The sequence below is a fragment of the Sinocyclocheilus grahami genome, unplaced genomic scaffold, assembly GCF_001515645.1.
Source record: "Sinocyclocheilus grahami isolate Dianchi unplaced genomic scaffold, SAMN03320097.WGS_v1.1 scaffold15.1, whole genome shotgun sequence".
In the NCBI taxonomy this organism is placed as follows: Eukaryota; Metazoa; Chordata; class Actinopteri; order Cypriniformes; family Cyprinidae; genus Sinocyclocheilus; species Sinocyclocheilus grahami.
In genome coordinates this window covers 3,474,752-3,535,228 of record NW_015505194.1, presented here as the reverse complement: position 1 = coordinate 3,535,228, position 60,477 = coordinate 3,474,752, and the positions used below count along the sequence as shown (strand labels likewise).

At 37.4% G+C, this 60,477-nt stretch overlaps 1 protein-coding gene across 3 annotated transcripts; it reads right to left on the bottom strand.

Annotated features, from left to right (window-relative positions):
* Positions 1 to 25,146: 25,146 nt before the first annotated feature.
* Positions 25,147 to 50,637, bottom strand: syndig1l (synapse differentiation inducing 1-like). 3 transcript variants are annotated; one of them, XM_016295536.1, is made up of 5 exons: positions 50,293 to 50,637; positions 49,950 to 50,150; positions 43,460 to 44,049; positions 30,197 to 30,334; positions 25,147 to 26,758 (listed from the first exon to the last, which is right to left on the bottom strand). In XM_016295536.1, the coding sequence occupies exons 3-5, from the start codon at positions 43,928 to 43,930 to the stop codon at positions 26,600 to 26,602; spliced, it is 768 nt and encodes a 255-aa protein (XP_016151022.1). In that variant the 5' UTR covers positions 43,931 to 44,049; positions 49,950 to 50,150; positions 50,293 to 50,637; the 3' UTR covers positions 25,147 to 26,599. The 3 variants fall into 3 exon arrangements, with proteins under 3 accessions (XP_016151022.1, XP_016151013.1, XP_016151029.1); XM_016295527.1 differs by having other exon boundaries at positions 49,950 to 50,133; XM_016295543.1 differs by lacking the exon at positions 50,293 to 50,637 and having other exon boundaries at positions 49,950 to 50,155.
* Between the last annotated feature and the right edge of the window lie 9,840 nt (positions 50,638 to 60,477).

The window sequence follows — 60,477 nt, the reverse complement described above, 5'->3', positions numbered from 1 at the left end:
CGGGCTCTAATTGTGACCCAGCAAATGTGAAACTCTTTTATAAATGCATCAGTTATAGAAGGAGTAATTGAAGTCTCAGTTGTTCATTAGCCTCGCATTATGCATTTGACACTCTCATACTGTGCCTTTAGCATGCAGTGTGGTGGACTAGGACAAACTCAGATTTGATTTTGCAGTGAGCATAAGGTAAATACAGGATTGCCCCATGTCCTTGGTGAATTATTACCTTGTCACTTCCCTTTCCACCTGTCATCTTTCCTAGTGTACAGCTGCATGTTAAATCAGTTTGTTGCCAGACTAGTTGGAACTCAGTGTGCTTATACTTTCTGTCAAGGGAATTACACAGCCTTCTTGAAGTCTTGTAACTTTTGATTTTAACTTTTTACTTTGTTTTTCAGTTGAAGGGTACCTAAATTTGGAGACCACAGTGATGCCATGTAATGTTCTCAACGTTACCGTCATAGGTTCTCTGTTGAATTTCATTCCGTGGCTTTATATATTTATACCCACCATTTTTGTACTGACTGATTCCACTGAGGCTGTTTAATTTGAATTTAAATGAATTATCACCCATTATCTCAGCAAGTAATTTCAGGAAATAGTATTTTAGCATTTTTACCCTCAGAGTTTCTTATTTCAGTTCTCATTCCGCTGATTGTAAAACTGACAGTCAATGGGCCACTGGGATCTGGGTCTAACAGAATCCATTTTCAGTGGCAGAAGTAAGGTGAACTGTTGCATCTCGTGCGTATGTCTCTATAAATACCCACCCAGACTTTGAGTTAATTCCTCTTCAGGCACCATCATAACTGCTAACCCTCTTTTTCCATTGCTGGTTATTGTGGAGGGGCTCTACTGGAGTTTATCAGCTTTCAATTTGTCATGTTTGAGCTCTAGGGGTCACAGTGCAGTCACACTACTCTCCCTGGGTTTACGGCTTTTTAATCAACTTCTACAACCTTTCCTATCTATGTGCTCCTAGCCTGAGGGAGCAGGGGATGTGGGAGGATATAGAACTGTATCTTAAAAAATACTGAGTGCAGCAAAAGGGTCACGGTGATATCTAAATGAGCCTTTAATGCAGCTTTCCTTTTTGAATATTTTTTTATATTATATTAATATATATTATATTATTTCTCTGATTAAGATGATTATGCTTAGTTTATGAGATCAATCAGATATATACAAAATATAAATGTAATATTACAACATTTACACAGAATAAAAATGTAGATCATTTCAGTGCATTCCTGTTTTTTTGCCTGTCAAATATTTAGGCCATTTTGGTTTTAATTCAATTTACTTTTCATAATGATGCACGTTGTTACTCCTCTCTGTTATCATTGCCGAAAGTTTTCTTTTTCATCAGCAGTAACGGAGATGCATTTTTGTCGGTTGAATTCCTTAAGCTCTTACAGTGAGGTGGTTACACTTTGGGAAAAGTTAAGTTTTTAAATATCGACAAGCACTGTACAGGTGTATTTGTTATCACTGAACATTTTAACTTAAAAGTGCAGGTTTGGTGGCAATAGCCTCATGGGCAGCGTGCTGACATACAGTGCTGTTGCACTTTGGGCGTCCGAGTTTGAGTCCTGGCTAGGGATGCACCGATCCGATCTGGTATCGGCTCCGATAGTGCCATTTTTCTCGGATCGGGTATCGGTCAGAGAGGGCCTATCCAAATCCAATATTTTATTGTGTTACTTCTGAAGCCATACGATAGATTAATGTGAGCTATATATGAATATTTAAGTCCTTACATTAAAGTTCACACAAACTCTTTTCTCCGCTGTGGCTGTCAGTCATTCGTTCAGCCTTTAAACCCTGGTCGCATTCGGTTACAGCAGTCAGCTCGGTAAAGCTCTCTCCAAGATCATTCTGTGTTCCCATTAGGGCTGTGCGATTAATCGAAATCAAATCGAAATCGCGATTTGAGATGTTGCGATTTTCCTAATAGCAAAGCCTGCGATATGGACGCGATATTACTTATATATATCCAGAGCATATGCATGACTGCCAGCCTTGAGTTGCAGTCTTACTAACCAATAGAGTGAGCGCACCTCCGTTCTCCCAAATCAGCACTGCTCTAGCCAACTGCATAAACACCCACCATTTAAAAAAAACATAAAGCGGGAGAGAGACAGAGTGGGATTATGGCGTCTACTGGGTCAGATCGATAGTTAGGCAAATTAAAACTAAAGAAAAACGTATGCAACTTAAGCTTTGAAATGACAGACAACGAACAAGAAAGGTAATTTCCATCACGGCGCATATCAAAAGCTCCCTTCTCGGTTCTGTTTTCAGTACTGGTGAATAAAAGACACATTCATAGATGTTTTATTTTAGTATGTGAATGTTATCTTACACATTTTATCTCCCCAACCGATTAATTTGAAATAAAAGCAGCCTGTCTCATAATGCTCGTTTATACTCGCACCTGGCTCTGCAAATCTCCACAAGCCCATCTGGCAGTATGGATGAGGCTTGAAGCACGCGCACAACCTGTGTCGACTCGCGCCTGGCTCCGTGTTTAAAACGAATGTAAATTCAGTCTAACTGCTTGTTAATTTCACTTGGATGAAATTAAATATTGAGCGTATTTTCCACTTGCTCTTAAAATCCCAAATACTTAAAATGAATAAATCAGCCTATGTAACATATGTAATACTTTAATAATTGACTTAAGAAATACAGTTCTTTATTTATAAAAAATAAACAAATATTTTCTGTGAAATTCAGTAATTAAGTTAATTCTGTAAAAGTAGTTATACCATTATAATCTTGCCTGCTGAAAAAAAAAAACAATAGAACCCCTCCCAAAACACAATAACAAATGTAATGGATTTCAGGGTTATAATGGGAATTATAATGGGAATATAATGATGGATTCTATTTGTGGGATGTAATCTGGTAGATGGAAACTAGTAGAACAACAGTAATTCCTATTGGAATAATGCCCAAAACAAAAAGGAATTTTGTAATGGTTTAATGGAAACTATAAAGAATTTCTGTGATAGTTTCTATTGTTTTTTTCAGCAGGGTAATGATACCCATACTGTGCTGCACATTATTGACAATATTGAGCTGAAGCTTGACTTTGCAAATTTAAAATCGCAAATCAAATCGCAATCGCAATATCTGTCAAAAAAAATCGCAATTTGATATTTTCCCCCAAATCGCACAGCCCTAGTTCCCATTATACTTGATTTGTAAATACATGTCTATGATTTTGCAAAAAGGACTTTATCTTCTTGCCGGAGTTTAATGTTGTTTTGTTACTGTTAGAAAACACTCTCTGTCTTTAGAATGGTTCTAGATGTGTTTACCCCTCCTTTTCTTTTTTCCTCTCCCTCTCACTCGCCCTCCTCTATCTGTTTCTCTCCCTCTCTTGTATGATGTTTTAATGTCTCTTACTCATATTAGAGGTATGCATGCGCACATGTATACATTAGCTTTTCTTGGTTCAAATGCCCAAATAAGGACATGAATGCTAGGACTACAAGGTGAAAGGAGTTCGTGAGGAACTCTGAAGAGAGTTCCTCATCATTCGCAAAAGTCTATTCCTAATATGTCCATGTTTTTCTGTACATGTGGCCATTTTATATAAACACATGTTCTTGGCCAAAGATCCTATATGTGTATGTCATTCATATCCTCATTGGTTAAGAGGGTGAAACTCCCCTCGACATATGCCTATATAATATCTTTATTTCTATGAATAAATTGAAGTATTGAGAATACATTTGAATGTGTGTTTTCTTGCTTCCCGGCCGTATCTACACTTTAAGGGACTGAGAAGATTTCACGGTGGCAAAGAGAATTTACAGAGGGACCAATTGTTATTTTTATTAACAGTTACTTGCTACCGGGTGTCTGTGAAAACAAAACACGGGCATAGAAAAGACTGTCAATTGTTTTTATCGTGCACAGTACCTGAAATTTAAAGCTATTAAAAGAAAGGCTCAATAACTGTTGCACAGATATAATACACTACGCATCAATTTCTCTTCCCTTTGTGCTTTGCAGTTTTTAACACGAAGCGCTTACAATGTGTGCATCTGGTGTGCAGAATGATGCACTTGAAGCAACACGGCGTCAGGCTGCATCGGAGCATCCCTAGACCTGGCTCGCGGACCTTTCCCGATCCCGTCCCGTCTTTAAAAAAAAAATGCAGGTTCAACAAGAAACCCAAAGGCACCATTAAAGCAGAATGAAAGACTAAGGCCCAATCCCAATTCTACCCCTTAGCCCTTCCCCTGCATTCACGTGAAGGGGTAGGGGTGTCTCAATTCTCTTTTGGTTGGCGGGGTAGGGGTAAGGGGAAGGGCCAGATTCGGGACCACACTTCAAACGAAGGGGAATGAATTATCTCAGCGTAACCGGCTTCAGCAGCAGCATGGCTGCCTGAGCGAACAAAAAGACACATAATGTAAGCATTTTTGGCATTAATAAAGATTTTAACGAAAAGTAATCATTTGTGTTGCATTCAATCGTGAGTTCATATTTACGGTCATGTTACTCAAAGAAATGTTTGCAAAAAATCGCTAAAGTTTGCTAACGTCATATCATTACTGACTGCACGATAGTGCCACAACATAGGCTATTTTCATGTCTGATCAGGGCGATAATAACCACCATAGACATTGAGGAGGGCTAGTACCCCAAATAATATAAAATAATATAATTATAAATCGCTAAACCCTTTTCTGAAATACTGCCAATTCATTTGAGAGAGAGAGATGAAAGTTGCGTGTGTGCGTCTCTGTTTTTAGAATGAGTTTACTTCAAAAACAGCGATTTTATCCTCTCGTCGCTGGAAAATATAACGTAGCAATTCAGTATTTAAACTGCTATTAACAAAAGTCGTGGGGCAGCATTGACAAGTTTCTTTGCTCCTGGATGTGTGAGCTGTGCGATATCTGGTGTGTGTGTGTCAGTAAACAGCGCATTAATATAGAATGGTAATTAAAAGCTCTAATTCACACCAGCACACCAGTATAGGTGTGTGTATTGTAGGAGCTAGATGACGTGTGACGGCATAGTAGTGGTGTCCCAATTCTTAGGGGAATATTTTCACCCCTACCCCTTGACACTCTGTTTCAAGGGACAAGGGGAAGGGGTAGGCGGAGGAGTAGGGGAAAGGAAAGGGGAAGGGGTATAAAATAGAATTGGGATTGGGCCTAAGTGTCAGCACCGAGCCTTGCACAACTTTGGGTCACTCTCAACTCTCAGATCAAGATGAGCTGTTACAATTTCACAGTTGGTCATGCTTCACTGTTTGACACTTACTCCTTAAGCGCAGGTTGGGAGAGTTTCTGAATGTGTGAGGCACGACAGAGTAGAGAGAGGCCTGTCACCATATGGGAGCTCACATTGACACCTCCAATGCACAGCTCCACTTGGCATGCAGTCGACAGTGGTCACTGAAGAGTAGCTGCAAATGAGTCCAGTCTATCTCGCAGTACCCCAGGCCGGAAAACAACCCCTTTCCTCACCTCCATCAGCGCATTTGACACTCAGGCGGTGATATACAAATCTTAACTTTGCCTGGCTCGAAGGGGGGCATCATAATTTAATGGATCATGTGTACAAATGCCCTCTTCAACACACTTTTATTCTTATAGAGAGTGAGTGGGATGGCAGAGTACTACAAAGTCAAATGTCTGTGTACTACAGTACTAGATTGAAGCTGTTTGCTTGAGCTAAGAATGTTTTTCAGAATAAGTCCATGTTATTCCATGCAAAAAAAAAAAAAAAAAATAAGAAATAGGTATGCTCAATATCAGTACCATATTACAGTGGTTCTTCTCAATCAGGGGGCCTAAGCTCACTTGTGGGCTTCAGCAATTGTCCAACGATGACAATGAAAAAACAAGCTTTAAAATAAGCCTGAACAACTAAAAAAGGATGGTTTTTATTTTAATTTAACTCATCCAGTAACTATTTTTCTTTAAAGAATCAGGGTTCCAACTCTCTAGAAAAACTGAATAGATGATGCCACCTAACTTTGTTATATTGTGATAATGATTTTGTGATGAGTCTAAAAGTGTGATTTCTAGACCTAAATTAAATTATTTAAATTAGTATAATTGTATAATGCCAAGCTCTAAAATAATTTTTACATTTTATTTTGTCGGGTAGAAATTGTGAGAAAAAATATTTTAAAATTCTTGATCATTATCTAGTAAATCACAAAAAACTGATGGGGCCTTCGAATAATGTTGTGGACAATAGAGAGCCTTTCATAATACTTTTGCCATTATCCATCGCTCAATTGAAGTTAATCTTTAAAAACAGCTGTTTAGGGAACCTGTTTGAAAATACATTATTTTGAAATTCTGTTTCGTTAAACTAGTGGCTCAGAAATGACACACTACTTCATCTTTAAGGCTCAAGGCTGGTCACTGGAAGATTGCTGCATTAATTACCACAAAAATCACGCCGTGAGCCATCAACCCTGTGCCTTTGAGCAAAGCACTTCACCGTGTTGTTCCAGGGTGGCTGTCCCAATGATAAACGAAAGCCAGTTCGCCTAGCCCTGGTTGTGTGACAATAACTAAAGATTCTAGATTTTATTCTCAAGCATGTAGACTGACCCCTCATGGCTGGATCAACAAGTTCTCTTGAAAGATTAACTTCCCTGCAGCATAGCTTCTTGATAATCTGTCTCTAATGTGGCATGAGCCCAGTGGTTGTTTACTCCTCATTTTACCAAAGTTATTCAGCAGCACATCTGTCACCAAGGTAAGGTGCGGTTTTCCCTGGGCAGTGAGCTGAAGATTTACTTCTACACACTGATAGGTGATGACAGCTTTTTAAATGTGCTTCCAGTCTTTTAAGGTAAGAAAGTAGTAGCTATTTCTGAAACTTGAAAAACTATTTAATTCGTATACTTTTCCTGCCTTGCTTTTTTCCCCTACATTGTGTTTGAGAGTTCAGCACAGAATAAGGTCAGAAGCTACAAGTGTAGCAGTGAAATGACTTCCCATAAGGATGTGTAAACTCATGCATTATGCTTTGTGGAACCAACTTTTGTACCTGCCTTAGAGAGAGCAACCAAGGATATTCTCTGAAACAATAAGCCATTTATCTTGTAGTATGATGCCCAATGAGGTGGTGTCTCAGTGAGGGGAAGCACAAAAATACAGCGGATTCTTCACAATCTGGTGTCTATCATAGCTTGTTTTTCCTCTATGGGATTTTAAATGTGCAATAAGGGTGAGACAAAAAAATGTCTCTCTTCAATTGTTTGCCTTCTCCTCCCAGTGAGGCCATTTCTCTCTACTTCCTGTGCCCAGAAAGCAGCAGGGCTCTGAATCAGCCATGCTAAGATCAATAGAGAGGCGGGAAGAGAAAAGTTGGGTTGGGTTTCAATGGCTGGCAGCACTGGCAGGCGACATAGCATCTCATTCTTGGGGACGAATGGCACATTTCAGCGGGAGTAATTTCTGTTGGGAGGAAGGCAGGGCGGACTACACGTCTGAGGAAAGGCCATTGTGGACGTGGCCAGACCATCAGGCGGACCTGCTAGTCTGGGAGAGTGTCAATGCACTTTTGAATAAAAGGGTTAGCTTGTTGCTGTAGCTACTGCTGGGTAGCTACAGCAACAGACAAGAAGGTGGGTGCTATTAGGTGTGACAAGTCTGAAGCCAAACATCCTACCATTGAAGCCATTTCGTGGATGCTTCTACATATGTTTGGTTGGCTCATAAGACTTGTTCATTTTTGAGGAATCAGGCTACACTGGTGGCACTGTATGTTGCTGAATCACTAAAAAGAATTCACCCGTAAGAGTCATTTATTCATAATTTGTATTACACTTACACTTTGTTTTTGTGTGAAACTCAAAATAAAGATTTCTTGTTGTTATTTTGTGGATACGGCAGTAACTACATATTCAGCAGATACACTGATACAGGGAACCTTCTAATTTGGTACATTATGAAAATATTAAATAAAATAATCAACAACAGGGCCTAACCTATGAGGTTGTGTTAGTTAGTTCAGCAGAACGCTGTAAAAAAGATGCACAAAAATAGGCATGCTGGGTAGGCTGGTGCCCTACTCCCAGGGGACAATTTTAGAGTCCTTTTCACAAACCATAAACTTGCATCACTTGGTGTGGGACGCAAGAAGTGGTTGGCTGATGTTGGATGAATGCTGTTCAAAGCTTTTGTGCCCTCTGCACTGCTGACTGAAGCCCCTGGGGGATAAGTGTGTACCTCCAGCACCACTCTGAGATGGCAGCGGGTCCACTGAGAATGTGACAGCCCTGCAGTTAATCATGATTTATTGCCGTGATAATTACATTTTAATGTTAGCCTAGCACTAATTGTCCCCCAAGGTTTGGCCACAGGAATCACAGATGAACAAAAGGGACTAAATTGAGAGGGAAATGTTTTATAGAAAGCATCTAAATGCACACAGTCATATTTTACCCTAGTCATATTTCAGGATGTAAAGATTTGCCGTTGTAAACAGTTACGACTTTTGCAATGGCAAGCATTCATAAGCACTCTAATAAAAAGCATTTCCTTGCGTCTCACAGGCTCTGACCTCAATTTTCGTAAGACTCAATGATAAGTGGGCTAAAGCACAGACATTCCCAGATATTCAGCTCTCAATAAACCCAAACTAATGAGACCCCTGAGATGATTTGCCTGTATTTTATAGTGGAAACGTGATCCCAAAATGTAGTTTTGTTATGTTTCTGGTTGAACAGCAAATGTTGTATCCTGAAGACAGAGGGTTAAATTGAGGATACATCACCAATTCTATGCCTATATAGATAAGGAATTTGAAATCGCTCATGCTGACATATGTTTGTTGGCTTTCCCTATTACGGTTTACTTTATTATTTTGGGAAATAGAAGCTTCTTAGACCACTGAACCAGAAGCAGTTGAGAGGCAGTTCAAAGATTAAGCAAGACAGGCCTTCCTGATTAGTTCTCCTGTCTGATCACACAGAGAATAATTGTAATGCTTATCACAGAATTTACATAGAACAAGCCCTTGTTGTATTCAAGGCATCCTTTGATTAACTTCTGTAATGTTTGTTTTGGGGTGATTCAGTCTTTGGGCTAGAGATATTTATGATTAATAAAGGATCGATTCATTGTTAACAATTTTACGTATGCACCATATCAGCATCGTTTATCAGTTGATATAAGAGATTTTTTTTTATTTGTCAGCTTTTGTCTAAATTAGATATTTTAATTGCTTATTCACGTTTGCCATATTTTTACATTTAGATTAGCTTTGCTCACTTATATAACACTCAGTTAATGTTAAGTTTTGAAATTGAATAATAATCTTTAATGATATTTAAAGTAAGTTGATATAAGTAAATATCACAAAATAGAATTTTAATATCAGCCATATTTATAATCACGTATCAACCAGAATGTTTATATTGGTAAATCTTAAAATAGTTTAAATGATTAAGTTTATCAATTGTCAAGTAATCAACTTTAGAACAAATGCATTCAGTAATCATACATGAAGTTGGAAAACTACACACTCATATGAAGCTAGATGTCATGCTTTATTACAAACGTGCACACCTGGCTTGCTTTTAAAAATGAATGAGTCTTAACATAATCAATGTTGACGCATTTCTCTAACAATTATGTTCACTGCAAACACTGTGTTAGTGTGTTAAAGTACAACGTGACAACAAGCAGTGTTCACCCGTCAGTCTTACATCATGCTACATTCATAGTCATGTGTTTTAGTCATTTGTCAGTTGGCAAATGAGTTGCACTATACCCTCTAGAATTAAATACTGCTATTACTAGCAAGAAATCCAGACATTTTGCTGAGGTCTTGAAAGCATTGCTACTCATAGCCCCATTGAGAAAGCAAAGCTCTGTTAAAAACAACAAAAATCACGTTTAGTCACTCTATAGTGTTGTTCACTAAATTTAAGCTCTGGGAAACCAGAGAAAGCTGCTATCACATGCGGTCTGTTACAGGTTACCACTTATCTTCTGGTTATTTCAGACAACATAACAAAGGGTTTGTTCTCACAGAGAATTAGCAGAGATTGATTTGCAGATGAACATTATTTGTCCTAGTTTTCTGTGAATGTTACATCTATCCTCATGATTTTCCCCTTCATTTCCCTTAGTATCATCTATATAATCATTCGCCATTCTATTTTAGTCAGCCCCCCCCCCCCCCACACACTTTGTAAAACGAATAGGAGAACTCAACATATTGTAGAGGACACAAAGAAATGGTCCTTTCTTTCCTCAGTGGATTTGTGGAAGACCTTTCCTAGCTTTTGGTGGGTTATGTGGTCATGGTCTACTGCTATAAACTTGGAGTTATTGCTTTAGACCTGTGTGCCTTCCTTGCTACCTTAACGTCCTGCTAAAATAAACCACTGGGGCCATAAAAGCAGCCAGCAGTTAAGCCACTTTACAGTGGCAGCATGCAGTGCCTGTAAATCCAGCAGCAGTCATTATGTCTCATAGCCTGCTGCGACTGCATCAAATGAGAGATTTATACTGAGATAATGACAACTTTTGCCTGGGAAAAAATCGTTGATGTTAGCCCACGTAGATCCACTTAAGAGTTTGACAGCAAGCAGGAGGCCTCATTTAAGAGACCACCATACACTCAGATCAGAGAAATCAGAATGTCTTCTATAATACTTGAGGGCTAATGCTTTTAGTTTTCTCAGTTTTAAATTGAGGTGACGTTTCAAATCTTATTTTATGAAGATTAGTTTTATTTGGTTTTGTGTGTGTGATTGTTTATGACTTAAGTTTATTCCATTTATAGTATACTAAGATATGTTTCATGAAAAATAACATTTGAAAGAATTTGTAAATTTGTCATGTTATAGTTGTGTAATGGACTTTACATATTAAGACAATACGGTAATGACATGCACTACTATATGGCCAAAAGCATATGGATGTCGGTTGGGTATCAATACAGATTTCCTGATTTGATTTGACACTGATTCCCAAGCTTGTGATTTGATTTGATTTGATAGTATATTATTCTATTATAATATATTCAACATCTAAAAGATATTCTCTTTCTTTTAATGCTGTAAATTACACAGGACAGCATTTCAGACTGATTCAAACCTGTAACTCATCTTGTGTTTGAAATGTTCAGTAATTTAATCGGCTCATAAGAATCATTTTCAGGTATCGAGCTACATAGTTATTTTTGTGTGTTTTTCATTCCCTGAAAAGAACCAGTTCCATAATTATTTGTTTCGTGAATTATGCTACACAGATAATGTTGTATGTTTGTTTGCAAACATTTCTTTACATTTAAGTTCTTGACTCACTACACTGGAATTACCGGCATAGCCAAACCTGTTCATTACGGGATGTCCGAATACTTTTGGTGTACTTAACATCTGAACATGCATCCCTTGCCATTACACTTGAATCAAACATGTGTATTAAGATTCTTAAAAGAGCAAATGTCTGAGGAGAGCAAACCTCTTAAGGTGATTTAATTGGGAGGCACATATTTTAATCACTCTAAAAATTATGCTCTCCAATCAAATAAGGCTTTTTAAAAATTGAGTTAGAGAGACCACATAATTATGTTTTATTTTCCTGCATTTGCTCTGCACAATATGAGAAATTAGATTCATAGTGCTTGGAATTTACATATAAAGCATCTAAATGCAGATTTGATGTGCAAAGTGAGCCTCATTTATTTATTCATTTATTTAAATTGTTTTGATAAGAAATTCAAACACTTTGAAACTGTACTTGAATATTACACAGCTTGGGGCCTGGATGAGATAATATAAAAACAAAATAAGTGCAAGACAAAATGAAAGTAATTGAGGTTGTGGAAAATGAACACTTTTTACTAAAGATATATTTATCTGCTCATAAACATCTGCTCAGTGTTTTTCAAAAGGCCTTTGTCAGCACTGCATGGGACGTTCAGAGAAAAAAGACAAGGGAGGAGTGTACAGTGACCGTTTCCATCATTCTCATGGCCTGATTAATTAGTTTGAAGTTATTCATGAAAGCAAGACAGTGATAAGAGAAGGAACAAATAAAAGCCAATTACAACTCTATTCCTCATAGCACAAAGAATCAAAGTTGAGGAAGGATTAATGCATTGTGCTGCCTGAGTAAGAAGGTTGATTTAGTTACTGTTTAAAGTTGTTTTACATTATACCCTTGTCGTACAGCACAGCAGTGGTCAAAAAATAAAACCAATGCGATAATTTCTCATACAGTATTACTTTTCTTCACTGGCTTTCTTCATCTTCAAAGAACCAAGTATAGTTGCTAGTACAGAGTTTGGGACTGTTCTGCATGCATGCCATCCATCAGTCAGCTTTGCCATAATGTAATTTTCCTGTGGTTAATAATGCAGTGTTCCGTTAAAAAAACTGAGATTTTTCTACTTGAATTTCTAACAAAAGGCAACTCTAGTTTGGCAAGTTTACCTGCCAAAAAAGTCTATTTGGAACCAAACTCCAGAGGAATAACAGAGCTATGTAATGCTAGTATTTGTTTAGCAACAAAATTAACAGACCTCCTTGACCTGCAAACTCAAGAAACCTCTATGAAACTATTTTCACTGTCAATCTCGCAGATAACTCAGTCTTGCTTCTACTGCAACTCTTGTTGTCACAACATCACCTTCTGACCTCATGGAAAGTGTTTTTCTAGAGACACCCTGACAGCTGGCTGGTCCTGAATAATTAAGAATTGATCAGGCTGTGAATACCTCACCAGTGCCTCTTTGGATCCCCACTTGAGTCATTTAGTCGTTACATAACTATATTCAGTGATGGTAGGAACGATTAAAAAAAACAGTGACAAATACAGAGGTGAGACCTCAGTAGTTATTCATGACAACAAAAACAGCCTCCATCTTTTAGATCATCCTCAGTCCTTGAGTAGAATCAATACACCACAATCGTAGACCTGTCCCTCTGTTGTCACCAAATTGTCTGACTTTGATTGCAGTCTGCATTCTTTCATCATTCTTAAGCAGTTTCCTATTTTGGGCTTTTTGAGAGAGAAGTTATAGGTGAGATTGATTTGTTGCTAGTGGACATGCCATAAACCTGGCTCCTCTACAGAGGTGTCAAGAAAGCTTGCCACGCCATTGGACTTTGCTGTCATGGTGGTAATTGACTGTCAATTGTAAACTCAAATACTCCAAAAAAGTCGGTGAGGTGGACGATGAACCAGGATCTGTCCCTCTCAGACCTTGTTATTCCAGTCAGTTTTGGTGGCAAAATGTCACAGCTCAGCTGCTCTATCTCTTTCTCTGACCTGGAATTAATACCATTCGTTTGGTTCAGACACTTCTCGAAGGTTAATTACTTTGCTGGATTATGGAGAGGTGCTCTCATCACCTGTGTTAATCAAGGAATGTGCCAGATTTAATGGCTAATCCTGTTAGCACATATTACCTCTTACATGTGCCTGTCATCCCCTACATTCATGCTCTGATTCACATTTATATTGTTTTTCAGAATATAAATATAGACCTAATCTGTAAAAGCATAAAGTAGAAATACAAAAAAAAAGGAAAATGGTTTATTGGTTTAAAGTACACTACTGCTCAAAAGTTTGGGATCAGTAAGACTTGTAATGTTTTTTAAAGAAATCTCTTCGGCATATTAGAATGATTTCTTAAGGATCATGTGACACTTTATACTGGAGTAATGACTGATGGAAATTCAGCTTTGCATCACAGAATTTTTTTTTATTTTAAAGGATATTAAAATAGAAACCATTATTTTATATTGTAATAACATTTTGCAAGATTACTGTTTTTTTCTGTATTTTTGATCAAATAAATGCAGACTTGATGAGCATAAGCGACTTCTTTAAAAAAACATTATAAGTCTTACTGAGCCCAAACTTCTGAGCGGTATAGTGTATACTGTAGTTCCCCAAAAAATTACAATCTGTCATCATTTACACACCCTCTCTTTCTTGTGTGGAACACAAAACAAGACATGAAGAATGTATCAGCGGGGTCCAAAAACAACATTTGACCCCATTTGCTCATTTTATGAACAAAAACATACTTTTCTGAAGTCATACAGGCTTAAAAAGACATGCAAGTCAGTAAATGACAGAACTATCTCTATTGACTATCTCTTTAAAGGCAAAAATATTGTCCTTGCTTTTGGGGTTGGAGGAAACGTTGTTGTTGTTATATATGTTATTGTTCGCAATTGTGACACTGGAAAGGACACAGGTGCTGCTTTTAATGACCAGAGTCTGTGATGTAACCTGTCGACACGATTTTGGGTCTGGAGAAAGCTATTAGGTTGAGGACTGAGAGGAAAGTGAGCTCTGTGAGCTACTAGTGTTGTATTGATTGAAGTATTGATACACTGATGTTTTTTTATTTATTTTTTTGACAAAGAATTACTTACATTTGTTCTATTTATGCCTTATCTATCTATTTAAAAACACTATAGCTTGTGGGCAAAAAAAATTATAATTAATTTGGCACCCTGGCAACAGCGGTAGTATTTTCCAGAAACAATGTTTTGAAGAAAGGACTACATATTAGCTCTGTTTTAGGCATTTACCCAAGAATCAGCATTCTAAGTGCACTCTTGTGAATGAGAAATCTTGTTTGTCTTTGGTGCTTACACTGTGCCAAAACTTGTGGAAATACTCAAACATTTGCTTTGACTTCTGTTGGTAGATGTGGAAATTGCCGGAGTGTGGCAGATGCTTCATCAATGAAGAGTTTTTATACTGTTGTAATGCCTGACATTTCTTGGGTAAGATATTGTTTGTGCTTTTTAGATTTCATCTCTCATATTTGAAAGCAAATCCAACTATAAAAACAGGAAAAATTGTGACGAGTGAGCTGTGATCTGAGCGGCTGTGTGTGTAATGCATTTCAATATTTGCTTGTCCATATGAGCCAGATGACTCATTGTTTAGGGTTTGAGTCATGAGATTGCTCACTTTGGGTATAAATTAAGAAGGGTGTGTGTGCACAGATAATTATTGATTGGTTGCTACATTTTGTTCAAAATGCATAATTTTATGATGCCGTTATTGATGTCAAATGTGTTCTGTTTCGGGCTGATTTCTGCCTAATTGACATGGAAATATTGTCCCCTGGTCAACTGAATGCACTAAAGCCAGTATTCATTTTCCAGAAGGTGCCATTTTACATTCCAGTCACCTTGTAAGTGTTCTTGTGTACCAAGATGTGTGGTGTAACTTTCTCTTTCTTCCAGTTTTGCTCTTCCTTTTTCATACAATTTAAAGTCAATACAAAATCCTCATGAGATATAAATCTTGAAATAAGGCTCTTTCATTGCTGTCTCTCTCAGGAAATGTGCATACCAGAGTGAAGAAAAGGCTGAAGGAAAAAAGGTGTGAGAACAAAAGCTTCTGGTGCCTCTATGTTATTTTATTTATTTGTTTATTTATTTTTTGCCTTTTTCGGTGTAAACAATGAGACAAGGACAGTTTTTCAGAGCCATTCACCCCAGGAAGAGATTAAATTTTTTTTTGCTTTTCCACATCCTTAAGTATTATTTGTCTACCATACTCATCCTTATTTGGATTTTTAATATTGTTTTCAATTTTTAAAGAAATGCAACAGTGTAGGAGCTTTAATTTACTACTTTGAAGGTTGTTGTCTTTTAAACAATGATGAAATCAAGATGCAATTATGATTAAAAAGTTACAGCAAAGTTACAGTACATTGCAGCGACATTCTAAATAATGTAAAGGGCAACTCAAACATGTTACAATGTTTTTAAAAAAGATAATTTCAGTTCTACCAATAAATTAAGCTGCTAAGTATTTTTTTCAGCTTTTCATGATACAGTGCCCTCTGAAAGTTTGGAAACAATGTTGGCAAGTGTACTTTTGGACAATATCAGCATAAATTCTGCTTCCTTCTGCTTTTACACTGATGAGAAGCAACACAAACTACAAAACATAATTTTAGAACATAAAAAGCCCTGAACCCCAATAACATCTTAAACTATCATAAGCTGGTTTGCTGGTCTTGGCTGATCTGCTGGTTGGTTTTGGATAGGTTTTGGTCACTTTTTAGGCTGGGAGACCAGCTAACAGCTAACCATTCAGTCATAATTGCAAGTTATTTTAATACATATATACCAATAAATTATAAGTTTTATGCCGATATTGTCTAAAATTTAGGGGCATTTCCAAACTTTTGAAGAGCATGTCAGTCAGCTGACTGGTTCCTTCACCTCAAGGGGGTTAACACTGCTCGGAGTGCCCGAGGGACCACTCTCATCATTAGAGCACTATGGGAACTCTAATGGGTTAGGGTTACAAGGGCAGTCTATGGAAGTTCAGACACTTAGAACAGCTACCAGGCAGAGCTGTCAGCGGCAGACATCTCACTCCCAGAGGATTCACTCACCTATGTGACTCCCATATTCCCATAGGACTGGCATTGTTTTACCTGACCGGTTAATGTTTCATCCATGAAAATGGCACTCACTGATTTCCATACTCCATCTCTGATTATAATTTCATGAGGACTTGCAATTCACAAAGCCAGCCTGAATAGCATGAGTGCAGTGCCACTTCCCACTATAAGCGCAAAACCAAACTTGCAGTTATTATCCCACAATAGAAGTTGAAAAACAAATGTTGGTGCAAAGCAATGAAACAATACCAATATATGCACATAATCAGTAGGGGTATTACACTGAAACTGGTGCTTTAGGGAAATATGCACAGTGATTTGCATAGTTTTATATTGAGCAGATATGAACTACTGTGCGGCAGATTGACCTGAGTAGGAGTGGAAGAGACACTCTCCTGCACCCACACTTCTCATGTTTCAGATTTTATCATCAACTTCAGCCGCTTTGTGAGATTGCTGGGAGGAGCCTTGAAGGTGTCTCTGAAAATGCTGTTCGAGAGGCGGATCTGCTTTGAAACCCATCTGCCTTTTACCTCTGCCCAATATTCTCTTGGTACAATTAGCTATTCCTGTCATGCAGCCTCCTGTTGTAGCAAGTTCGAATTGGCAAAATGGATAAAAGCAAATTGATACTTAGATATGAACACAATTAGACAGATGTTAGACTGCATGCTAATCTCTGCAGAAAAGTAACAGTCTGACAGTAAAAAGGCTAAATCGTTTCTAAATTCATACACCGATCGGTCTGCGCAGCGCCAATGCATCTCGAACAAGCCTAATCTCTGCTGTAGCTAATGCCTAGTTCACACTCAGGATTTTAAGCCTGATTTGCAAGTTGATGAGCTCACCGACCTGTGATCGGGGGAAAATCAGCGCGTGATCAGTGCTCTGCAATCTTTATGTGTGAACTACTCAACGATAAATTAAAGAGGCTCGCTGATGCGTCACCGATGCCTCACCGACACCAAATGAATATCTAGCATGCCAAATATCTGGACCGGTCGGCCGACTCGACATCATGTGGTGTCAGGTGTTATGACGAGTTACAGCCAGTGAGAGAGCAAGGCATGGGTTGAGGTCAGCGGAAGAAAAACAGCAGCAGCAACATGACTTTAAGAAAAGTTTGGACACAACAAATGGAGCGAAATTTTTTACAACATCATCACGCAAACAGCTTGCAGCACTAATTTCTTCCCGATGTCTATGTTCAAATAAACAACTCCTGTTTCACTTGTTGTTTCGTGTCATTCCCGTTCAACTTCTCGCGTGTGTTTTCATGACAGAATGTGGTTTGGGGACCGGATAGAGTCGTAGGGTGACAGTTGTTGTCAGCTCGTGTAGTGTGTGACCCCCTGTTGCGGATCATTTACGTAGTATCACGTAGTGTGAAACCACAACGACTTCAAGACAAACACCAAGTCATGTAGTCTGAACAGCACAGCGATCTGCCGACGTATAAAGTAGTGTAGTGTGAACTAGGCTTAAGGGGTAAGGGGCTGTTCTCAAACTTATCTTCATCATTATATGGCAAACAAAAATCAAGAAACAATACAATTGATTTTTATAGGTCAAGTATTGTTATTATTGCAACAGAATTCACTCATTAATGATTAGGTGACCTTGTGAAGCAACTGAGCTACGTGACTGCTTATAACACTGTAAAAACAAAAGACACATACAGTGGGTACGGAAAGTATTCAGACCCCCTTAAATTTTTCACTCTTTGTTATATTGCAGCCATTTGCTAAAATCATTTAAGTTAATTTTTTTTCCTCATTAATGTACACACAGCACCTCATATTGACAGAAAAACACAGAATTTGTTGACATTTTTGCAGATTTATTAAAAAAGAAAAACTGAAATATCACATGGTCCTAAGTATTGCTGTGACACTCATATATTTAACTCAGGTGCTGTCCATTTCTTCTGATCATCCTTGAGATGGTTCTACACCTTCATTTGAGTCCAGCTGTGTTTGATTATACTGATTGGACTTGATTAGGAAAGCCACACACCTGTCTATATAAGACCTTACAGCTCACAGTGCATGTCAGAGCAAATGAGAATCATGAGGTCAAAAGGAACTGCCTGAAGAGCTCAGAAACAGAATTGTGGCAAGGCTACATAATCTACAATGTTAAAAGTGTAACTAATGTTTGAACCTGGACTCTCTGTTTGTCTGACCATTGGCTGATAGGGAATTGTTCAGGAAACTGGAAAACGTTTTTGCAGTTCTGTTTGGTAAGGTTAGAAATGACACACTTGAGCTTTAACATGCCCAGTCCATACATTTATTCTACTATTGTTTAAAATCAAGAGTGTTAGACCCCATTTAGGCTTAATGTTAACATCGTCTTTGACCACTGGTGAATGGATTCCATTGATGGACCAGTGTTTCCCACACAGACTTCACTTGGGCGGGCCGGCTAATGGCCACCCAAGTATATCTGGAGAAACAATTTCTTTTATTATTTTTATCCTCTTATACTTTTTTTTTTTTTATCTGCCTAAAATAATGAAACCTTTCGTGATCGATTAACTAGTGGTAAATCACCCCTTGCCCTACACGCTTCGTATCTGCGTGAGAACTGTTGACTCCCGCTGACATTCCCGCGTGCGCAACAGAGACGCGGTGATATTTCACAGAAACACAGAGCTCGAAAATGCGGACTCTTTTCAGTCGCATTTGCGACTAAAAATAGATATGTGCAAACTGTAACATGTATTTAGGAGCACGTGTGCGAATAAAGCAAAATCCCTCTGGTGAGTTTTCTTAAATTTAATGTCATCAAAAGTCTTCGATACATGAAATAGTCAAACAAACGTCTCGATAATAATTTTAAGACGTTGGAGATGGAAAAACATAAATCGCGATACAGCCTATTGACTATAAAACTTTAAAAGGCTATGATTTCATAAAAAAAGAGCGCTGCACGTTGCAGTGTCACAAGGCGGCGCTGTTGTGCGTTCTACAGGCTCGCGCAACAGCGCTTCAGACTGCATCAAAGTGATTCTCAATCAGTGATTAGCCCACATTTAAGCCAAGCGATTGCTTATGAACTCGAGTTTAGGAATTGTGATAATTTTTTTTCTGGGCATTATTGGTATTTTTTTTACACAATAAATTGTATTTAATTTAATTTCCATTTAATTCATAGTAAACTATTGCAGTTTCTGGCTGGGATGCTTCCCCAATCCCCACAGGAAGAAAAGTCAAAGAACATTATTTGACACATATTATTCAATATATAGCTTTTACTAGTATCACTAAAATCTGTGTCCCGTTCACTGAGATAGATACTATATGACAAAGCAAGGAGAACTCTACCATTTAAATTCTGCATAATTTACAATGCATAATAAAGCATAATATCAGTATGTAATTAAATGTGAATTAAAAATATTGTTAAAAATCACACATTATTTGTTATTTGTCACGTTTTTGTGCCGTGAGTGGAGGATTTTCCACTCTGTTACCACCACAAGTATATTTCAAACCTGTGGGAAGCACTGTGGGGTTTTTTTACAGAATGCTTGTTATTTTAGTCAAGTACCTTTAATACCTAAACTGTATGTGCTTTTGCATGATCATGTGACTGCATGCGGTGTCAGATGGATGGTTGTTTTTCTTTTAAGGATCAGCTGATACTGAAAGATCTGACTGAAATATATGCACTTTCTTTAGAGAAATTGGAAATAAACTGAAAAGCACTGAACAAAAAAAGTATTTTTTGGAATGTGGCAGTAATACCTCAATTGCACATTCTTGTTTGCATATAGTAGAAATCTGATCGACATAGCCTTGTATTACATGTTCATTACATCACATTTTTATTACAGGCTGCACATTTTATTGAATCCTCTTACAGAAAAGAGAGGGCAGATTCATACATTATACTTTTTGGAAATAAATGACCCGAGATGTAATAGCTGTTCAGTGGAGGATGTATTTATTTATTACTTAGAAATGTATAATGCAGACATTGTGTGCATTTATTGTAAGTGCAACTTGCTAACAGCACTACTTTTAGCTTCAAAATACATGAATAAATAAATAAAGTGTCTGCAGAGTCAGACTACCTCTTCAGGTGCTCATGCTCTCCAAACGGCATCTCTGGGAAAAAAAAGGAGCTGCATCTTATAACTGCTGCGGTTTTCACCTCAGGCAATGAAAGCACACCTACCACCTACAAAACAATATAAATCATAAAGTAAAAAAAGTATATTTCCACATATTGCCTCAACGGTTACACATGCCCATACTTAGCCTAATGTGCACAAACTAATCATGCATATATTTACTTTTTTTTCAGTGTAGGTCACTTTTTTTATTACATATGTGGCAAAACTCTTCTACAACAAGAATAATTCAATTAATTTCCATCCTCTTCAGAAGATGCATGTGACGTCACAGATAGAAGAGAGTGCATGTGAGCTAAGTTGTGCCAGGCACTATTGCAGATAGATGTTAATACCAGGTGTAAATGGGATACAAAAGACATCTGGTGTAGTTTTGTTAGGGCTGCAGTGCCAGATTTGAGAACTAAGGAGGTAGATCAGTGACACTGATTTGGTGAACCATTGCTTTCACTTCCAGCATATTAAATGTAATATATGAAAAATTGAAGAATGTCTTCAAAAATTGTTTTGCTCCAGCAACATCTTATTATGAATGCTTTAAAGAAATCCCATTTCTCATAACATTTCCTGTTTGGCTGATTGCATTTGTAATCAAACACTGAAATGCATACCTGCATGTGGTCTGGAGATGATACAGCCCTTGAGGCCAGTGATTTAATAAAAAATCAATTCATCCAACTCTGTAAATTAATGTTGTTGTATTGCCTACAAAACCACAAGTGATTCAGAAAACAAACCTTTTGCATTTGTGTCAGACTGGCTTTCTGGTTATACAATTATTACAACTGAATTTAGGTAACTACCGTATTGGCCCGAATATAAGACGACCCTGATTCTAAGACGACCCCCCTTTTTCCAGATGTACCTTTTGAAAAAAGGCTTTTTAAAAACCAAATCTTGTTTTTTCTCAGTAAAACACATTTTGTCTTCAATTATTTTCATATTGCATATTTTTCCTATTTTCATTTTTGTTTTGAAAGTATGGTAAAAACTGGTAAAATGTACCAACAATCACATAAAAAAAACAACTTTTTGATATACCATTAAAAAAAAAAACCAGGTAGCCCATCTGAATTAGGAAATTTAGGCTATCCATCTAATAGTAGCCTACCAAAATCTTATTAACAGTAGAAGTAGAGTTGGTCCCATCAGGCTAACATAACAGTCACGACTCATGCAGCTGTAAAGTTTTCTTTCTCTTTTGTTTTTACTCGCAATCTTTACAACACGCATTACATTACGTATTTCATGGCACACTCGTTTTATGCATATTTGGCACCACCTATTGTTGTGGGTGTATTATTGACATGTCAAAATCTAGAGCCTGAATATAAGACGACCGCGTTTTTTCAGATGTATTTCCAAGAAAAAAACATCGTCTTATATTCGGGACAATACGGTAATACTTATTTACCTAATTGGAGTGCAAATGCAACAAATATATAACATTCCTCAATGATTTCCTTTGAAGGATTTTGTAGTTGTTGATATATGGAAAATAAGGGGAGGGGGGGAAGCATGAAGCTTCATACTCACACCTCCATACACACACCTCTGCTATGCTTGAATATGACTCATCCGTCTGTTTAGTCTCACTAGCGTTTTGTTCCTGACAAGAGAGATTCACACCGTATCAGGACCACACTGTATCATATTTTCCCTAAAGGCAAAAACTCATCCAGCCTTTGCATTAATAGATACAAGGTAATTTTTGTGTCAAATTATTTATTTTATACCGCTGCATCTTGTCTTTCGTTTGCAGTATTTACATTGTCACTGTCTCACAAGCACATTCTGATCATGAATGAGAAAACTCAAAGTATTACAATACCAAGAAAACACTGACATTCTTTATAAACACTTTACTCTATCTCTCTTTCATTTTGTTTTAATTGAAGCAGACATTTCTGAGTTTGCTCAGTATGTTGATGAGGGATACTAAAATAACCATACAGCCTTAAAAACACCATTTGAGTGACAATAACAAAACACAAAGCAGATAGAAATGATTGCAATTAAAAATTTCAAAGGTAAAATGCACATTTAATCTAACTATTCTTACAGTGTTGGTCATTGCATGTGGCATAAAATGAATGTCTGAAAAGGACTAGTCACTATGGAAACGTAAAAAGGGGGAAAAAGGACCAGGCTGATACACAATCAAGAGAGGGCAGACGCTGACACTGTTCATTTAGAAATTAATGACGCAAACACGAGAAAAAACAATTGAGAAGGCTTGATAGCATTTTAGAATCAGTTGAGACCTTGATGGAAAGGGAAAACCATTTTTATTACAGCCAATTTGAGTTTTTGCAAGTGTAATACTCTAATTTGTAGTTTATAACCCACATGTTAATTTTATTTTCACTACACTTAAAAATAGCAAAGATTTGCTTGGTCAAGCCTCAGTGGCTGCAAAGTAGCGTAGAGTGTTATTTGTAAAAAACTGTTTTGCTATTTCCAGCTATGCTCTGGAGACTAGACACTTCCTCGAAAAAAGCCATTATGGGAAGCTAATTGTGAACCGTAAATGTCAGGTATGACTAATGCATGACCTGCGCTGAGAGACTGCAAGTGTCCCATGTTGGCTTTCAGTGCTCCAGTGGTTGCAGTGGAAATGCATTTGCTAAAGACCGCAACAAAACCAGCAGGTCTTAAGTGTGTGCTGTGCATCACAGTCTCTGAGGAAGCAGCAGAGGTTTGCATTTAACCATCCAGGCATTATTCTTCCTTGTTGTGCATTATGCTACATACTATTTCAAGTATGTGAATGTAGGGTGGTGTGTTTGCATAAAAACCTACAAAAGTTCTGATATGACTGGTATGAGAATTTAGTTTATTCTCAGGTGCTTCATTTTGGAGTATTTGGAGCTTAATTTGGTGCCATATATTAAGCATTAAAGGGATAGTTCACACAAAAATAGGACATAGGATGTAGCGTAGCGCAAGCTCTGGTGAGAAGTGTCTAACACAGAAGTGCAGAGGAGAGAGCAAAACAAAACAACGGTCACAAAATGAGGATTTATAAAGAAAAATGACAGAGGATTTCAATATAAGCCAAGAGGAGACTGGTTTTCCTTTGCTGTAAACAAAACTTGGTTCTTGTGAGACTAGCATATTCTCACCGGAGCTTAGGCTACGCGTGCGTCCTACGTCATCCACTGGATCGCCACTCTCTCGTGAACGCGCATACGACAGTTAGCGGAAGCTAGAGATTATCGTTTATAAAGTTTTAAATATGGATATTTTTCTTACACAAACATATTGCTTCACTTCAGAAGGCCTTTATTAACGCCACGGGGCCGTGTGGAGTACTTTTTATGATGGATGGATGCACTTTTTTGGGCTTAAAAAACTCTCGACTCCCCCCCCCCCATTCACTGCTATTATAAACTCTGATTGTATTTGTCTGAAAGAAGAAAGTCATCTACACCTAGGATGGCTTGAGGGCGAGTAAATCATGGGGTAATTATCATTTTTGGGTGAACACTCCCTTTAAGGGTAATTCCTACGGCACAGATATGAACAGTGAATTAGCTGTAAAATCATCAACCGTACCCTCATTTCTGCTTAATCTTGTCTAATAAAAGCTTGGTGATTCAATGTATTCATTCTCACCAACATGTTTCAGATTACAGCACTGGCAATGAATGAGTAAATCTGGTAACCTTGACAAAAGCACCACATCAATAGAAACCTGTCCTCCTGTTGAAACATTTCCCTGATCTATTGACTTTTATTCAAGATAATGTATTTTTATCAATTGCATCTGTTTACAATTTATATTACAGTGTCCAGGTTACACTTTTTACGCATTGATATAATTCAGCAGAATAATAATAGCAATAACGATACTTAACTCCAGGCAGAAGTTTCTTAACTCTCACAACAGAAGTGCAAGTACAACTGTTGCTCAGTATGTCCCTTTTGTACTCACACTTTTACATGAAGACTGTAAAGCATGACCTTTACCAGTTAGCTCTTTTTACAATTAACATTTCTCTACACACATTTAAGTCCTTGTGAATAAGCTCCTCCAGAATTCAAAAAGCATCTGTAACCTATAAGTTCCATGATGTCAGCTATTATGTTTTTGTGCCTACTCCTGGGGCAGGAAAATCTACTTAAGAAAAAAGTCAAGAAGGTTCTTAAGAAGTTTAATAAAATGCACTTTAAGAATTTTCTCAAGAGTATCTTAGTTTTTTTTCTTCTTAAGAATAAAATGACAGACTTTGAGGTTAGAGTTTAGCCTAACTTTAAGACAGGGATCACCAAACTCGGTCCTGGAGGGCCAGTGTCCTGCCGAGTTTAGCTCCAACTTGCCTCAACATATCCTGCGTGGAAGTTTCTAGTATGCCTAGTAAGACCTTGATTAGCTGGTTCAGGTGTTGTTTGATTAGGGTTGGAGCTAAACTCTGCAGGACACTGGCCCTCCAAGACCAAGTTTGGTGACCCCTGCTTTAAGAGGTTACTTACGATGATACTTAAGTTGAAAAAAAGAGAAGAAAACAGCACAAAGATTTTTATACTTGGGAATATTTTGTGAATCCAACCTCTTAAAAGCCTCACACTGTAAATTTGCAAACTTGTGTAGAATCAGGGAATTCAGTACTACTGGACATTTCAAATCACCATGAGAAGCAATTAGGAGGTTACGTACAATTGGCTAACTTCAAAATGTGGCCAGTTTAATTTCTACCAGCTTCCAAATGAGGTCTGTACCATAGGAATTCAAGCCAAGCCTCGAATCACTACCTAGTCACTGAAGGAGTTTTCAAGTTCTTATGTGGATGACTATACCAGATTCAGTCTCCATTGTTGTCGAAATAGACTAGTCGACCTTTAACTCAACATCCCCTGTGTGTTCGTTCCCATGCCTGTGAGCTCAGAGACATCAAATACATTATTAATAGATTCAATCTGAGTCCCTTTCACCTGAAAACAAAACCTGCCCTTTTTGTTCAAACAGCCATCTTAGGATTTGAGGATAGTATATTGCAAATTTTTTGACCATCTGTCTTGAGTTTTGCCAACGCTGAAGATTTTTTTAAATCATAAGGGACATTAAGTGGTGCATTTGGGCAGTGAAAGGACACATCGCCATACCATCCACGTGTAAAGTAGTTTCATTTATATTCAGTTCAGACATCTGGGAGTAAAAGAGAATCTGTTAAAGTCAAGCAAATCCTTACCAATATAAAATAAACACTTGTTTTCCTTGTTCTTCATCCATGTTTACTTATGTTTTTCTTCTACCATCACAACTCCTGCAGCCTGTGTTAGGTCAAAATGAAGATTTGGACTTTGGACAAATCAAAAGACATAGAATTTACACACAAAGCATAGAGCCCTAAAAAAGTGGGAACGACATACAGGTTGTGTATAAGTGATGCTGAATTTCACAGATGAATTTCAATTCATAGAGGTGGACCACATTGTCTTTGATAGTTATTTCTTGTCCTGTAGTTCTGTATCATGATAATAAGCATTTAAGTTAAGTTGTTTGAACTCCACATTCACTTATTATAACATACAAAGCTGTGTTATTTTGGACAACATTCTGTCCTTTTTAATGGAGCTCACAGACTGCAGTTGGTATATTCAGCAGTGCTGGTTTAATTGGGCCACACACATATACAGGGTTTGAGAGAGAGAAACTGAGAACGGCTTGACTTCTCTTTCAGGTTTGGAAAGACGCACAATTGGAAAGGGAAAAAAAAACAAATCCAAGGGCACTTAGTCCCTTTTGATCCTTACATGTGTCCTTTGGAATAGCTTCCCTTTGGGTTTGGTTAATTGGATTGCTTATTTGTCTATAGTTTATATTCTTCACCTGAACTGCTCTCAGACTTAGTTAAGTTTTATCCAGTGTGGTGTGACACAAGGTGAAGCTTACATTTATATATTATTCTTCTGGTTCATCCTCTTCTGGTTCATCCCTTTCTCTGATTTGGGTGGACAGCCAGTCCACGGGGAGGGATGAGAATGAGACATTTAGAAAAAGACGTTCAGAGGCGGTTGTGTAGTATCGTGGAGTCCTGTAGCCCTCTCCTGGCTGTGCTAAATGTGGCCTGGTTTGGACAGATATGCGATGAGGGCCACCACCACGCCCACGTAGACCCCCGTCCCAATGGTGATGGAGAGAGCGGCTAGGAACAAGGCTCGTCTAGATGCGCTGCTAGCCAATGGGAAGTCTCCCTTGGTCACGGCTTTGCTGGTCTGGAACAAAGAAAGGGAGCTGTGAGAAAGAAGCAAAATCAAAGGATACATTGACCTGTCTTCCATTCGAAGGTAAATTGCATTGAACTATATAGTGCTTCCTTGATGATGCTGAGGGCTGAATGGAATATCAGACATGTTCTTACACACAGCACCGAGACAAACACCATACGCTTTTACAACATTTTAAAAATCCATTCGACCCACTTTGAAGGGCAGTGTCACAAAGAAAATATACCATTTCACTGCATATACACTGATTCAGATTTGCCTTTTTGCGGTTTAGACTACATTTATCATTTATTTATCACCATTTTAATGTGTCTCAGAATATCACTGAAGAATAAAAAGACCTTTAATCATGTAATAAATCTTTTCAAAATTACTATTAGAAAATGTTTCAAATGTAAAGTTTTTAATTTTAAAATGAGCCATTAAAACAAGGAAAACAATCACCCTAGCAACAAGACAAAGACTGAAATTATATTATGTTGTTGTTATTATTTTATATTATTATTATTATCAATGTCCAAATTTGGGTTGTATTAAAAGAGAATGCATAAAATCCATTCTTACCCATATGAAAGAGCATTATATTTGACTATTATGATATTGAGCATTATTTAGAAATATTTGACTTCTAAATGCCATGATTGACCAATCAAAATAAACTATTTTAATTGCAAATTGAACAAATACCCTTTTAAAACAGTTTCAGTAAATATACTCAATTGACACCGCAGTAGTACTGTTTATGTACTTCTTTAAAGATCTTTGATTTTTCCTTTGGGAACACTTGACATTTTTATTTTTCATTTGCTTTGTCCCTGCTTCTTTCCTTGTAAACTTTACTAAAAAAAAACACCTTTGAGGTTTCAGTCATGATCGGTGATGCAACAGAGACGCGAGGGAAAGCGGTAGCCGGCATTGCACAGGCGTTCTGTTCGTCAACTAACTTCTCGCATTGTTTCTTTCTTGTTATAAACATATAGTTGTCAGAAGGGATAAGCCAAATATGATAGAGATCAGAAGAAAATAAAATTTTGCTCATGATGCAGCTGTTGCAATTCTCTCGATAAATAGCAACACAGTTGCTTGATAGAGTAAAACACTCAGTCTTGTACTATTACCCCCTGAGCGTTTTAAAGAAATTACATGTGACTTGAAACGCCAATGAAATGGCCTTATCTAATGTTTCCATTTAACCCCGTGCTTGAAGTACACTGTGCTGAGAGCTATTAGGTTCAAAAAAGAAACATAACACTGCCTTAATTTCTTTAATAGCGAGGCCTATGGAGCCCCATGTAATAGATTATTTAATACATTTCCCCGTTCAAATGAATAATTAAGTTCTACTATGATGCTCATTTACCAAAAACATGGCTCAAGGGGTGCATGAATTTAACGGGGTGAATTTTTGTACAACGTGGAGATAACTAAACCGACTCTATTATGCACAACGTTGTATTATTTCCCCACAGCATGGTGTCCGCTACTTGTAAGCAAGCAAACATGCTTTGAACAGTTGCTCTGTGTGATTGTGTCATGACCCTTTGGAATCTAGTGTCTATTTTAGTATTCTCGAGAAAGTGGAAAGAGTTGCCAGTCACACATGGCTGTCGCTGTGGGAGGCATCTTGCTCTCTTTGTCACTGCATCTGACCCTGTAGTCCAGGGAAAACACTATTGATTTTCACTCCTACGCTTTGTGACAGTCAATAATGGGTTGTTTGGACACACCAGTACTGGTACACCAGCTGAGATGCCATGTTAACATGTTTTTGCACGTTTATTTTTATCTTTTAATTTGAAGACACATCTACTTATGCAAACATTTCCAGTAAAGCTGGGAGATATATTACATATTTACAATGTGTTTGCAGGTGTGTGTCATTAGATTAGTTTCATGATCTTTCTTACTGTAACACATTTTTATATTATTTATATTTTTATTTTAACTTGTTATACACTTTTAGTTTTTCAATATTGGTCAATATAGGATATTTCTTGATGCTGCTCCTTTATTTTTATAATTAGATTATTTTTGCTGTTAACTAATGCTTACTTAATTTAATATGAATAATTGAATAATACTGTTACTTTTAAGCAGACCTCAAATAAATATGCATTTTAATACTGTATGTTACAATTCATTATTTAAACTGTCCATTTCAATTAATTGATTCATACATTTATGTTTGTTTTTACACTCAAACATATTCTTGGACATCTCAGCGTGGCATTTATATGTATTAAAAATATCAATATCTATCTATCTTTAAAAATGTAAATGTTTAAATGTGAAAAACTGATTCATTTAACTAAATGTTGATTAAGTTCTAACAGAATGATGATCAGTGTCATGGCCTTTGTAGGACTAATATTGATTTACATCAACATCCTTTACAATTCCTATACATAATAGTCCTCTACAATTCAAAGTTCTTGATTAGTTATAAAATGAAGACAAATTCATTTTCTCAGTCTGTAGGAGTGAGACAGAGGTTGATGCTGAGAGGAAGGAGGAGTTGGAGGAAAATGGTTGGCGACATCTCTCATGAACATTCAACCCTATGCCGCAGGGAAGGTGAGAAAATCTGTTCAGGATGTTCTCGGAGGAATATTCCCAGCCAGGAGACAGGGCAAAAACATTCACATTTTCACCAGATCTCATTTCCATCCTCACACACTCACACACACACACACACACACACACACACACACTCATGAACATTCAACCCTATGCCGCAGGGAAGGTGAGAAAATCTGTTCAGGATGTTCTCGGAGGAATATTCCCAGCCAGGAGACATGGCAAAAACATTCACATTTTCACCAGATCTCATTTCCATCCACACACACACACACACACACACACACACACACACACACACACACACACACACAAGTTGCATTCTGGGGAACCTTCACTGAACAACACCACCATCATCATAATTACTCTGGAAGAATTCACTTAGCTCCTGACAAAATAATTCACGCTGGCCGTGTCTGCCATGGACTAAACTATAGATAAGAATAAAAAGGCTCATTCTGAAGTAGAAAAATAGATGTCTTCTGCGCCGAATGTGAAAATGGAGCTGAAAACACGTGCATCAGAGGGCCCATGCTTGTCACACCCATTTGCTCAGTACATTCATGTTTATACTATGTATATTAGAGAAGTGCATGATAATTCTGCAGTCACACAAGCAGAGCTGTTTGTACGTATGATGGGTATTATAATGAGGCACCTGTTCTGTATTATTAGAGGAAGCTGAAAGAGATCACAAACTCTTTTCTCTCAATGAGACTGCAAGCTTGTTTGCAGGGAACACATGAAAAAGTGGTTAAGAATTCATCTGGTCTGTCTCTTGTGTTATAGCAGATTCTTAGCAGGCTTAATGGTTAGACTGTGGATTTGGTCGGGGGGCTCTGCACTTACCCCCTGAGAAAAGTAGAAAGCAGCAATACCCAGAGGCCAGAAGCAACAGAGCATGGAGAAGATAGCGAGGCCCAGGTGATCACGAGGAGGGATGACGATGAAGTTGTCCTCGCTCTCACTGTCGCTGGAGCAATCGGTCTATAAAGAGAAAGAAGATTCAGTAAACTTACTTCAATTTGTTCACAAGTGTTGTTTTAGTTAGGGATGCACGATATATCGGCCACCATATCGGTATCGGCCCATATCGGCTCATTTTTTCTGTTATCGGTATCGGCCTGATAAGAAAATTTGGCCGATATCTTAAAGCCGATAAATAATGCATTATTTCCTTCAGAGACACTTCAGATGCGCGCTGTTCGTTTGCAGCCTTTTGTGCAATTGTACATTGTAATATTGTGTTTATTTGATGTATATCTGATTTATCTCATATAGAATGCGTTTGGTTAAGTTAAAAGAGCGCTTCAGTTTACCGGTGATCATCTTTAGCTCAGCACACGCAGCTCAAACAGCAGTGCACAACATTAATAACTATGATTGGGAATGTCGTGTATATAACATTCTAATGAGAACATTATTATAATAAAACGTTGTGAATTCTTTGGGTTTAGTTGCCGTGTTTCAGCGCGTTGTTATGGGAAGAGCGCATCCACAACAGGATCACACAGTCTGACTATAGCACGCAATAACTGCATCATTTTGAACATATATAAGTTGTAATATTATGTTTATGTTGTATTAATATTAATCTCAGGATGCATTTCCTTGAATTAAATAAGCTGCCAGCAAAACGCTTCAGTTTACCATGTTCATTCAGCTCTTCAGCTTCAGCACGCGCAGCTCAACGGCTGCTATTTAAAACAGTGGTATTAATTTGTTACTTTTTCAAAATCATTGATACATTATTAATAACAACAACCACTTGTATTTTTCTCTTATTATTTTCATCAACAATATGGTTTAGTAATTAAAATAATTTAATTATTGTCCGTGCAGAGGCTATTCCATTTTATTGATCTGTGGCGCATTCATTTTGATTCTTTACAAGTGTAATGATGTCCAGTGACTTGTTTGCATTATTTATGCATTATTTTATTTATTTGTAAGACTTTTTTATGACTAAATTTGGTAATGGGAGAGTAAAAATATTTTTAAAACGTACACCGTTCAAACTAGGCTGCTTATGTTGAAGTGTTCGGGATGTGGCTTTTAATGATGAGACCTTTTTTGTAATCAGGCTCTCAAAAAGTATATAACAATTTGGATATAGATTTATCGGCCAACATATCGGTTATCGGCTTTCAAAAATAAAGAATAATCGGTTATCGGTATCGGCCAAAATTTTCATATCGGTGCATCCCTAGTTTTAGTCTTAGTCTGGATTACAGGATTGTTTTGGGTTTAATATAAGTTAAAAGTCAAAAACTATAAAAACAATATTGTCTCCTAAAGTAATTTGTTCAAAAATATGGAGTCTGTAAGGTTTCTTAATGTTTTTGAAAGAAAATGCTCACCAAGGCTGCATTTATTTGTAAAAATACACTAAAAACTGTAATACTGTGAAATATTATTACAGTTTTAAATAACTGTTTTCTATTTAATATATTTATTCCTGTGATGCAAAGCTGAATTTTCAGCATCATTACTCCAGTCTTCAGTGTCAATGATCCTTCAGAAATCATTCTAATATGCTGATTTGCTGCTTAAGAAACATGTATTGTTATTATAAACGTTGAAAGCAGTTGCAGGTCTAAATTACTTTTTTTTCTGGAAACAGTGATTTTTTTTCTTTGAATACGAATACAAAGAACAGCATTTATTTGAAATAGAATTTTTGTAAAAATGTAAAAGTAATTTCTTTTGATCATTTTAATGCATCCTCGCTGAATAAAAATATATATTTCTTTAAAAAAATATTACTGACCCTAAACCTTTGAGTGCTAGTGTACTTAAAATTATGAAAAATAAAATAAATTGTTTTCACACTTTGAACACACCTGAAACCCCGTAGTAGTTCGCTGGCCCAATTTTCATTTTTTTCCCTTTCTTTTTTTTTTTATTGGAGTCAAATATCAAAATTATTTTCTGTGATAATCAATGTTGAGATACACGTGTTGTTCACAGAGCTTGCATTGGATCTCTGTAGCATTTTTCGTTATTTGTCAGTTCTCTAAAATATCGCAGCCTCGTGAAGAGTGTGCCAAGAGGAAAGCTGTTAGGAAAATATTTCTGTACTGATTCATAGCAATATGCTGCAATCATCAGTGGTGAAGGATAGCTCTGTCACAGGGGTTTTATCTGTGAAAATAATAGGCCTACCTCTCTATGAAATAACATAAGATGTTAGATTGGATTTCTCCATAAGGAGGGGGTGAAGTGGCTTGTGCACTTGGATATTGTCATGTTTTCTGCTATATGGTCTGGTACATCTTTTGGCAAAAGCCAAAATACTGTTTTGTGTTTGGGTTTCAGAAACTGAGGAAACTGACATTTCCGTGTTGTCATTCATGCTAAAGAAATCTGACAAATATCAGTTCATATAACAAGTCGTCAAACCTACACTTTTTATCATTGCTTATAGCCGAACACCTTGACGTTACATAAGAGGAAATAAATATTTCATTGGGCATTTGTTAGTCGGTATACTGTGTGCTGTGGACAAGCAGTTTAGTTCTTGAAACTGAAACAATGCGGGGGAGCTCGTGAATGAACTGTGCCGGCTGATAGCATTGTTTACATGCACAGTTTTAGCACCCGATTCACTTTGCAAAATAGTTACATTATCACGTAACTCTGCAAACGCACCCACAAAATCAGTGCTTAAAGCAATTTGCACAGTGCAACTCCTTTTGTTGTCGGTTGGTTTTGAGTGCTAGGTTTTGGAGGATGTGGCATACTGTACTTTTCTGAAACTAGATCTCTGCAGCAATAATCAAATGATAGTGACTATAAGGATGCACAGTATATTGGTACCATAACTATTGATTGTCAGGCATTATTATTTCTTGTTTTTATTGGTATTAAATTATTGATATTGTGTATAAATTGGCTATATAGTGCATACACTACAGTTCATAAGTTTATGGTAGGTAATATTTATTTGAATATAAATATTCAAATAAAGGCTGCATTTATTTGATTAAAAACACAGTAAAATAGTTTACAATAACTATTTTAATACATTTTGAAATGTAATTGTTTTCCTGTTATGTCAAAGCTGAATTTTCAGCAGCCATTACTCCCATCTTCTGTGTCACAAGATCCTTCAGAAATCATTCTAATATGCTGATTTAGTGCTTAAGAAACATTTCTTATTATTATTATTATCATCAAAGTTGAAAATGCTTGTGCCACTTAATTTTGCAGAAACTGTGAAACACTTTTTTTCAAGTATTCTTTGATGAATCAAAAGTTCAGAATTTCATTTCAGAAAGTCATTAGGTGTGATTCAGGTGTGTTTGAATTGGGGTATTTAGTTTTAACTAGGCTATCTTACTATTCGTGACAAATTATAGAAAGTTATGCCAGGCAAACATGGTGTGAGTTCTGATAACCCGTGCACAAATTAGAAGTCTATACACTTGATAGCCGTACAGAAGCGTGTATGACCAGGTGACTCAAATGACAGTTGTATGAAATAACACACTTTGAATTTAGCTTGTTCATCTGTATACGCTTAAATTCCAACTGATGGTGCCTGACATTTTTTCAACATGTTTAAAAATGGCAGAACATGCACAAATGCCTTTCTTTCAGAATCCTGCATGGATTAAAATGCCTAATGCATTGAACTATCCAAAAAATTGATTAAAAACAGATAAGTCAAAAACAATCTCATCATCTCTGCGTTCGGCTGAAAGGCATGACATTTGTGCATTATATTATTACTGATCTAAGCTGAATGTGAGTAATCTGCCAGCAGTGTAAAATGGTTAAGCCCCAGAGCCAATGTCCCACAGCTTGGCCCCCGATAAGCCCACCTTCTTCCTCTCAGGTGCCTCTCCTGAAAGAGGGTGGGCGGGGGGATGACGGCAGATGCTGTCACTGCCTGCCAGTTTCCTGATAGGTAATGACAGATTAATGGATGGTTTTATCCTTTCAGGGTGGCAGGAGGCACAGGAAGGAAAGCGTGTAATTTATGTTACCAAAATGCCTCCCCCAGCATGAGCACGATGAGCCCCGTCCTTCTCCCCCTTTCTGTCTTTTCTGCTGTTTTGCGATCCATCGCTCAGCTAATAGAACTTCATCTCATTTTCAAGGTGATCGATGTCAACACTTTCAAACTTATTATGTGTGTGTCATGTGTGAGGGCTCTGGATGAGTGCTCTCCTTTTGCACAGAGGAAATTGAATCCATATACATTTGTAATTAGCTGCTTAATCAAATCTATCCAAATTCCAGTTACTCTGTCCAACACATTTCCATTGCAATGTAATAGGAGTAAAATTGTTTCATGTTAAACTGAAATTATCATCAGATGGCAAGACCACAGACCTCCCATAGTCTGCTCACTGACCATCTGATGCATATTGCACACAAAAGTGGCAAGAGCTGACTGAAATCCACAGTTTTGGTCTGATTGGCTGGGTGTTTGTTGAAGTCTAAACGCTAAAGGTGCAGGAAACCTACTGTATTATTTTATTATACTGGGTTATTTTATTTTTTATATTTATATTTATACACTACCGTTAAAAAGTTTGTGGCTGGTAAGATTTTGTAAAAATGTTTTTGAAAGTCTCTTATGCTCACCAAGGGTACATTAATTTATTAAAATAACAACAACCAGTAAAACAATAATATTTAGAAATATTATTACATTTTAAAATAACTTTCTATTTTAATATATTTAAAATGTCATTTATTTCTGTGATGACAAAGCTGACTTTTCCTACAGCCCTTACTCCAGTTTTCACTTCAACACAGCATTTGTGAAATGTCTTTACTGTCACTTTTTTGATCAATTTAATGCATCCAATTTAATGCTGAAAGGTATTGATTTCTTTCTAAATAAAATCTTACTGCCCCCAAACATTTGAGCGGTAGAGTGTTTATTAAATTATTTTTTTATGAAATTGCTAGGGGGCACTATGACTAGGAAAACCTCTAAATGTGTGATACCATTTACCATTATTTTTACTGTCTCATAGCTTCAGCAGCATCTGAAAATTTGGCAATTTGGTTATTTAATCTCCATTTTTTCTAAAGTGCTTGGACATTGATAATTGTTGATAATTGTTGTTTGCGGCTGTTATGTCGGAGTGCTGCCCAGTTATTTTTTTAATAAGTTCAGAAGGTAACGGGTTTATATATAACGAGCACTTTTGATAAAGAACTGTAGTATTTGCCCAAGTTTGCAAGGCTAATAGCATCAGATTTTAGTTTGATATGCATGAACAAATATGCATGAACAAAACTTTATATTCTGTTTTGTTTTCTGAATTCAGGCAGACCCCTCCTGTCCAAGCGGATGGTTCTTGGCCAGAATAAGGTGCAATGAGGACCAGACTTTTTGCCCTTTCATAAAGCAAAACGTAAATAGTACAGTTTTATTCCGAACTGCACAAACACAAGGATTTATTCATTCTTCCTTTGCCGCAGTTTCCCTTCACATCTGTCTGACTTAAAGCAGTCTGTATGGAGAGCTGCACAAATGGAAATTGATGTTGAGGATGGAAAGTGAATGAGGCGATCTAAACAGCAACCGGTAAACTGATGGAAAGGTGGGCGGTGGGGGGATGAGGTGGATCCTGGAATAAAAGAGCTGTCAGGTGAAAAGCTCTCCGAGGCAATTATATCCCAACAAAGGGGCAAGTAACTGCATCAGCGATGTCATCGGGGGTCATTGTCCCGGCAGGTGGCTGAAAACAGCCACATTAATTTTTAATGGGACTGTGTTCAGAGATTATAAGCAGTTGGCTCATGGCACAGAGTAGTTAAGTTGTGTCATGCCAGGTGCTGGCAAAATTTCAGGAGCAGGTCATGAGGATATAATACATCAGGGGGTTTGATTAATGACTAGCACACACCAGACAAATAAAAAAATACTGACTTAGTGAGTTGTTAATAAGCCCGGGCTGATTTATAGACCCCACCACACTTACATATGGCATGACCGTGTTCAAGGACGATGATGGGATTCTCAATCACTGAGCAAATAATCAGGCTGACATGTGGGCTTGAAAAAGGTGAAAAGAATAATAATTAAGTGCCACATATTTTTCCATTCCATATTTCCAAAGGCATTACTTTTCTGTCCCAGGATCCACTGATTTAACTGATGTTTGATGGACAATGCTTGTTCATATCATATATCTTTAAAGAAATATTATTTAAAAAAGTTCAAGGCTGTAGTAGTAATTTATGGGTACTTGGGCTCGATTTGATATAGAAGCCTGGGATAAACTTGTGTAATAGATATTTGCAACCTCCTAACTGAGATGCATTAGTACAATTATACATTTTGCGATGTTTACTCTTGCTAACCTATCCATCAACTGGAATACACAGCAAGCTAATTTATCTTCAGTGTGTGTAAATAGCCTTTGATCACCTGGGAACTCGGCGTACCCTCTCGCCCACAATGTAGCAGTAATGAGATTAAGAATGGGTTAGTGTTGACAGAGTTCTGTGGGTCTTAATAATTTAAAGACTAATTGATTGCCTGGTGCCAGAGCTTTTAATTTAGACTACAGAGGAGCATAAGAGAAACACCATTAGTTGTTCAATGTAACGGTTGCGCTCGGCTCTGAGGCTGTGGAAACACGAGTACAACCAGATTTGAATGATTTTTTTAAAAAAAATTCTCACAGATTTTCACAATTTTTTAAAATGACGCCCAGTTAAGTCTGGAAATCACAAACTTATATTGGCATTATGATGTTTTCAAAATTAGTTTTGAAAATTTTGATTTTAGCTTGCTCCCTGAAGGCTGCTTTATCGCATGTCTTTTAGGAGCTTTATATAAAACCACATAAGCAGCTGATGTTTTGACATGGGCCCTGAAATTCATCTCAAGACTGGCATCCGGCACGCTGGAAACTGCAGATGCATCAAAGCTTCAGAAGAATATGATTAGAGGTTGAAGAACTTGAAATTCGTCTTTCTTTCTGTCATAAAGGACATATTTGTGATGCCACATTTCAACTGAGAGTTTGTTTGCAAGGCGGAAAGAGAGAAATTAAGACAGATTGACAGTATACAACTGTACACAGAAAACCCAATGCAGCCTTTTCTGCTTTTTCACAGTCAATCATCATAGCAAAATATTTCTGTGCCTAGTAAATTCAATTAAAACATCTCCACAACTGCGACAGAGATGTGTCCCTATGGCTCTTGGTGGTAAACAGCTCTTGGAAGAGAAAAGATTCAGTTATGTTTTCTACAGGGGATCGAATGTGAGAGATTTTTTTGGATGTTTTGTCTGCTTTTTCCTATCATTTAACAAAGTTTGACCAATTGACGGCGTCACGGCAGAGTAACACAGATGGTGTGCGATGGCAGATGTTATCAAATGGATGGCAAAAGAAACGAATTATATTATTGAGTGGAAAGTTCAGTGCTGCAGATTGCCAATCATCAAAAGCACTCCAGCTGTTAGATCATTAGACAATCAGCTTTAGGGCATCTACAATTGACCATATTGAAAACATACACTTATTTGACTATATGCACGGTTACTTCCTGGTTTTAGATAAGCCAGCTCAGTCATTTCCGGTCAACTGTCAAAATCAACTGTGCCATAAGAGAAGCACACTTTGCTCGGTTTCTCTACATAATCCATTCACAATTTGAAGAAAAGTTTTGTTTGTCTAATAGGACCAAACGTCTACGTATACAGTTTCAGGAATGACAAACGCGAGTGCAAAAAATGAAGTGAGTGAATCCGCTAAATTGTGCCACGAGTCATTGCTATGATTGACAGTGATGACTGTAGCAACGGACAGAGCAAAACATCTGACAAGCTGATGTCAAAAACAGAGCTGTGCATTAAGTCAGGGCTCTACGCTTACTTTTCTTTTTAGGAGCACCTTCTAATCAATAATCCAAAATGTTTTCAAAAAGTAGCCTTCCCATTACGAGGTGATATTTGAGTCCTCTAACTTTACTAAAAGTATGTAATCTTTTGTCAAATTCTTTAAAAAATTATATTTTATAAGCTTTTTAAAAAAATGTATTAAAATGACAGAATAAGAACAAGTAGAATAAGAAATATAAGTTACCAATCAAATGAAATCAGTATTAACAAAATTAATTTGTAGCGGTGGCACAGAAGAACACAAAAGTGGCTTTGTGTACTTTGTCATTTAATGAGGCTCAGAGGTGGCATGAGTGCAATTAAATCCATAAATTCATGATGAGATTAATGTTTTAAATATAAAATTGTGAATATAGAAATATTAAATGATTTAAATAACTGAAAAGATACTTTAAAAATGAAACTAAAACTGCCAGCTGGTGGCAGCAAATCACTGATTTTATCACTGAATCATTCATTCAATTGATTCATTCGAACGGCTGATTCATTCAAGAATGAAGCAAGTTGACTGTCTTTATGAATGGGTAATCATGAATCACTGACTCACTAGATTCGTTTAAAAACCCCCGTTCATTCATAAACGAAACACTGCTGTGTTTGGAGATGCGCTGTGTCTTTGTTTTAAACTATTTTTGACAACGAAATAGAGCAAAATCAGACAATAGTGTTATAGTCAGACAATGTAAGTCACTTAATATTAACTTCTTGTTTATTGAATTGTATTGTATTAAATCAGTATCACATTTACAAACTCCCTTAAAAATCATTAAAAGCTGTCACTCATCTTAGTTCATCGCATCACATTTATAATCAACAAAGCTCTCTACACTGTGCAATAAATCTCTTATTTACACCCTGTCTACACTTTGCTTATGAAAGGATTTGTGAGATATGTCTGTGATACATTACTCAACGCTGCAAAAACACGTAGAAACCGTTGAAGCTCCCCTGAGCGCAATCACAAGTATGATGATGATGATCGGGTCAGTCGCTCTGGTGCTCCTAAAAAAATTTTCATAGTCGCACGCAGTAGTTTTCATTCGCAAATGTGACTGAAATGGTCGCACTGTAGAGCCCTGTAAGTGATTCAGACTAAATTCAGAGTAACAAAACTACAGCAGCAACAAGTCTGTTGGCTGAATATATATAGCAGCTTCTACAGTTAAAGATAAAACTTAAAAATTTAGTTTTTAAATTAAATCTAAAAATATTTCAAAATATTTAATGCATTATTATTGTTATACCATTAATAATTAATTTATGTTGTAGTTAACTAATTAGGTATTGAAATAATTTACCCTTCTAGGCTGTTGGTGTCTGTGCTTATATATTTTTTTAAATGACATTTTTGACTTCCTGCACTTGCTATACTTTATAATTCAATACAGTAAAAGTACTAAAATTTGTTATAATTTAATTCAATAATTCAATTTAATCTTAAGAGTCTTTGTTTTCCACCAGGAGACATTTTTGGCACATTTTTTCATGTCATCTTTCTGAATGAAAAGTTAATCTTTAAAGTGAATTTTACTGTACAGTAGTGTTTATTTCGTTAACGAAAACTATGACGAAAAATGTTTGTTGACAAGATTTTTTCCCATTACGAGATAAAGACAAGACGACAATAAGGTCAATAAACGATAACTAAGACTATATCAACATGCAATATTGTTGACGAAATAACACAAAACTAAAATGTATTCAAAAAGATAAAAACTTTACCAAAAACCTCTTTTTATTTTCGTCAAAAAAGGAGACAAAATGTTATTGCTGACTGCGCTACACGCCTCTACTACGCGAGCTTTCATGAGTGCGGTTGCCAGATATGTAAAAGTTCAAATCCCCAAATCAGAGTTTCGCTGTTCTATACATTTAGATATAGATACATTTTTCTGCCTGGTGTTTTGCTTATTTTAAGCAATCTGGCTCGCTTCTCATTGCGGAAGCACCACCACCGATGATCTGAAAACACAGACAAACAAGCTGGAGTTTAGCATCTAAATAAAAGCATCATTCAGCAGGTCTGTGTTCTGTCATGAGATCTCGACTATATTGTTTGCGATTGTGGTCGCTGAATAAATGCACTTACTCAACCGCTGTTGTTTTAATAGAGAAATAGGCTATTGCCATTTGGAATTACTTGCAATTTCACTGTTATAATATTTTTCGTTTGTTTAGCAATTTTCATAATGTAGAGATTGCATAAGTCTTTGGTATTTATTTATATAATAAAAAGCCTATAGTAAATCAGTACACTAGATGAGGTAAAATATACCATGTATGATACACACCATACATTCTATTGATTTGTGCTTACTGGTGAAAGTGCAATATCTGAAATGCAAAAGTACATTTCTCAAATGACAACAATCATTACGATTATAATTTTGAGCAAAAATTATTTTGATCAGTTTAACCTTTATACAGCATGATGAAAATTTGACTAAAACCTGACTAAAATGCTCATACATTTCATTGACTTAAACTTGACTAAACAAAAACAGGACAAGGTTGACTAAATATATCTAAAATGTACATTTGAGTAAGAATAAGACTAAATAAAAAATGGCTGCCAAAATTAATGCTGCTGTACGGTTAATTAATAATCTTATTGCTAAAATATAACGTTTTCATTGACTAAAACTAGACTAAAATACTTTAGATTTTCTTTGACTAAAACTAGACTAAAATGTTGAGAATTTTAGTCGACTAAAACCTGACTAAATAGGAAAAGGTTGACTAAATATGATAAAAACTAACAAGGACATTTAACATGGGACTAAGACTAAAATTGAAAATGGCTGACAAAATTAACACTACTTCCCAAACCAACAAAAGATCCAGGAACATGCTCTACTTGACACAGGCCTCCCAACCTAGTAGTCCGGCTGATCAACCATCTAGATCTGCTAAGGACCAAAAATGAGCAGTTTGGGCCAGCTATAACCTATATAACTCCAGCTACCACCTTCAATTTTCCTGCAACAGGGTTCTCACGATCAGACCTCCCTTGTGGGGAAAAAAAACATTTGTGTTTCTCACAGAGCAATTATCAAGAATACCATTATGATGTTGTTTACGAGATAGCATCGCTAGCTAGCCAAAGTTAACCTAAACAGTTACGATAGCGTTTCGTTGTCAGCATTTAAATGCACAATTATTTTACTTTTCAGTTTCTGACACGAATGAGACAGAAGTGGTTTCTGTGAGGGTCTCAAGAGTCTCTACCTTTATATACCATAACTTCAAATGACGCTTCACTGGAAGTTTACGAGCTGGCTTATCATTATGTGGAAGTTCTAAAGAACTTAGACCGCGCATCTGGTCAATTGGAATAAAAAGACCCAATGATGGAAAAAAATCCACAGATACCCAGACCTGTTAATGGTACAGATAATGGTAGAAATACTAGGTTACAAGGTATTTCCACTCTAGGGATCATACCATATAAGATATGGGCTGATAATCAAGGTTTTTTTTTTGTATTGGTCTGTTGGATCAGTACTGGACATTTTCATTTTTAATGCCCATTTTTTTCCCAATTTTACATTTAGATTTACTTTTACTGTCATCTAATGCTGACTTAAAGTTAAGAATGCTGTTAAAAGGAATCTAGCAGATCTCAAAATGAATATCCAATATTATGTTGTTCTGTATGGTGAATGACAATTCTCTTTTCCACCAGAGGAGATCGTCCAAATGAGATCTGCTGTCAATCCCCCCCTCAAATGAGAAGCTCTGACAGATGTGTGTGTGTGCACTTTCCAAGAGTGAGGACAACTAAGGCACAGTTCGCACTTTTCTGTTACACACAAGATATATTTCACAACACTCAGTATAAAGAACAAGAATGGGAACAACAGAGGTGTCTCTAGAGGCAAACTCCCAAGTTCACTTTATCATTGCCACAGAGGAAGAACAGAGGTATCTTAAAGCTATAGAATACAAATGAAGAAACACAAGCGTCAATGTCACAGGGATGTTACTACTGCACTGTAGAATTCCCTCTCAAAGAATGCTCATGAATATCCTATTATGAGATGTAAAGACACTGTGTGAACCCAATTGATCATTATCCATTCAGATGAATCATTCTGATCTCACACTTGCTCACTGTAATGACTTTTTATTTGACATAACTCAGCCCCAGATGGAATTTGGAGTCTTGTTTATTCATATCTGCGCTAATTTGTGAGGAAATAATTTTGCAGAAAACATTGTGCTAAAAATTATTGGTGTTGGTCGATGCTGTATATTTAAATGCACATGCTAATTTCTTCTATTTTTACATTTATATTACCTTAAAAACATTAATAATTTCATTATGGGCAGAATTTTAATGTTGGTGCATCCCTAGTTACCTTTACATTGCCTACTATGCCACATGCTGTAATCAATGGAAAGCTGTGATGAGAAATGCCACTCAACGTGTTTTAATTTTATGGATGATAACTGAAATGACACTAAAAATTAAACAATTTATTTGCTGCAAGAGAATTTGGGATGCCTAAATTGTTTTTTTGTTTGTTTGTTAGATTATTTTAATTGTTCAGTTTGGTTCTGTTCACATTATATGTTTAACTTTTAGGGGGATAAATTAATTTCTATGTTTTGTAAAGTACTATAGTGTAAACCACAGCACTTATCATGAAGATATACCACACTGTATGGGCAGAGGTCCCGATCCCCACATGCAGAGAATGTCTTTAATATCATCAGACAACTGCAGCGAGCGCCGGAGCTGCTCGGCATGGAACTACATCCATTGTGGGACTCCGAAAGGCCCAGAATCCTGGACATGACCTGAATACATACTACTCTCGCTGAGCTTCAAGGGTGACGGTCCCCCATCCAGCACCATTACATCCCATCAGCAGCACTGAACATTGCCCAACCCCTCTCATTAGCTCTTGCCTATCTGCTGAAAAATTGAAGTGGTAGTTGTCACACATGATCCAACAGAGCCAGCAGATGTTGCTAGAGCATAAAGTGATGTTTTACATCAATTTCAAACCCCAAATAGAAAATTAAACCTTTGAAGAGCAGGCTTTTGAAATGTGAAGCCTTTCCAAATAGGGTATTATATTGTAGAGTAGGCTATAACTAGAAGCTGGTGTTCCCTGGGAGAATTGAGCTGCGATGCTTTAATGCCACCTGTCAAGGACCTGATGAATTAATCCAGCCATACAAAACAACACAAGTATGGCTCCGCATCTTCAAAGAAACCTTACCTCATATTCCACGTATTCCTCTTCCTCCACCTCGTAAGACACCGTCTGGATTTTTACCTCGTTTTCATCCAGCAGTTTAGCCTGCGGGTCCTCCGTACTGGGGGTCTCCACCACTACGTCCTTGTCTTTCTTCTCCATGAAGGTGGTCTCACAGCATTCGTTTTTGTAATCCTTGCCCTTGTCGCTCACGTCGTCCTTGTATAGGATGAAGTTAGGCTTGTAAAAGGCCTCCACTGCCAAGTGAAGCGAGGTGGCATCCAGTAGCTGGGCTCTAGCCTTGCCGTTTCCTCCCGTGACCGCAACCCCACCTCCACCGCCACCTCCTCCACCTCCACCAGTCACAAAGTAGTTTATAATGTTCTCCTGATACTGGTTGCTGTGGAAGTCTCCCCCATAGCCATAGTCGGCCATCACCATATGCTTGCTGTTCTTATCCAGAAGAGGGTTCTGAAGCTCACTTAGGCTCTCCATTGTAGAAGAGCAGAGTGCCGGGACTCTGTGTTTAACAGCCGGATGGAGGATGAAGGGAAGGAGCGATGACCTTGGCTGGACTGATGTGTCAGGTGCTAATGTGTTCAATAGGCCGTGAGCTGTAGGAGGAGTGAGAGGAGAGAGAAGTGAGGGAAAGACATGGACTATTGAGCACATGCAGAGGAAAGTTTAATAAGACCGAACTGCCAGGATAGACAGGTGCTGGGCAGTAGGAAGGCAGCCATGCAGTTAACACAATGATGTCTATGGCACAAAGAGTGGCTTAAGCTACAGTTGATCTGTGAAGACGCTTATTAGGGACTGCGACATAAATAATGCAGATTGAGGGGCTTTGCAACAGAGTAGTGAGTGACTGTACATGTCATTCTAAGAGAGAGTGTTTTTCTCTCTGGTTTTCTGCTGTTTTATACACATTCAAAAACCATTATGTCCCATTCCTCTCCACTTAGCTGATAAAATGTGGTTATCAGGCAGATTTCAATTAACTTCATTCTGCTGCCCCATGACACTCACTGATAACCCTGCCGCATGAGCATGCCTGAGAGTTCATATGCCATGAAGGTAAAGTAGACATCTTTGTTACAAAGGCAAACCCAAACATGGCCAATGACCCATCTTAAATGCCTAACTGGCTATCCAGAATTGAATTGAACTGAGGAGGAAATATGTAGTTAGTCTTACATAGGCAGACCTTTGGATAAATGGCATGTCTGGTACACATTGTAGATTTTATTTGTCATTTTATGTCAGTAATTTTATGTCATTTTCTTTTGTCTTTATGCCACTTTTATTTTATGATATTTTGTGTCTGACATCATTTATTTTACAATAATGGACTGGCATGAAAAAGTAATAATGGGATGTCAATCTTGTGAATGACTGTACAGAAAACAGTGGCAATAGAGCACAATTTGTGTAGATTTCTCTCTGTGTAAAAGTAATAAACAGATTATTTCACAGACATGTCTCAGAAAACAAGCATTGTCAATTTTCATAATCCTTTATATTTGACTCAATAAAATGTTATGTTTAATATAGTTAATAATATATATAACATAATGTAATTATGGCAGTTATTAGAAATATAACAGTCCACTATGAGAGAATACTATACCAGACGCTTATGTAGCACTGAGATTTTAGCAGAAATATGTAGGCAGTTGGTGTGCATCGAGTCTATTATCAATCATTTACATTTAAGCATATGGCAGAAGCTTTTATCCAAAATGACTTCCACTGCATTGAATGTATACAATTTACCATGCATTCCAAATCAAACCCATAGTGCCATACTGTCTAAGCTACAGCAGTAAAAACATTTTTTAATTTATTTTATTTTTTATTTTTTTTACTTTACTGCAGGTTTTGTCACGACATGCAGCATGTCAGCTGTGGTGCATTCTAGCTTTCTATGACCGTATTCATGTTGAGGCAGTGCTTCCACCATCTGCTCGCATGATTACGAAATGCATTTGTGCTCAAATGGACTGATGAATCAATACATATTTTAGCAATTACAATTAATTAATCATCAATTAATCATAAACATTTTTACAAAAACTTTCTGCTTGCAGAAATCTAGTAAATGTCTGTGTATCTTTCAAAGATTTTGTCACTAATCATAAATTCGTTTTTCCACATTGCATCAATCTGGCATTGTAAACATGACTTGGTTTCCTGGTGGACTGATTAAACAAAACTTCTGTGCCCTTAGCGATGTAAAGTCAGCCAATCAGATAAGCTTTTGCCAGATTGAGAAACTGCTTTCCAGTTTTGTGTACAGTGTATATCAGACGGTCAGTGGGTGGGCCGTAGGTGTGCTGTCTGAGCCTCAGACTAATATGTATCAGTATCTTTAATGTGCGACGGATGTGAAGTTAAATAGTCTCGCAGGTTTATGATGCTCTTGAACTGAGCACATCGGTTGTACTCCGATCTAAATCCTGTCATATCTCTCTTGTGATGGAGAAAACGGCACGTGGCTGCAGTGGTTGGCGTGCCCTCTCTTACCTTCTCCTCATTAATCTGTGATTAGAATAGCAACACAATCAGATAGAAAGCAGATTATTTCTGAGCTTTTGATTTGATTGTGCCAATACCTCTGCGGATTGTCAAATGTTGGATCATGCGTCAAGGAATGCTGACTTCATGCTTCACAGATTGTTTGAGCTCCCCCAATTCTCAATACACATTTCAACACAGTCAGCATCTACTGAGCACAGTCTCCCAGAGCAATAATACTACACCATCAGAGCTAACTAATGAAAAGAGGCTCTAGTCTCTAGAGATCAAATTATGAATTAGGGAATAGATTGATGATTAGTTATTCTAGGAGCTTTCCCAGTTTGAATATCAATCTCTCTCTCTCTCTCTCTCTCTCGCTGCATCGATTCCTGGACAGTTTCGACCTGCATCTTCAACAAAGTGGCTGCTGCAGATCCATTCCTGACATCCATTGTTTCCTCTACCATGCTAGTTATCATTTCTTGTCCTGCCTAAATAAAACAGGCATTTGTGTATTTGTGGTTAAAGATACTAGTGGTAGAGAATTAACAGTGTGCGCATGGACCCTGTGGCTTTTTACGCAAGACTGAAGCAATTAAGTTGTATAATGTCAAAAAGAAATGAGATAGATAAAACGACAGCTACAGCTTTTATTTATTCTTAAATGTATATTTGTAAATATTATTTAACTTTTAAATTATCCAATATTATTGTAAAATATCAATTATTTTTAAATGATAAAATTAGTTTAATTTGTTTTTATTATTTATGGTGCTTTCTTATTAAATTCAAATGCAATTCATTCTTTTTGTCATTAATCATTTGATGGCATTATTTCATGTTGTTCTTCGTAATTAAAATGAGGCCATGCTAAAATTGCCCAAACTCTGCATGTATGCCAGTATGAGCGGCATTAGCATGTCACAGCAGACCTAATTTCCATTTCTGCTATTCTATGCTTATAGTCTGCACCACCCTGGCAATTGAAAACAGCAAAGAAAAAAATACCCCAGGTTCTAACTGCCATTGGGATCTTTGAAATGTGAAATTTCACATGGCCTTAAAGCATTTCTTGACAAAGGGAGACAGGGCTTGGCCTATGAAACGTAAGCATATACTGTTGTTCATAGCTGAGAGGTTAGAAACTGAGTTTACAGCTACAGTTTTAGAAATTGTTGTACATGGGTCTTTCATTGACGGAAAATCATTGTGGAATTTTAATTTCAACATTTCTTTTCATTCCTACAGAATACACTTCCGCGCTCTGCTGTGAATCTGAAATAGCATATTTCTTTCAATTGAAAGCAGCTGATAATGAGTGTCCAATTGTTTTTAATTGAATTTGACACTAAATTTAATGTAATACACTTTTCAGAGAACCAGAATTCCAGGTTTTATTGAACGGTATTGTAGAAGGCAGCTAGCATTTTAATTTTGTGCATTTTTACATAATTTCACATGACAATATTATTGTATAGATGATGTTATAGTTATGTCTAGTTTCATTTGAGCAAGCTAAAGTATGTAGGCAGCTATAATTTGTCAGAATTGCTCTGTTGAATCATTTGAACAGTAGAATTCCCCGTGAGCAATTCAGCTTAGGATAAAAAGTGTCTTCTAAATGACAAATAACTGTCTAGTACAGGATTGAGTCAGAGAGTCCTTCAAAGCATTTTAAAGACCCATTAAGCTTCACAATAAGCTTGTGCATTTCTCTTCTACTTTCTTTTTTAGCTTCATGAATATGTTTTGTATGGAGCCTTATCACAGGAAGTTGAAAAGAGTACATATTAAAGTCCTTCCTGGAAACATTCAAATAGCAAACATCTTTTTAAAATGGTGATCATATTTAGCTATTTATCATGACTGTGGTGTGTGTGTGCAATTATACATTTGCATCTCTAGAAACACTTAAGTGTGCAAATATCCTTTGTCAAGGTCAGGTGAGAAGGAGAGTCTGAATAGTATCCGTACAGGCAGAAATAAACAGTATGGTAGAAAACAAATGCGATTTACATTCCAAGAACAAGTAAAACTGAAATGACCATGGTTAAATAACCCTATTAGAATCCAGTCAGCCCACACAGATTCACAGCAGTCAGTCAACATGTGACATCAAGCCAATATGCAGAAACACAGTCCTTTTATCTCAGCTGTTCTGTTTTTATCTCTAATAGGGTTAAATGTGATTATAAAAGGCGCTACATGAGGAGGGTCACAACACAGAAGGTTTCGTCAGTAATTATGAATATGCAAATGTTTTCATTTTCTTGCAAGACAAATAAAACTACCACTTATTGGGTGCAGTCACTCAGATTGACAGTGAATTAGAACAAAAAAGCGATTTACATTCCAAGAACAAGTAAAACTGAAATGACCATGGTTAAATAACCCTATTAGAATCCAGTCAGCCCACACAGATTCACAGCAGTCAGTCAACATGTGACATCAAGCCAATATGCAGAAACACAGTCCTTTTATCTCAGCTGTTCTGTTTTTATCTCTAATAGGGTTAAATGTGATTATAAAAGGCGCTACATGAGGAGGGTCACAACACAGAAGGTTTCGTCAGTAATTATGAATATGCAAATGTTTTCATTTTCTTGCAAGACAAATAAAACTACCACTTATTGGGTGCAGTCACTCAGATTGACAGTGAATTAGAACAAACAAACAACCACTTCATAGTCCTTGTTGTGATATACTTGAATCAATCCGTCCATTGCAGAAAAGCTGTTTCAAATCTGCTTTAATTGAGTACATTTTCAATACTTTATAGTTTGTAAATAGCATTTCTCCTCTATCTCAAGGCATTCAAAACAGCGAGAGGTGCAACATGCTTCATTCCTCATTGATTATAGCACCTTCCTCCTTGTGCTGAGGTGCAATCAAATCCCCATGCCGGTGTCTTAGTCAATTAAGCCTTATGAGTCTCGGCCCTTCTGAATTCTAATAGAGGCTGAAAACACTTTAGCAGTGTTAATGTGTCGGGTAAAATGGATAATGGAAACTTTTGCTACTCATGTATGCACTTTATTCTCCCTGTGCACAATGCTGTTACAAGAGAGGGCCGGAAGAACAAAGGAATGTGGACTTGTAATACTAAGAGGCTATCTGTACTCTAGTATTCATTTAATTTGCATATTTATAATTATCTGTTGATGTTGTTTCACTCATGACCATACATCCTGGCTCGTGACTCATGCACCCAGTCGATGAAGGGTAAATCAGAGCAGGAAGATGAGAGAACAATTGCTTTTTCAGAGTACCTTTCCCCTTTGACAACAGTGAATAATTACAGGGCATCTATAGCAGTATACCATTACCATTTAACTAGCAGAGAATGAAAGCTGAATGATCCATAATCCTAAAATTCACAAAGATGAAAATGAATGCATGAATGTATACACACGCTGGTTTGTATGTATGTGAATATATGTGTATATGCTTTGCTTGCATAATACATCTGGATGTTCCTTGTGAACTGTACAGTGTAGTGTACTACACAGAGTAGGTGCTGTACATTTGAACTGGCAGAAGTAGGCTATCCTACATAAAACGATTTTGTCATATCAGTTATGCGTGTCATGCAGTGAAAAGTAAATAGAGGAATAAAAAGGTTAATTCTGGCATCCGAGCACGGGGTTTCGAGTCCTTTCGTCAACATAAAATATACAATAACGATAATTAGCCAACATAAAATAGGCCTAAGTAAAAGCGTATGATCTATCTGTAAACAACTGTCCAATGTTCAACTTTTCACTCAAGAGCGCATACATAAGCATACAAATGTACTTTATAGGTATTCAAAATGTAATACACTCTCGCCGAAGGCTTGCTTATATTTTAGACATTTGTAGGCTACAGTATAACTCATAGCAGTAATTCATCTAGGTATTTACGATACAGTGACAATATCTGTTCATTCCAGGAGACAGTTTCAATGTGAGCGACCGACATTTCAGCCTCATATTTGGAAATGTCCATGTCTTACCTTGCGACTCAGCAATCCAGGTGCCGGCTCATTCGATTTGATTCAATGACAATTTGACAGTCGACTGGCTTTCCAAAGAAATGTCAAACGGTTTGAATCCGAGTCTCGCATTGCAGAAGCCCGTGAAGCGCCGGTAAACTCGGTAAACAACAACACCTCTGATTTCTTAGGATGGACACGAGCACTGAAACAAAGAACAACCTGCTAAACGTTATGGTCGAAGCAGTTCTCGAGCAACAGATATCCACCTTTACTAAATATGGGCAATACCTGATTAAAAAGCAGGTACAATTACTGACAGTAACACAGCAAAGCTTTAAAAGCCCGGCACTGTATACCGCACCTCATAGTAGTATGAGTCCGCGCGCATCTTTCAGTTGAGCTGTTCAGGACCTCGCGAACTTTCTTGCCAGAAGCTTTAAAAACACAAAAATCTCGGTCTCCTTAATTTTATTATATGAATTCATCAAATCAGCTTAGTCGGATTATTGCTGTGCGAAACTGTAAATTCCCGTTCCATAAAAGTCAATAGGCTATGTTTCGTTCTGAGAGAACAAGGCGAAAATGCTGTCAGTGACTGAGTGAACGGACTTTCCGTCTTGCGTGCCTCTAAACAGGACGCGAAATATGCACCATGAGTCCAGTGGATGCTTCTCCGTTGTCTCTCTAGCCGATATAAAACACAATACGACAGGTTTGCGTGGGACGAAGATCTTAGAGCTATAAAGCGTATCGATTTAACATCTTGTGAGGGAAGCTCAGCTGGGGACGTTGACGATAAATATTACAGCAAAGTAGCCTATTTATTTAGTTTTTCCAGTAGTTGGAGTGTCCATGGAAAAGGAGTGGTGATGGACATATTGTATAAAGGAACAACCCTTCAAGAGGAAGGGATGATTGGGTCATTCTATAAAAAGGGAGCCTTTTGTGTCCCTTATAACATCTATGTGTAAACAATGACTATGAAAACTGTTTTATTTATATAGTTACTTATTTTTTATACATGCTCTTGAAAGGCAATCTCACTGGAAAGGATTGATTCAGAAAGATTTCAAAATGTAATTTAATTCAGAGAATTCTAAATAGAGAGGTTCTCTGGTTATTTTCTGCCATCTATATAATGTACATAATGTAATAGAAATATAGAGGAGGCTGCATTTCTATAAAAAAGTATGAGTCAGGTGGGGATACAGCAGGAGGGAAATGCTCCTATGTATCTGTGTCTGAGTGCAGAAATGATGTGCCTCAAAATCCCCTTTCATGTGCTCCGTCAGATCACAATTTAAATTCCTGTAAAAGGGGGGAGGATGAAAAAAAAGGAGTGACATGAAGATATCTGACTGAACGGCTAGTTGATGTCAGCTCAGTGAATCATTTCTGGGGAGAATAAGAACGTGGTCAAAATAGACCGCAAAGGGGTTGTAATTAAAAGCTCAAAGGAGGATGTGTCTGTGGCACAGTGTGTTATAAAACCTGACTGTTCTGATTCAGTGGAAGCCAGTAAGCCCTGGGTGAAAGCATGGCATCTAATAGACCACTGCCTTTTGTGGTGGCATGTGTCCACGCTTTGCTTTTCTCTTCACAAACAGGCTCAGAACAAACAGCTGCTCTACATGCTTTAAACCAAAATCAATCACAACGTCTCCCACAGCACATTCGACTTGCAGAGTGAGGCAGAGTCTCATTTCACTTTTCCCTTCTGCCACGTTATTATTTTACGTTATTATTTGAGATTTCAGGCCTTTTCCTAATGTCCGTTTTGCTTGGAAAGAGGAAGGCGGTTGTACCTGCAGGCTTGACTTAATCTTCAGATGAGCTCGAGATTCAATTTATTTCAGCTGAAATTACTTCAGTCCTTTTGCCACAGAACATTAGGGCTGCAAATGAATATCCTTGGGGTACATTCTATGGGGTCCATCTGTAAACTGCTATCAGACAGATAGAGAATCTTTTTAGAAAAATGTGCTGCTATGGCCAGTTGTGCCTCAACAAACACTATTGTGGACACTTTAGAAGAAGACACAATGATTTAACATTGTAGAGGCCATTACAGATGGACAAACTCTTGAAGACCCGTCCAACTTAGGCCTGAACACGACTGCTGTTTACATTCATACTGTATAACCTTGTGACAGAATGAAATGGTTAGCTTTGGGCATGGAAAAGCTCAAGAGGGAATAGCAGAAAGTGACAGATTTGCAGTGCATACACACAAAATAAAATGTGGTACTGTGCATTATGACCATTTTGGCAATAGAAAATCAATTATTGCATCAAGAAACGCAACAAGTGCAATGATTATAGGAAAATGTACAGTATGTCAAGGGCAGTACAGTTGGCTGGGCATAAATTGTGCCTCATTTGCTCAGTATCTCTGTGGTGTGCAAAGAAAACAGACTGGGATATTATGATTGAAAAACTTGAAATGCTTAAAAAATTGTGTATTACAATCTCCATCCATGTAGATATTCACTTTAGCTCCTGTTTATATGTGCAAAAACCTCACAACATTCCTTCATATTCCCACAAACGTTTTTGTTTTTCTATTTCATTCCCTAAATGAAACATTTGAAAGATAAGCCACAAATAATTTCATCAAAAGAAACATACCAAGGAACTGAAAGTCAACAAACACCTTAGACTTCCAACCCAGAATCCGTATTTGAAGCTGGCAAACACTTGCATGTGTTAAAGGATAAAAAGACCTCATGGTTTAAGTGAGAGTGGTTCGAGGCTGTTACACCAGAAAGTATTTTCCTGCATATCTCCAATTTCCAGCTGTGACCAAACTGTTTTAGTCCACTGGTAGACTTGTGGTGCAGAAAAACATGTACTTTTGCCATTTGACAAGTTGTTTTCATGACATTTGAAGGGATAAAATGAAACATTTACTCACGTTGTTCCAAACCTGTATAATTTTCTTTATTTTGTGGAGCACAAAAGAAGATATTTTGAAAAATGTCTTCTTTCTTTCTTTCTTTCTTGCTTTCTTGCTTGCTTGTACGGTGGCCGAGAGAGCGCAACACGCTGCAAATGAAAAAACACATGCAAATAGAAAAAGCACCAGCAAATTAAGTAGGGATGCACGATATATCGGCCACCATATCGGTATCGGCCCATATCGGCTCATTTTTTCTGTTATCGGTATCGGCCTGATAAGAAAATTTGGCCGATATCTTAAAGCCGATAAATAATGCATTATTTCCTTCAGAGACACTTCAGATGCGCGCTGTTCGTTTGCAGCCTTTTGTGCAATTGTACATTGTAATATTGTGTTTATTTGATGTATATCTGATTTATCTCATATAGAATGCGTTTGGTTAAGTTAAAAGAGCGCTTCAGTTTACCAGTGATCATCTTTAGCTCAGCACACGCAGCCCAAACAGCAGTGCACAACATTAATAACTATGATTGGGAATGTCGTGTATATAACATTCTAATGAGAAAATTATTATAATAAAACGTTGTGAATTCTTTGGGTTTAGTTGCCGTGTTTCAGCGCGTTGTTATGGGAAGAGCGCATCCACAACAGGATCACACATTCTGACTATAGCATGCAATAACTGCGTCATTTTGTACATATATAAGTTGTAATATTATGTTTATGTTGTATTAATATTAATCTCAGGATGCATTTCCTTGAGTTAAATAAGCTGCCAGCAAAACGCTTCAGTTTACCATGTTCATTCAGCTCTTCAGCTTCAGCACGCGCAGCTCAACGGCTGCTATTTAAAACAGTGGTATTAATTTGTTACTGATACGCACAACATGACCACATACAGAAAAGCGGTGCAAGAAGCACAGACCACAATGGAAATGTTTAAAGACGACTCCGACAACCCTTAGGAATATTAACCATGGCTTTATTATAGTAAAAGTGGAGTACCATGTTTTTTGGAGTATTGATTATCATTTGTATAACCACAGTTGTACAGATACCATGGTTAAACTATACTTAGTGTAGCAAAACCATGGTTAATTTGTGGTTATCATGGTTTAACTATAGTGACATTGTTTTTTTAATAGTAAAACCATGGTTAATTTTCAAAAAGGAAGTGGTAAAAGTAAGTTAGCCAGCTTACACAATGTTTCACAGTTACAGTAATTGTGTATTTCGTCAGCTTATTTAGGCTATTAATATCCAAAAAAGCTAAGAAATCAGGATGATCAGGATGTTAAAATAAACAAAAATCTCACCTTTCAGAGCAGACATTGATAAGCATGTCCCAGCTAGGATTGTCACTTGTTGCAATTCCCTTAAACATTTTTGTATTTGCAAGTGTTTTATCTTTTTTATTTGCAGCGCATTGCGCTCTCTCGGCCACCGCACAAAACAGCTTTAACATTCTTCAAAATATATTTTTTTCTCCACTGGAAAAACAGTCATATAGGTTTGAAACAACAAGAGGGTGAATAAATGATGACAGACTTTTCTTTTTGTGGCGATCTGATAATCTGATGCGTTTTTTAGCCTGGAATTTTTCAGATTTTATTTTTTTTTCTGTGATGTACAATTCATAAACGATTTGTTTCCCTTTTGATAAACAGCAACCTAGTCTGTCCTCATACTGCTGTGTTTAGATTTTGACCCTGATACCTGTTTTAATGAAAAAATTTCAATTATTCACTCTTCATTCACATGCATTTGGGAGAATGTGCTATATATACATTAGCAGAATAAATAAATAATATTACAACTTTGATTTTGTGTGAAATGAAGATAGAGTAGACCTCTCGGAGTTCCTGAGTGAAATAATATGACAGTTCTAATAAGACTACTGGGTGTTATTACCAACTCCTGTTCCTCATTTGCTCCCTAAAATCATCCATATTCATGACATGGCTAAAAATACATGTACATAGCATCTTTGCCACTTACCCTGCCCCCTGCTCAGCAGAGGCTCCCAGCAGAAGAGGTGGTATGAGGTGGAATTTGACACGGGTCACCCTACAGGTGAACCCGCAGTGGTAGGTGCTTTCGGGCATAGCGAGAATTTTTCTTCAAAACAGATGTGCTGGTGAAGCAGATTAGAGGTGGGTTTCTGTGGATGAGGTGATGTGCATTGCCAGCTCAAAGGCAAGTTTCTGCTGGATGCATTTGAGTGCCGCCACATGGGAATGAGCCCTGTGCTTCCACTGTCTTCATGCAGACCTGCTCCTTTAACTAGAGACCAAGGACCTCAGGTGCACTTAAATAATGGCTTTTGAATCTATCATTTTTCGTTATGTCCACTGAAATAAATACACGCACATACTGTTCTTGCAATAAAAGTGAAACTTAAGGTCCAGTACATTTTGGGGGACAGCTCGTGGTGCTGGGAAATATTCTTCATCAGCAGTTCCAACTGTTTTCTTTTTTGTGCTGGTTACTTGTGCCATGATGCTCTACCAACTGACACAGGGTCATTCATACTGGAGGCTATTCGTAACACAACATCAGACTTTGTGCAGTTCACCTTTCTGTAAACTCTTGGTCATCACAGCTATTTTTATCTTAAATGTTATGCAGTATACTTATGTCATTCTATTGTACATTTATACATTTTATAATAGATGTCAGATTTTAATTCTTGAACATATTTTGTCCCTTTAATCTGCCATAGCAATAACCCCATTGGTCAAGATGGTTAAACACTTCAAAATTTACGCTACAGTTAATTTCACATCTTAATTTCACATCACCTGACCGGAATCTTGATGGTGATGATGGATTTTGCATTTTATGCATAGCTAAATTAGCCTGTTCTGATCAGAGACCAGCTAATCATTGTACTTAATAATCTAGGCACATCAAGGCATACAGTGCCCTCAGTATTTCATAATGAGATATTCCCCCCACTTTCAATAGTTTTACAATGGTGGGTTTAATTTTTTGAATGAAAGATCAAAAGGATAAACAATGCAGATTTATTTTCACAGCAACCTTTTGCTCATATCTACCATGGGTGCCAATATTAGTGGAGGGCCCTGTATTCAATTACTCAGCATGTCTGTCATTAGAATTGATGAACATTACCAATATTACCAAGAAAATATTAGTTTTCTTTATTAATAATCAAAAATCGTGTTTTTAATACTAATTGTCCTGTCAGTCTAATAGGCTATGCAAAGTAAATTGAAAACTCCTAAAGAAAAAAAAAGTAGCCGTAAAAATCCGTGTATCATTCAATCATTCGTTTTTTTATTTAATATTGAAAATAGAAAAATTAGAAAACGGCTCCTTTTCCATTTTTTAGTTTTTCTTCAAAAAACGAGAAACGAGAATTCAGCATAAATTTTCGTTTTTCATTCATGGGTGGAAAAATGAATAAACAGCTTGAATATTAGATTTCTACATGTGGGCAGGAATTAAACGCCCCTTTCTACTGATTGGTCAGCCAAAGATCAAACCGTGCCGTCATCAGTTCTTCCGCAGTATCACGCAGCAGAATAATAGTCCTCCACTGCTGCAGTTGTATGGATTCTTAATGCATTTATTGCAACTACATTTAATCTTTTTTTCATCAAACAAACAGTCAAATGAATAGCTCGACACAACTCGTATCGGGGCAGAGTCTAGACAGGGCTTTCTTCTGTGTAGATATAAATTCTATTCTTTGCATCAGCTGGGCATGGCAGGGTATGATATGACGGCTGTCATAGCCTACCCTGCTCACCCAGTAAGTCTGTTTGTTTAATTAAGAAATTAATTAATTTGTTTCAAAATAAATATTTTAAACACTAAGACAAAAAGGAAAGAATAATAAATTGGCTTGGGTTGACCTATGTTCACGCAAGAACTGTCATTCTGACTGACAATCGGAGAACAACAGATATTAAATAGCCTACTGTTAGAGTTATATAATGTAGTCTTGTGTTTTATTAAAATTGATTATAATTGATATCTCAAAAGGATATGCACTTGTGCGTGGGCACGCACTGCAACGCAAGATTTTCATAAAATATAATAACTTGCCATTTCCATTTGTTTCTCACCAAACCCTCAGAATACCTTCAGAATGCACAGGAAATAAGCAGCAGTCATATTTAAAGCAGTTTAAATTAATATTGAGTACTGATTGATGTTCACTTGGATTATTTTCCCCCATCGAGGGGAAATAACTTAATACTCTGTCATTTATAGTCGTATGGTAAAATGTAATTTTAATTGTGTAACGGTACGTTCAAAATAACTACAAAATGTCATGCCTTTGAAAAAAATAAAGAGAACGACAGAATGCGCTGCTTTAGCGCGTCTCGGTCTCCTTGAGCATCTTTCCAGCGCATGCCACAAACATGAACCACAGGGAATACTCGTCTTTTAAAAGGCTTCATTTAGATTATTTTACATTAAATGCATCATATAAGTCACTTTGGAATAAATCACAGTAGGCCTATGTATCATGATAAAAAAAAACGACTTTACAGTCTGGAAATACTTCAGGCTATAGCAAATTATTTCTTGGACACCCCTATCACTTTAAGAACTGCTGGTCTACACAGAAGAAAGCCCTGTCTAGACTCTGTCCCGGTACGAGTTGTGTTGAGCTATTCATTAGTCTGTTTGTTTGATGAAAATTTTGAAATTGATAAAAATGGGTTATTAATCCATACAACTGCAGCAGCGTAGGACTATTATTCTGCTGCGTGATACTGCGGAAGAACTGATGAAGGCACGGTTTGATCTTCGGCTGACCAATCAGCAGAAAGGGGCGTTTAATTAAAAAAAGTTTCTTCATTTTTCCACCCATGAACGAAAACGTAAATTTAAGCTGAATTCTCGTCGAAAAAGGAGCCGTTTTCTCATTTTTCTATTTTCAATATTAAATCAAAAAACGAATGATCAAATGATACGCGGATTCGTAAAGTTAATCAGTGAGCAATTTGGTTTTGTGATTGCAGAAATGACAATCTATCATAAAGACAAGGCTGGATGGTTAAGACCTTTCCATTGCAGTAAAATACTAATAGAAATATGAATTTAGAATCAGAATAGGTTAGACCTGAGCAGATCTGGAAGCAAGATAAAAAAAATTTATAAGCTGTAGAAACGGTTGCTTTAATAATAAGCTCAATCTAAAATGAAAGGAGCATGATCCTTACAAAGAGCATATTGCAGAGAGGGAGTATTGTTATCAGTTATGTCTAAATTGTTTCTGTATCTACACTGACAATACAATGGGGGAACTATGACGTCAGAATCCGGAAGAGTAATTCGCCACGGGTTCCTTCGAGATTTTCCTATGGGGTTTTTCAATTAATGAGTAAAATAAAGCCGGTGGTAAACATAACTTGACGATACTTTTACGTTTTGTTCTACAACATAAATGACATGCATCCATACCCAAAACACAAATTTTGAAGCAGTTCATGTTCATTTTTGAAAACGTATGTTTTTAATAAGTAACTAGATAAGAACATTTGGGCTGTGATTGTGTGTGCAGTTTACACTGTAGAACAAAGCGTAAAAGTGTTGTCAAGTTATGTTTACCACCGGCTTTATTTTTTATTTATTATTAAATTGAAAAAAATTATACATTTTATTTACTCATAAATTGAAAATCCCCATTATAAACACCCCATAGGAAAATCTCGAAGGAACCCGCGGCGAATTACACTTCCGGGTTCTGACGTCATATTTCCCCCACTCTACAGAACAATTGGACTTGAGGTATACTTTGCCAGACAACATCCAGAAAAGCACAAGCAAAAATGTAAAAGAGAAAAATGAATGGGCTACAGAATGAGCAGACTTGTCAAGTTACAGAGCAAGAAGTTGGACGGAACTGAATCATCCACCTTTCCAACTCTGTGAGCTTAAAGTCCACATTTTGATTGAACGAAAAAGTATATAATACAAAGAGCGAATGTGTAGAACAAAGTGTTTTATTATAATTATGGGTCTTTTAAATGCCTGTCTCTTTAACTTTTAAATGCCTGTCTCTTTCAAAGTTAATGCTTTGACTGCCGCATTAACTCTAAGCACTCATGAAAGGAATTAGACTTGAATGCCATTTCACACCCACTGAGCTTTATCAAGCCAAAACACAAATTAAGTCTCTTTGGTTTTATCAACCTATTTAAAAAGTGTGCTTTACCAAGATATCGAAATTGCAGAAGTCCATTACCATCTCTCTTTCAGTCTTCGTTTTGTGATGATCAGAGCTTCAATCTACTGATTCACAGCAAGCTTACTAATAAAGAATATGTTAGCCTTGTAACATTACATGAAAAAATATATTGTGGATGGAGAGAAGTTCAGTATTACAAATGAAGGTTTAAATCAATATTTTAGCTTTGACAGTGCTAGACATGCACTAGGTGTCATGGGGTTTCACCTGTGTAGACCGGCAGTCATGTTCAGCTTTATTTATTTCTGTCTGGCAAATCAAAGTTTATCAATACGAAGGAAAAAATGTCTTCCCAATGTGTGTTGTTGACATCAAAAGCAGTACATCCAATCAAACTCAGTGTTTTGCAGTATGTTGGTGTGAATTCATAAACAAGTTTTTAGAATTTAGCCAAACTAGCCTCGTCCTTGAAAACCATTAACCAATTTATGTGCAAGAGAAAACGTCTCGGGTTACTTATGTAACCATGGTTCCCTGAGGGGAACGAGACACTGCGTCCTCTAGGGGTCGCTATGGGGGAACGCCTCGTCGTGACCCGTGTCTGAAGCCTACATTGAAAAAACACCAACTTGTTTGGCCGGCCACAGCCATGACGTCACTACCGTCGCAACTAGTACAAAATAGGTCACATCACTTCTTCGTCTGAAGCTTGTGTCCGCAGCATGGCACAAAAGCTAGAGGACGCAGTGTCTCGTTCCCCTCAGGGAACCATGGTTACATAAGTAACCCGAGACGTTCCCTTTCGTGGAACTTCGAACTGCGTCCTCTAGGGGTCGCTATGGGGAACGGTATACCCACGCCGCCATGCTGAGGGGAGTGCAAGCCAGAACCATGGCGAGCCACTAAGTACCAACTACACCATATCGCTATGGGAGTTGCCCCTGTCCTGGACTAGACGGCTGTCAGTGACATTACTCCCTGCGGCCAGAAGCCTAGGCTGCCAAGGGACATTACTAGAGCCTCACAGTGTGCAGGTCCCACTGGGACAAGATTGGTAGTAGAACCCAGGCTACCAATAGTCTACCACGGGAATCAGTCTCTCGAGATTAACCTCCGGTGTAATGAGGGCGGCTGGCTTGGTGCCCAGAACTGCGGGACGGCAGGGGCCACCACATATGGATCATACTCACCCACCACGAGCCTTGTTGCCGGGGCTCTGTTCGGGGATTTTTGACCGGACCATCAGTCATGCGGTTACTATGATCTAGCCATAGAACCACCAACAACATCATGGGCCCAGTAGGAGACTGTTTGAAAAATGTTTTACAGCTAACCTCGGTCAGCTGGAGATGGTGGTCATAACCGGGGAATTGGAAAAAGGGGAGGACAGGGTAGATGATGCACCCTCCGCGGGAGAGCGTGAATACCTAAGTATTACTCTGACCCGGACGAAAGCGCTGGCGCCTTGCCCAGGTCTC

What these genes read in the sequence shown, in the direction of transcription:
- syndig1l (XM_016295536.1), bottom strand. Translation starts at nt 43,930, where the DNA reads ATGGAGAGCCTAAGTGAGCTTCAGAACCCTCTTCTGGATAAGAACAGC. An exon ending in AGGAATACGTGGAATATGAG is followed by an intron (nt 30,335 to 43,459) that starts GTAAGGTTTCTT and finishes TTCTCTTTATAG; the next exon opens with ACCGATTGCTCCAGCGACAG. An exon ending in CTTTCTACTTTTCTCAGGGG is followed by an intron (nt 26,759 to 30,196) that starts GTAAGTGCAGAG and finishes TCTTTGTTCCAG; the next exon opens with ACCAGCAAAGCCGTGACCAA.